The 64416-nt window shown below is 40.3% G+C and overlaps 1 protein-coding gene across 2 annotated transcripts; it reads left to right on the top strand.

Annotated features, from left to right (window-relative positions):
• The first annotated feature begins 16752 nt into the window (after positions 1-16752).
• Positions 16753-45826, top strand: NMS (neuromedin S). Of its 2 annotated transcripts, XM_029936205.1 has the most exons (9): positions 16753-17667; positions 37071-37109; positions 40084-40107; positions 40201-40254; positions 41532-41609; positions 43027-43062; positions 43643-43684; positions 44708-44757; positions 45667-45826. In XM_029936205.1, exons 1-8 carry the CDS (start codon positions 17509-17511, stop codon positions 44744-44746), a joined length of 471 nt encoding a protein of 156 aa, XP_029792065.1. In that variant the 5' UTR covers positions 16753-17508; the 3' UTR covers positions 44747-44757; positions 45667-45826. The 2 variants fall into 2 exon arrangements, with proteins under 2 accessions (XP_029792065.1, XP_029792066.1); XM_029936206.1 differs by lacking the exon at positions 43027-43062.
• Positions 45827-64416: the final 18590 nt, after the last annotated feature.

Here is a 64416-nt window from a genome sequence, read left to right as displayed (position 1 = left end):
CCGGGGCCGCGCGGGGGAGACTCGGGCGGGCAGGGAGGCGCGGCGGAGGCGTCTGCCCCTTCGAGTGTCCGCCGCCCTCTCCTGTGCCCAGCCCTGGCGCCTCCCGTCCTCTCGGAAAGAAATTCCATCCCGGGAAATTACAGAGAAACGTGCGGCCGACATCCAGAAAACAGGTATAGTGAACGGAAAAAAAAATCCCAAACTTGGAAAAACGAAGAAAAGAAGAGGCCAAACTTGGAAAAAGGCAAAACTGTTCGAGTCTGGGATACTTCCCAGCATTTTCTGATCAGCCTCCCTTGTGGAAGCTTGACCTTTTGTTCTTTGCGGACCTCCGTCGCCTGACAGTTTGGGGGATGTAACTTCGTTGTCGAGGTGTACTTGAATACGTAACTGATAAAGGCCACGACAGCGTACAGCCCTGACGCACTGTGTCTTCCTAACCTGCACAAATGGATAGGACTTTAGGCTTTAGAGCCTGGTATAGAAGTGACCCCAAAGCTGTTGGGGGTTTTAGTCAGCCCTGGGAAAGATAAACTAGTGTTGTTTTGTTCTGACTTACATGTTTGTTAACTACCTAGCTATACCTGTTTCTGTTTAGCCAATGGGGTAATATAGATATGTGTGCAGACACATCCAAGTACACAAAACTTGTCAGGCTTTCGAAGAGCCAGCTTCTTATGGTCTACCTTGTTGGTGCCCTTCCTAATAGAAAATAGAAGATGGATGGAGCTCACCATTTCAGGGTAGCAGGATTCTCACACAGAGAGTCAGTCATGATTTATTCCTGCTGGTAACCCAACTCGGTTGGGTTCGCCCCTGAAGAACTGAGCCACCAACGTCCAGTGACAGTTTTTTAATACATTTTCTATTTCTTTGGTAACATACACAAACGTAGTCTGATGAAGTAGTCGGAGTCTACAAGGTCATGAGGGATGTTGCCACAGTTGCATAGCCAGGTTACCTTGATATTTTTTTTCTTCTTGTTGTTGTTTCTTTTCTCTCTCTCTCTCTCTCTCTCTCTCTCTCTCTTTTTTTCTCCTTAGAGTGGGGAACCTACCACATCAGAATTTCATTTTTTACGTGATTACCAACAATTGTGACTTAAAGATGGCAAGGCAGTTTACTGGGTCTTTTGGTCACTCATCCCAATATTTAGTAAGCCCTTTCTTTAGGCACTGTGGTTGACATGAGACATTTGCTTTCTCCTTGAAGATTTAAATGGACACACATACGTGGGAGACGCACAATAAGTAAATTTGGAGTTTAGATGAGACATAGAACATCATCCAGAGTTTAGGGGTCCAACCATGCTCTGGGAATTAGGCCTTCAAATATTTACTGTACCACATACAACTTGTGACCTTGTCAAGTTCTTTTACCTTCTGTGCCCCATTTTCCTCATCTATGAAATGAAGATACAGTCTTGCAGAATATTGGAGATAATGCATTTAAAATACATAGCACAGTTCTCTCCCAGTAGTAAATATTACAATAACATAAACTACTTTCATTGTTATTTATTTATTGTATTCCCAATGTGCTGTTCAAATGTTGAAAGATACAGTTCTTTCTAGGGGCTTACAATTGGTGACTAAAATGACTGAATATTTTTCTTAGGATATTTGCAAGTAATCCTAGTTCTTCTTTTTGTTTCTATAAATGAACTTCGGGAAAGTATTATTTAGTCTTTATAACAGGAGGATAGTTTCTAGTGTAGTGGTTCTCCAAGTGTGATCCTTGGACCCCTGGATTTGTAATGTCAAGACTGTTTTCCCAGTAATGCTAGGACATTAGTTGTCCTCACTATTTCGACAGTTTTTCTAATGGCCCAAAGGTAATTGTGGGTAAAATTGATGACACTTAGCATGAACCTTGGCAGTGGAATAAAATGGGTGATGTAACTTCGTTGTGGAGGTGTAGTTGATACATGTCTGGAGGCGAAGCTCTTCATGATGGTTTGCGATACTTTTTTTTTTTCATGGAACACCATTTTTACTTGAAAGAACTGACAGACAAACTGTGGTTACACAGACGTGGGTATTTGGCAGACATTGTCTCCAAAATGAATGAAATGAGCCTGTCACTTGAGGAAAACAACTGATGGTATCTGTTGCCAGTGATAAAATTCAGGCTTTCAAGTGAAAATTTAAGCTTTTGGAAAACCTGTATCTACCACTAGGAGTTTGACAGCATCCCAATATTTAAAGACTTTTTTTTCTGATGAAATCAGTGGTGATGCTAAAACCTTTTCTTCCTTTCTCTCTCTCTCTCTCTTTCTTTTCTCTCTTTCTTTCTTTCTTGGTATATTATATATTGATAGATGGCTCAATAAGAAGTATCTATATATTATGTATATGGCCTTTTCCCTGATTCTTGACACAAAGCTCCTAAAACTTTGTAATTTCCCAAATGATAGAGGTGATAAGAGTGTCTTTTGTTCTACTATTTAACCTTTGTTCCTGGTTCTTGACACAAAGCTCCTCAATATTTTGGAATTTCCTGGGTGATAGGAGTACTTTTTGTTCTAATGAGGCAACTCTTGCTAGCTTCAGATGGGGACTGGTTACCACAAAGACCAGGGGCTTTCAGCCCCACCTCCCCCAACCTCTGGGGAGAGGTGAGGGGCTGGAGAATGACTTAATAATCCATCCTGCATATGTGATGAAACCTCCATAAAAATACTTAAATCACAGGGTTTGGAGAGCTTCTAAGGGTAAGCTCATCGATGTGCTGGAAGGGTGGACATGTGGAGATGGTGTGGAAGCTCAGCCTTGATCTAGGAATCTCTTCCATTTGGCTGTTCCTGAGTTGTATCTGTTATAATAAATCACTAATAAGTAAACTGTTGCCCTAAGTTTTGTGAGCTGTTACAGTATAATCAAAACTGGTGGGGGGAAGTCATGGCAACTTCCTATTTGTAGTCAAGATGCAGGTAACTTGGAGAACCAATATTTGTGACTGGCGTCCAAAGTGGGAATGCCCTGGGACGCCTGGGTGGCTCAGTCGTTAAGCATCTGACTTCAGCTCAGGTCATGATCTCACAGTTCCTGGGATCCAGCCTTGCATCAGGCTCTGGGCTGACAGCTCAGAGCCTGGAACCTGCTTCACATTCTGTGTCTCCTTCTGTCTGCTCCCGCCCAACTCGCAGGCTCGCGCGCTCTCTTCTCTCTCTCTCTCTCTCAAAAATAAATAAACATTTAAAAACAAACAAATAAATAAAGTGACAATGTTCTTGTGGGACTGAGCCATTAATCCTGTGGAGTTTACCCCTAACTCGAGGTAGTGTTGGAATAAAGTTGAATTGTAGGATATTCAGTTAGTGTCTGAAGAATCAGAGAATTGATTTTTCGTGTTGGAGAACACCCAGGCTGATGAATTTTAATGTCACAGAGTATGAAAAGTTCATTGATAGGGTCTTAGATTCCACATTGTATTAAACTTTAAGAAATTACCACTTGCTGAGTTTGAGTTTAGTGTTAAAAACACACAAAATTATCTGAAAATACTTCTTCCTTTTCTACTTATCTGCATGAGGAAGGATTTTCTCTATATTCTTTGACCAAAATGACATTGCAGCAGATTGAATGTCGATAGGAGGACAGTGTATATGAATCCAGCTACCTTCTCATTGAGACATAAAAGAGATTTGCAAAAAAGAAAAACAATGCTAAGTTTTTGTTTTGGAAAATATAGCTGTTTTTCCTTAAAATGTGTTATTTATGGTACCCTATGATGGGAATGTTATTATTTTCAAATGAATTAATAAATGTTTTAAATTTCTCAGTTTTTATTACTAATACTGTAAGTTTGGATAACTATAATCCAAAAGCTCTTTGGGTTCCTTGATCATTTTTGAGAGTGTAAATGAATCCTCAGATCAAAATGTTTGAGAACTGCTGTTCTAAAAGAACTCAAAGCCTTAATGGTAAAAGAAAAATAAACCAGATTCTTTTACCTTCCACAACTGCCAAGTGTATATCTTTGAAGTCAAGGCTGGAGGTGATACTAGGGAATAACAAAAATTAACCATTGACCCAAAATATTGCCACCCGTTTGAACCAAACTGGTGGAATAAGCGAATAGATGCATCTAGAGAAAGCTAGATGCCTCTGATGGGGTTATGGGTTATGTGAAAAACCTAGGAGTATGAGAATAAGCATTTGCCAGTTCCTCTGAACATTCTGTGGTATTAAGATTTTATAAATTTCTCTCAGTACTTCATTCTGGGGTAAGCACAGAATGGACTTAGGGTCCTTTAGTGTCAGACACTAGAAATTGAAATTGTTTTCCTTCTTCAGACTTCCCCAGCTCCTCACTAAACCACAGAGAGGCTTCTGCTCTTTCCACGTCAGGGCCCTGGCCAGAGACGGTTCCTACAATACTGGCTAGCCCCTTCCTGAGCTCTCATCTCTGTTCACAGTTAACATCAGCCACTCACAGACTTCCTTGGGATTTCTTTAAAAGAATGTGTTTAGAAATTATTTTTCAGCCATCCTGGAATTTAAATGCAATGTAAAATTGCATATAGAGAGCACACCTCCAAGTTCCTTTTCCCGAGCCTACTGAAAAATTACACTTGGCTCCCTTGTTGGGTATATGAGGAGATACTTAGAGTTGAAATGAGATGTTTCCCAGGTGAAGGCTTCAGGAGAGCTGTAGTGTCCAGAACCAGGCATTCTAAGTAGTTCTAGAACTGTGAAATTGTTCAGTTACTAAGAGGGCTCTTCTCAGTAGACGTGTTGTAGAGGTAGGGATTATACAGACCCACCAAGTTGGTTGCCATTTCCAATTTATAGAGGGCCATGTAATTCAAAAGTTTTTTGTTTGTTTACCACCAGATGGTGGAGTGAAAGAAGCTGTCTTCCATGCTGTGGCCCTCAGAAAACCTCTAATGAGTGTATTATGCTTTTAATGGGGGAGGAGAAGTTGTTTGTCTTGTTAATAGCTTCTCCTAAATTAAAAATATGATAGAGCTTCACATTAGGATAAAATCACCAAAGGATATTTTCATATTTTAATTCTTTTTTTAAGTTTACATATTTATTTTGTATGAGAGAGAGAGAGAACAAGCAGAGGGAGAAAATCCCAAGCAGGCTCCACACTGTCAGTGCACAGTCAGGGACTGTTAGATCATGACGTGAGCTGAAATCAAGAGTCAGATACTTGACCAACTGAGCCACCCTCTTATTTTAATTCTGAGACATTTTTAAGATCTACATTTTGAATTGTTGAAAATACATTTTAAATATTGTTAAAGTGAGAAAAGCCAAAGAGGTGCTGAGCTGTTGAAATGGGAAGATATATCCCACTGTCAGGTCTGATGACATTCTCAGTGTAATTGGCTAGGGACAGAAGATTGTACTGGAAGGAAGGTGACCACACAGAGTAAGTTTGGGCCATATGACTAAGCCAATGAGATGTACACAGAAGTGATCTGAGCCACCCATAGGGCTCACCATTAAGAACATGCCATGTGATCCTGAAATTTTCTTCCCCTGAAAGGTAACCTAGAAGACAGCACACAACATAAAAGAAGCTGTGATTTCTTAAGTCCCCACATGGAGGAAAGTTGCAATACCTGCATAGAATAAGATGAACACGAAATCAGTATTCATTGTGGTAAGCCAAGAATAGTTCAGGGTATGTGCCTTATGAAGCACAGCCTATCCTAATATTCTAGTTAGGTGATAAGAACGCTGGACGAAAGTCAGGAGACTTAAGTTCTGTGAGGTTGAACTATAAGAAATTGCTGATAAACATTAGTTTTTGATGTTCAAGAACGGCAGTTTTACATGATTTACCCTAATAGTTATACTTCTGTGACCAGGCAGTATGCAACATTGAGTAATCCACTAATCACATCTGTATCTCATTTTTCTCATCTGTAAACACCAGACCTCATCGACATCTATGGAACATTCCACCCAATAATAGCAGAATACACATTTATCTCAAGGATGTATAGAACATTCTCCAGGATATATATATCCTATGTGCTAAGCTTTAAAACATGCCTCAATATATTTAAAAGGGTCGAAATTATGCAAAAAACATTCTCTAACCACAATGGAATTAAATTAGAAGTCAATAACCTGAGGACATTTGAGAAATACACAAAATTAAATTGAAAAACACAGTAACCAATGGGTCAAAGAAGAAATCACAAGACATTGGAAAATACTTTCAAATGACTGAAAACAAAAGCACAGCATACCAAAATGTATGGACTATACCGAAAACAGAACTCAGAAATGTATAGCTATAAATGGGAATGTTGCAAAAGAAAAACGATCTCAAATTTAATCTATTCTTTCACTTTATGAAACTAGCATAGAGCACAGCAAACTAAACACAATGCAAGAAAAAGGAAGGGAATAATAAATATTAAAGTGGAAATAAAGAGAAAATTGAAAAACAATCGAGAGAATAACCAAAAGTTGACTCTTTGAAAAGATCAACGAAATTGATACACCTTTATTTTCTGACCAAGAAAAAAAAAAGAGGAATAAAATTACTAAAATCAGGAATGAGAGGGGGGACATTACTACCAAACTTGGAGACACTGAAATGGTTGTAAGTGAATAAATGAACATTTGTATGCCAACCAATTAGATAACCTAACATAATGGACACATTCCTAGAGAGACACAAACTACCTAAACTTGACTCAAAAAGAAAATCTGAATGTAGCTAAGAGATTAAATGAGTAGTTTTAAAACTTTCAACAAGGAAAAGTCCAAGCCCATGTGGTCTTACTGTTGAATTCTACATTTAAAGAAGAATCAATACCAGTCCTTCACAACTTCTTCCAAAAAATGGAAGAGGATGGAATTACACCTCAAGTCATTATGTGAGACCACTATTACCCTGAAACCAAAACTAGACATAGGCATCACAAGAAAATTACAGACTAATATTCTTATGACTGTAGACACACAAATCCTTAAAAACACAAACAAATTGAATCCAGCAACATATATAAAGGATTAACCATGCCCAAGTAGGATATATCTCGGGAATACAGGTTGCCTTAATATCTGAAAATCAATTAATATAATATACCATGTTAATAGGATAAAGAGAAATCAAATGACTAAACAGAAGCAGAAAAAGCACTTGACAAAATTCAACTCCCTTTTATGAGAAATGCATGCAATACACTGGAATAGAAGGGAACATCCTTAATCTGATAAGTGGCATCTACAAAACCCCACAGATAACAGCATACTTAAATTGGTGAAAGACTGAAAGGTTTCCCTCAAGATCAGGAACTAGACAAGATGTCTGCTTTTATGATTTCTACTCAACATTTTACTGGAGGTTCCAGGTAGGACAGTTAGGGAAGAAAAAGAAATAGAAGTATCCATAAATGAAAGGGATAAATAAAACTATTTCTATTTTAGATGGTATGATCTTGCATACAGAAAATCCTACACACTCCACTAAACTATTAAAACTAATAAATGAATTGAACAAAGTTATAGTATATAAGACCAACCTATAAAAATCAACTATATTTTTATAGACTTGCAATGAGCAATCCAAAAATGAAATTAAGAAAACAATTCTATTTATAATAGCATCTGAAGGATTACAATTCTTGGGGATAAATTTAACGAAAGAGATAAACTACTTACACTCTGAAAACTACAAACATTTTTGAAAGGAATTAAAGAACACCTAAATAAGTGCAGAGACATCCCATGTTTGTGTATCAGAAGATTTAATATGGTTAAAATGTCAGTATCCTCCAAACTGCCCTCCAGATTCATTGCATTCCTCGTCAAAATTCCAGCTAGCTTCTTTGCAAAAATCAAATTCACATGGATATTCAAGAAACTCAGACGAGATCAGGCGCGTTCAGGGTGGTATGGCCGTAGACGGATATTCAAGAAACTCAGAATGGCCAAAACAATCTTGAAAAATAAGATCAAAGTCGGAGGAATCACACTTCCCAATCTGAAAACTTACTACACAGCTACAGTAATCAAGAGAATGTGGCACAGGCATAAGAGTAGACATACAGATCAATGGAGTAGAATTGAGAGTCCAGAAGTAAAACGTCACATTTATGGTCAGTAGATTTAGGACCAGGCTGCTAAGACATTTGTATTTTCTACAAATGGTGTCAGGATGACTGGATATCTACATGTAAAAAAAAAAAAAATGGATTCAAACACCTCTGTCATTAACATATTCAAAACTTTGCTCAAAATGGACCATAGATACAACTGCAAGAGTTAAAACTTAAAAACAAAAAAAAAAACTAGCAGAAAGACAGGCATAAATCTATGTAACCTTGAGTTAGACAAGGGTTTCTTAGCTATGACACCAAGAGCACAAAGCCCCCCCCCAAAATAGATAAATTGTGTTTCATTAAAAATTAAAAAATGTTGGGGTGCCTGGGTGGCTCAGTCGGTTAAGTGGCGGACTTCAGCTCAGGTCATGATCTCATGGTTCATGGGTTTGAGCCCCGCATCGGGCTCTGTGCTGACAGCTCTGGAACCTGGGGCCTGCTTCAGGTTCTGTGTCTCCTGCTCTCTGCCCCTCCCCCACTCAGGCTCTGTTTCTGTCTCAATAATAAATTAAGAAAAAATTTAAAAATGTTGTGCTTTAAATATTATCAAGAAAATGAAAAGACAATCCATAGAATGGGAGAAAAATTTTGCAAATCATACATACCTGTTAAGGGACTAGTGTCTAGCATATGTACAGAATTCCTACAATTTCATAATAAAAAGACCAAAAAAAAAGACCTCCATAAAAATGGGCAAAGGATCTGAATAGACATTTCTCCAAAGAAGATATGCAAATGGCCAATAAGTGCATGAAAAGACGCTCAACATCATTAGTCAGTAGAGAAATTAAAATCAAAATCACAAGGAGATACTGCTTCACACCAAACTAGAATGGCTAGAATCAGAAAAGACAGTAACAAGTTCTGATGGGTTGTAGAGAAATGCAACACTCCTACACTGCTGGGAAGGATATAAAATGGTGCTGTTGCTTCAGGAACTTCTTGACAGTTCCTCAAATGTTAAACATAGGGTTCCCACATAACCCAGCAACTTTGCTCCTAAGTGTGTACCCAAGAGAAATGAAAACATAAGTCTACACAAAATCTTGTCTATACAAAATCTTGTACATAAATGTTCATATCACTATTTATAATAGCCTAAGAGTGGAAACATCTCTATCAAATGAATGAATAAACAAAATTTGGTATATCCATGCAGTAGAATATGACTTGGGAAAAAAAAGGAATGACATGAATGAACCTTGAAAACGTTATGTCAAATTAAAAGCCGTGAGATATAAAGGACAACATTTTGTATGACTCCATTTAAATGAAATGTCCAAAATGGGCAAATCTGTAGTGACAGAAAGTGGAATAGTGGTTGGCTGGGGCTGAAGTGAGGTCAGGAATTGGGAGTGACTATTAGATACAGGGTTTCTTTTAGGGGCAATGAAAATACTCTGAAATTAGATTGTGATGCTTGCTGCACAATTCTGTGAACATACTAAAAGCCATCAAACTTTAAGTGGATGAGTTTTAGAGTATGTGAATTATATCTCAATAAAAATGTTAATTAAAAATATGAATGTGTAGTGATTTAGAAAAATTCTTTCACTTATATTGCAGTTCACCTCATTGTATGTATCTGTTGAACAGAATAGTAGGTGGGAAAAGCTCATCTAACAGTTAGTAGATGTGATTTCCAAGCTGGCTTTCATGTAGAGTCTGGTAAATCAACCTCTGAGCCTTAGTTTTCTAATATGAAATCAGTATGTTATTTTGAATGACTGCTGTATTCCCTTCGAGCTTTAATAGGCAATTATTCTATGGAAGCTAGATCTGAATCAGTACAGAGTTGTGGGGGATGTACGTTTAGTTCTGGGTTTAAGTCCTGTAACGAAAATAGCAAAGTGTGGAAGGAAAAATGTCAGAAACATTCATCTAAGAAGAAAATTATATGGAGACATAAGGAGGAAAAAAATGCAAGTAAATTGTTTTCTGTATGTGGGATACAGTTAGATAATTAACTACCCATCCAGTTGGTTGAAAATATAATTATTATTTTCTTTCCAATCATGGCAAGATGGGACCTACTTTTACATCTCTTATGATAAGAAAACTGCCAATTAAAATAAAGTTACTGTTATCTTTTTTGATACAGACGATGCTACTCAGAATCCAACATGGTGCTAGAGTAGCACTTTGAAAAATTGACCCACACTTCTGGTATTGAGTTCACAAAGCATGGGAAAAATGTATCCTTCTCAGATACAATGTGTTAATAAAAAGCTTGAATCCACTGTAAGTACCAAGAATTAACAAACTGATGGTGTTTTATTACTAAAGATTGTTTTAGGATTGTTATCAGAAAAACTGTACATCAGGTGGAAAGTTGGAAATTCACCACGGATATGCTCTATTTTCTTTACCATCTGAATCTTCCTCAAGTAACAAGTTAGGGAGGTGCGTTGATTCTTCAAACCACTGGTTCCCATCTGCTGTTGATTCTCAAACCTGATGATCATCAGGGATCAGTGTAAAGATAATGCACATCAGTGGCTCCGTCTCCTAGAGATTTTCATTCACTAGGTCCAGGTAAAGCCTGGACCCTAATTTTTTAAAACCCCTCAGATTATTCCAGTGAGCAGCAAAGTTTGGGTATAGTTGTCTAGTCAAGGCCCTGAATTACTGGAAATCCTTAGTACTCAGGTGCCACGGACTAAAAAATGCTATTGAAAAGGGACTTCAGCCCCCTTCATTTTGACTTCGGTCTGTACCTTCTAATTGATTAAGTTATTTCCAGCTTATCTCTTAACTCAGGCAAAAGACCTTGTGGGTACAGCATCTTGTGATAGGAACTGAAACTGTCCCCTCAAGCAATAGAGACCGCCCTGATACCACAAAGACCCCACGTATTAGGCCTGACCTTTACTGCCCACCTACATGAACCCGCCGACCTTTGTCCCACATTTCTCTTATGTAAACCTAGAAGTCTTATCAGCACTTTGCAGATGGTCTTTGAGATGTTAGCCCGATGCCTTCCCAGTGTTGTTAGTGTCACTGAAATAAATTCCTTTCTTGTTTCACTGCCACTCATGACTCTGCCTTTGGGTTTTGTCAGCAGGGTTGAGCTGGGCAAACCTGGTCTGTTTGGAGCCAGGTCCTGTTGTCCCCCAGTACCTCAGTTACACTGTGTTACTTTATATTTAATTTTGTGGACAGGACAGAGAAGCCCTGTATTAATTGTACTAAAACTCTTCTTTTTAGTAAAAATAGTAATCATGCATGCATATGATTATATAGCCTTTCTTTTTCAGCACTACGTTCAAAGTTTTGGTCTAACCCCCTCTGTTTCCAGAGTCTCAAGAGTCCCCCTGATTCTCCGACAAACAGGCTGCCATCGTTAACCTATGCTCATGATCTTGATTGCCTGAAAACTCCTAGGATCGAGTGATTTGAAACACACTGAAGAATACTAGTGTTTTTATTGTATTTTCCATTTGGTCAAAATCTGTTTTTGTTTCCTCTTGCCTTATGAATCATTCATAACTGGTTGTTCAAAAGCTCTTCAAAGTTGGCTGGAGGTTTTTGACAGAGTAGTTCAATGCATTGGAATAGACTCTTGCAATGTATGCATTGGTTACAATAACCTTACCTAGCTTTGGAAATTGTGTGATTTGAGAGATTTGGTAACCCCCTGGGCCTTGAATTGACTTGCTTCGTATACCCAAAGACCCAGTTTCATTACTGCATCATGGTGGTATGCCTTTTCTCTGTTTCTGAAAGTTAGTAATCCAAATTCAAGTTAAAATTTGGTCACATTTGGGACCACCTAAGTAATTTACTTAACAGAGATGACAGTGAGGCGAAGACGCCTTGCGTGAGTGAGTGAGTTTATACGTGTGCAGCCGATGTCAACTACATGCCAGCCTTCTCTTGGCTGGCAAATTTCTTTTGCTGTCACTTGTAAGAGGCAGACATGGATGTAGGTGACACCCTAGTTCCTAGCAGAAGTTAAAGAAAAGAATGTTTTAAGAGGGGATATTACTCACAACTCTCTCTTGAGACCACCCTCTTAATTAATTAATCTGTAAATTAATTCATTTACAGATATTTATCAAATGGTTACTACATGCCAGGTATTAGGCAAGTGCTAGAGATACATAGATGAATAATAATAGTTATATAGCAGACATTTATATAATGAATACTATATGTAAGCAACGTTCTTCATACTGCACACAGCAACTTATTATTGGGTCACAGAAATCAACTTAGTGCTTCACAACCATCATTTGAAGAACAGAAGAGAAATGAAATAACAGAGTGGTTCCTTCATATTAAGATTGTAGGGCCTGGAGCCAGCTGCCCTAAGGTAGCCCATTTTGGCACTAACCTTATTTTGAGTTAAAATAATCAAAACCCAGCAGATTGAGGAAAAGCTCTTTATCTCTCCATTAACTGCTGCTATACAAGGATGAGAACTATTAATAGAGATTTTTCTTTACCCAAGAAAGTTATCTCATAATAGGGCACCTGTGCTTTCTAAACATCTCCTTATACTTTCCTGCTAATGTTCTTTCTTCCTTTCGTATCCTCTGACCGCTACCCCTCTCTTAGCTCATATAAGGGTCCTGCTACCTCATTGTCTTTAGAATTTCCATGTCTGTGTGGATTCCCATGTATGTGCTATTAAATTTGATTTTTTAATATTAATCTGTGTCAAGTCAACTTGATCCTTAGTCCAGGTAGAAGGGCCTTGAAGGGCATAGGAAATTCTTTCTCCTCAACAACAGTAAGAACTGTTTCACTAAACTTTTATTTCATGCACACATACATATATTCACACAACTATGTCCAGTGGGTTACAATATAAAATGTATTTCCTATTGTTTTGGTCAAAACAGTTAAAAAAATTTTTTTTAATGTTTATTTTATTTTTGAGAGAGAGAGAGAAAGACAGAGTGCAAGCCAGGGAGGGAGGGAGAGAGGGGGATACACAGAATCAGAAGCAGGCTCCAGGCTCTGAGCTGCCAGCACAGAGCCTGATACAGGGTTCACACTCACAAACCAGAGAGCATGACCTAAGCTGAAATTGGATGCTTAAACGACTGAGCCACTCAGGCTCCCCTGGTCAAAATAGTTTTAAAGTCACTGATCTAAAAAAAAAAGGTCACTGATCTGGAGCATCATTAGTAGAAGCATTAAAATGGGTTAATTATGGATTCAATTTTTTAACAAATATAAGGCTATTCAGAATTTTAATTTTCTTTTATATAAGTTGTTTAGTTGTCTTTTAGTTAGCTGTGTTTGGGGGAGAAATTTTCCATTTCATCTGACTTTCAAATTTATTCATTCATAGTATCTCATCTTGTTTTAATATTTGTAGAATCACATTAACATCTCCCTTTTCATTTCATACTGGTTGTTTGTGTTTTCTTTCTTTTTTCCTTGCTCAATATTGCTAATGTTTATACTTTATTATTTTTTTAATTTTTTATTGATTTGTCAATATTATTGATTTCCTCTGTTGCATGTCTGCTTTCTATTTTAGTGATTTCTACTTTTATCTTTTTTTCCTTTTTATTATTTGCTGTTCTTTTTTTATTTATTTTGAGAGAGAGATCGAGAGCAAGTAGGGGAGCAGCAGAGAGAGACAGGGAGAGAGAGAATCCCAAGAAGGATCCATGCTGTCAGCACAGAGCCTGATTCAGGGCTTGAACTCATGAACTGTGAGATCATGACTTGAGCTGAAATCAAGAGTCAGATGCTTAACCAACTGAGCCACCCAGGTGCCCCTATTTGCTGTTCTTTTTACAATAGAAGCTTAAATTATTTATTTGCAAATTTTCTAATATTTACATTTAAATCTATAAATATCCCTTTCAGTACAACTTTGGCTATTTTCTATAAGTTTTGACATGTAAGTATTCCAAGTCATAACGAGACAGGGAGACCGAAGGACTCCACAAAAACCTACATTTTGCTCCTTTTCCTGCTTCTATCCTTGCTGGGACCTGCATCCCTACTTTACACATGCCTTATAATGCAAAGAGCATATGTCCTTCTTGTAAGGGATACAAGTTCATGACTTCTCTAGAATAGATAACATCTAAGGAAAGACCAGGTGAGAATGACCAGAGGAAGCTATCATATACGTATTCCAGACCACAAGTTCTAGACGTCTCAACACCAAGGCCCCTGGGTCCAAGGACTAACACCTGGGCCCTCGACTATCTTCTAACTGGTCTTGGATGCCTGAGAGGACAAGTTCACTGGATCACAATCCTCAATAAAAACCCTCAGACCCTGAACAAAGATCAGATGCATGCTCCTTTCTGTGTCTCCCAGATGCTTCATCTCTATATGCTCTCTCTATATGTTCAATAAACTCCGCTCTCATGTTCTGCTGGTTTGCATTTGATTTCCATCTTTCATGAAGTCAAGGACCCTCTACCTGTAAGACTCCCTCTGGGTCTGGCCTGCTGGTGTCAGTAATTCAATGCTTGTTCTGTTTGATTTGTTCTATTTAATTTCTTTCAGCTTGAGGAGTATGGCAGCATAATTTTGTGACCATCAGGACAATAGTCACACAATTTCCCAAATCATTTCTTATTTAAAATACATCTAAAAAACGTCTTTTGGCATTATCTTCTGAAATGGCCTTTACCAGGAGACTGAGGTAACCCCAGTAGGTGGAGGCCGCCATGCAGGCAATCAAAGAATTTGCCCAAGGCAGAACAAAAGAGACAGAAATTTACTGAATACATTGCAAGGGAGCAGTGGGCAGGATAGCAAAGGAAAGACTGTCTGCCAGGAGGCAGTGTCGGGGCTGTAGTTATGGAAGGGAGTCAGGAGATATGGGAACATATGGAATTTTTCTTTTTTGCTAACTACGCCCAGTTGTAAGTGGCCCATTGGTCAACTAGAGTCTATGGCTATATTGAAATGGCTCATTTAATAAGCCTGTTTGCATTCAGCCTGGTGATCACTGTGGGCCCTTTTATCTTACTCAGATTTCCATCACCTAAAAGCAGTCTCCCCAGAGAGCACATTTTGACTCTTCCCTGCTTCTATAAAATCTTTGAGGAATGGCATTTCAAACTCTTCTTAAAATATAAGCTATTAAGTGTTGCTTATTCATAACCTCTTTGAGCAAGTAAGTACACGACAATCATCCTCTTCTGTCTTAATAAAACTCAATGTATTAAAAGTTTCTAGAAAATGAAAATGCTAACTATTATAATCATGGCAAAACATTATTAAGACAACTAATTGGAATTATATACTTTTTGATATAAAAGTTTACTGGATGGCTCAGTCAGTTAAGCTTCTGACTCTTGGTTTGGCTCAGATCATGATCTCATGGTTCATGGGTTGGAGCCCTGCATAGGGCTCCACAGCTGGCAGTGCAGAGCCTGCTGGGGATTCTCCCGCTCTCTCTCTCTCTCTCTCTCTCTCTCTCTCTCTCTCTGTGCCCCTCCCCTGCTAGCACTATCTCTGTCTCTCTCAAAATTAATAAATAAACTTTAAAAAAAAGTTTACTTTCACGGTAACAATTTCTTTTACTTTAAATTGTTGTTTATATTTGAGACAGAGAGAGACAGAGCATGAGCAGGGGAGGGGCAGAGAGAGAGATAGAACTAGAATCTGAAGCAGGCTCCAGGCTCTGAGCTGTCGGCACCGAACCCAACATGGGGCTCAAACCCCTGAACTGGGAGATCATGACCTGAGCTTAAGTCGGACATCTGTAACACCAACTGACTGAGCCACCCAGGCACCCCTCACAGTAACAATTTCTATGGTCCAGTTACATCTGTATGAATAGTTTTATTATGCCAAATAATCTGTTTACCCAGAGGTGTGGAGAAAACAAAGATGCTTTCTTCTTTTCTTTTCCAGATGGGATGGCTCTCACCCACTGCTAGAAGGGCCTACATTCTCAAGGCTCAGCACTAGAATTGCATTAGCACGAAGAAAAAAGCCAAGCCCTGGAGACTCAAAATTTATAATATGAAAAGAGGGCAGAATAGAATTATTCACAAATGGAATGTGGAGCTGGGTTGTTTTGCCCCTCTAATTCTGAGTCATTTTATCACATATGGAATATCCTATAAAGAATAATTTTACCTCCTGATGTAGACATTACTTGATTCATGGCACACAGTGGGATAAAAACTGGCCTAGTTAATTGCAGTACCAAGTTTTTAGGAAGGAGCAGGACATGGTCTTGGTTGTTGGAAGTCAGACAGGGTGCTTCAGAAGACATTTTGCAGTCCCTTGATTCAGCAATTCCATATCTAGCAATTTGCTCTAAGGAAATAACTATTAACATGTTAAGCTTTAACTATAAGGATGCCTGTCATAATGTTGCTTAGAGTTCTATAAAAATTACAAAATTCTAAGTATTCTCCATTAGGTAATGTAAGTTAATTATGTTGGAATATGATAAAGCCAAAAATGATTGATGCTTCTGATGAATATTTCATTCTATAGAAAACATTCCTACTATATTTTAATTTAATTTTTTATTATTTATTTTTGAGAGAAGGAGAGACAGAGCAGGAGCAGGGCAGGGGCAGAGAGAGAGGAAGACACAGAATCCAAAGCAGGCCCCAGGCTCTGAGATGTCAGCAAGAGTCTGACACAGGGCTGGAACTCACGAACCGTGAAATCATGATGTGAACTGAAGTCGGACCCTTAACCAACTGAGCCACCCAGGCGCTCCTACTATATTTTAAAGATAAAAATATTATACATGATGTAACTCAATTTTTATTTTTAAAGGGCACATGGTATATTATATACTGTAGGCTTTGATAAAATACCAGAAGGGATAAATACCAGATGTTGACGGTTGTTATCTCTTGGAGTGGGGATTGTAGGTGATTATAGTTTTTGGCTTATCTGCTGTTTAAAATAACTTCTAAAAAGAAAGTCCATGTTTTTGTTTGTAATACTGAAAAATAGAAGCTATTGCTTTATAAATTGCTTTAGAGCAATTGAAAGATGAGTGAATATGGACCCTTGCTGTGAGAATTTCCTGAAATCTGACTCAGGTGACATTTAAAAAACTGTTTCCTTTGGAATTACCTCATCTGTAGGCATAGACAGGAGTATATTCAACAGAATATTAACTGTGATTATGTTTATGGAAGATGGAAAAATCTAGACATTTCCATCTGAGTTCAATCAGAGAAGCGTACCAGTAGAAGTGATAGAGAATGGGACGGATCACAGGGATTTGGCCTGACACAGTTGTAGAAGCTACTTAAATAGCATATACACAGAGGTTACCTCTGCATCTGGAGCTGGGCCTGATGTCAGTAGGGAAGACAGTCGGGAAAGAAAGGGCATGAAACGAGAGCGAGCACAGACAAGCCGGAACCTGCAAGGATGAGCTAAAACCTACACCAGTTTCACACCGATTTCACTGCTCTGACTTCACTGATAACTTGAAGAAGATACTTGTGCCTGTTGTCACAAAGCTGATGTGCATCTGTCAGGAGGTAGAAAGCCCAGAAGCCCAAGGAGAAATCCAGCTGGAACTGGAAGAGCTGGGGCTCTGGCTGCTGTCTCACAGCAGGACAGGAAGTGGATCTGCGACGCCAGTCATGGTCTGCAGCCGCACCCAGCTCGCTACAAACCAGGTAGAGATACCTCGTTAGCCCCTGAACAAAGCGTCCACTTATACGTGGATATTTTACAGTAAAGTGCTGTAAATGTATTCTCTCTTCTTACGATTTTCTTAATAACATTTTCTTTTCTTTAGCTTACTTTATTGTAAGAATACAGTATGTATAATACACGTAACACATAAAATACATGTTAATGGATGGTTTATGTTATCATTAATGCTTCCAGTCAACAGTAAGCTATTAGTAGTTAAGTTTTGGGGGACTCAAAAATGATAGGGGTGTCTGGATGGCTCAGTTGGTTAAGTGTCTGGCTCTTGATTTTGGCTCAGGTCATGATCTCATAATTTGTGAGTCCAAGCTCCACATTGGGCCCTGTGCTGACAGTGCAGAGCCTGGTTGGCATTCTCTCTCTCTTCCTCTTTCTCTGCTCCTCCCCCACTCGATTTCTGTCTCTCTAAGTAAACTTAAAAAAATTATATGCAGATTTTGAACTGTGGGGGTGTGAGGGTATTGGTGCCCCTAACCTCTGTGCTTTTCAAGGGTCAACTGGTACAACCAAATAGAATAGAAGTGTATTTCTGAGTATAAATAAACATGGCTTCTGCTTCATTTCAAGCCCCACACAAGACTGTCCCGTGGCCACAGAGGAGAAGGAATTCTAACCACACAGCTTAACTAGGTTATATAGTGCAAGCTACCATGGCCTCTGTTTGCTCCGAACCCACTGGAGGACCATGGACGAGTTGCCTATCCTCTATGGCTCCCCACCTCTCCAAGATAAAAAACAAAAACAAAAACAAAAAAGCAGCCCCTTTTTGCTTTGTATGTATGGGATAAAGATGAGGAAGACTAGATTTGTAAAACTATTGGGTGAATGTTAGGATTGGTTTTGTATCATCATTTTAAGTTGTTTTATGTTTATTTTTCTCTGACATAGACCTTCCTGTGGATATGCTTTCTGTCAAGCTAACTATTAAAATAAATAAAATATGAAGATTTGACAGACACACATGTATATAAGCCAAGAATAGCCCATTTGATACGTCAGTCTTCTTAACAAGCAAATGAATACCTTGAGGTTTTATCCCCAATGGGAAACAAGGATAATTTATCTCTTAATTATCTACTAAAGCAATAACTCACAATTCTTTCCTCCATCAAGCTGCAAATATCTAGCAAACAGACTGTCTTTTGTAATCATGCTGCCCAATGAGCCTAAATACTACCCATTGTCATGTGTCAAGTCACTACTATGTGTGGCCAAATAGCTTTTAATATATAATATCTAATTTTCTCACTACCTGTGCAACATAAGTACTCATTTTTGCCAATCCAAAGTGTTTGAAATAGTGTTTAATTAAACTTAAACTTCCCAAACAGTAGTCTGTTGGTCATTAGGTTTCTTCTTCTCTGAATTACTTATTTATATCCTTTGCTGGGCCCTGGTTCAGGCCATTATCAGCTATATAAAATTGAACACATTATTTAAATCCTTGGCATCTAAGTTTCCATATCTGGTGAAAGAAAAGTGTATAAAGGATTACTTTATAAATGTAGGGTGATTATTAGGATAAAGTGTATTCATGTATATTAACTATTATTAATTCATAGCACGTATATTAATCTGTATATGGATATAATTCCCATTTGTTATTATAAAATATGTTCTCTCTGACAGTGGCTTGTCTTTAAACTTAATTTATAACATATTCTATCATATAGGAACATTTTTATAATAATATATATCAATACTTTCTCTAATGATTTCTCTTTATAAAGAAATCTTTCCCTCAAATAATAAAATATCATGACATACTTTCTTCCATTTGTTTAAAAAAATTTTTTAAGGTTTATTTTTGAAAGAGAGAGAAAGAGAAAGACAGAACATGAGCAGTAGAGGAGCAGAGAGAGAGGGGACACAGAATCCGAAGCAGGCTCCAGGCTCTGAGCTGTCAGCATAGAGCCCAACGCAGGGCTAGAACTCACAGACCATGAGATCATGACCTGAGCCGAAGTCAGACACTTAACTGACTGAGCCACCCAGGTGTCTCTCTTCCAGTTTTAAAATTTTGAAATTCATGGTTAGATATTTAATCTACCTGGAGTTTATTTTTATGTGGTGTGAGGAAGTACACATCTATTTTTTTTTCCATGTGGAAAGCTGGGCTAGACCAGACCACAAGTACTAGTATAGGTAAGAAGTCTGGGGAGAATGGTGACCTCACTGAGCTTGGGGTACTTTTACTTTCTCTGTTGTCCATTAGTGACCCAGTCAACAACCATGGCAAAGGATCATAGGAGGGTAAAAGTGTGCTTTTGAGTTAACAGCTCTCCCAAATTTCCTTGTTAGTGTGGAAACGCTTCTGAATACTTGGGGGTCTCAGCAGCCTGGGAGAGAAAAGTGCTAAAGCTACAGAATCAAGACAGCCTGCCTTTTGTATCACCTTGGAGGTAGAGAGGACTGGTATGGAGTGTCACATCAGCACTTAAGGATGACCCTGTGAGGGGCTTGCCGAGATAGCTCAGTTGGGAGAGCGTTAGACTGAAGGATGACCCTGTGATCTCTTAAAGGTAATGGTACAATGCAGGCCTTCTATTCCACTTCTAACTGGGCCTCTTTGAGATTTTGGTGCCATGAAATGACACAGTTGTCCCAACTCCATTTATTGACCATTCCTCCCCATGATTAGTAACATTTCCCACACCAGAGACCTGTAAAAACCAATGTCTGTCTATGAATACAATAGCTAACATAATCATTTATGTAAAACAGACAACTTCAGGGACACCTGCCTGGCTCAGTCAGTTAAGTGTACAACTTAGGCTCAGGTCATGATCTCAAGGTGTGTGGGCTCAAGTCCTGCATCAGGCTCTGTGCTAACACCTCAGAGTCTGGAGCCTGCTTTAGATTCTGTTCACACACACACACACACACACTCTCTCTCTCTCTCTCTCTCTCTCTCTCTCTCTCTCTCTCTCTCTCTCTCAAAAATAAATGAACATTAAAAGAAAAAAGACAACTTCAAATGTTGGCTATCTTGATTTTGGCTTGTGGATTATAAATGTCCAAAGTTCAAATGCTTCAGAGTTGAAGTGAAAGAAAACTGAATCCTTATTTTCCTTTTGATGACACATTCTGGTTTTTAAAGATTCATAACACAATCCAGAGCCTTTTTGTACAGATGCCTAATTGTATGACATGGGCTCAGTACTTGGATTTGTGCCTTCTGATAAATATGGTGGTGTCAGATATCATAATGAGTGATTATAAGTGCAATAATTCTGTAGCCTTCACACAGAAGGAAATTAAGTCAGTCCGTGAATTGGTCAGCAAACTCTCCAAAAAGAAAATTACTAATATGAAAAGTGAAGGAATAAATGTGTGGTTATAGTCCAGTTTAATTTCCTGTGATGTAGTGATCACTACGTGTGCCTCAATGCCTTTGGGAAAGCATGCTCCTATGGTGTTATGATGGATAATAAAAACACGAATCCTGGGGAAGAACACTGCTACATGGTATTAAAATATGGCTCTGGGATGAAAAAATGAGCTTTTGACATCTGACTAATAGGGAGATGGAGCATAGTGAGAATTATTCATAGTGGGTCATAAAATGAAAAGGCCAGGCTGCCCATCAAGAAGAGCAGAGAGCAATATTTGGGTGTTGTTTGCACACTGCTTCTCTAAATGACAAACTGTAGTCATCAAAGCCTTCTCGAAACTTTCCATTCACCAAGGCTGCTTAGGCTGATACATAAGTGATATTTTTACGTGTACCAATGGCTGTGTACAGATCATATGGACGCCAGCAGCTGTGATGGGTCCCGGCTATGGCACAGATCACCCAAGACATTCCATGTGGCTTCTTGGGAGTCCTCTATTATTTATTTATTTGGGGCATAAACTTTATCTTTGTGAATGCTTTTCCAGAACTAATATACAAATAACCTTTGCACATCAGGAGCATCTCTAAAGTGATGGAGAGAGGAGAGTCCAGGATTATGCTGGCTAGAGACAGAAGGCAGAAGAGCCCCAAATGGGCTGAGAATGAGCTGTTGAGCAGAAGAGAGAAAATGCTTAGTTCTCCTGAACTGAGATTCTCAACCTAGGGTCTGAACCCACAGGCAAGAGTTCTCAAACTTAGATTGCTGCAGAATCCCCCTGGGAAGTTTGTTAACAGTACAGATTCCATGCTTTCCCAAAGGCATTGAGGCACACGTAGTGATCACTACATCACAGGAAATTAAACTGGACTATATTCCCCTCAATTCCAGATTCACAGAGTCTGGAATGGACCCACAAACGTGCACATCCCAGGTGTTTCTGAAGCATGTGGTCTGGGAACTACATTCAGAGGAAATCCTCTACGGCTGGTGAGTGGTTATATGTGGTGGGGGTTCATGGAAAAGGACTATGGAAAGGAACATGCGCCTGAGGCCCCAAAATGGCATGACAAATTGGGTATCCAGATTTGCCCGTGCATTTGAGGAGGAAGCATAAGGCAAGCTGACAGGCCACAAACACCCCCCCCCCCCCCCCCCCCCCCCCCCCCCCCCCCCCCCCCCCCCCCCCCCCCCCCCCCCCCCCCAGGTATCCGTGATACTCCTCAGGCACTCCTGGCTGCCCAAGAACAAAGGAAAGGGGAAAACAAAATGGCTAACTGATAGAGCTCAGAGTCCTGCGGGACCTAAGTCCCCATCACCCTCCACAGTGAGGTGGGAAACAGAGGCAGAAGGAAATGGCAGATCAAATTAAATTTCTTTATAACCAGCAGCCCACTGACAAAGACTTGAAGCTGGCAGAGTGAAACATTTCTCCAGGAGCTCCCTACTGTCCCAATGCTAATGCTTTGCTAGGGGGAAACAACTTTAGCTTGACGATAGCTGGGCCTCCAATATTCTGTGAGTCTTTAGCTTATGAAAATCTTGACAGAAACTTCTCCTGGACTTTACCTCCCCCAACTCCATAGTACAAAACCAGTCTTTCCTCATGGTCCCAGAGCAGCTCTTCTTGCTCGTGGGTCCTGTCCCATGTTCAATAACATCACCAAAGACGTCTTCAAGAATTCCTTCTTGGCTGTCATCTTTGGATCCCATGAACCCCATTATCACCCAGAAAACCTCATCACATTTTTCAGAGATAAAACTCTAAGGTCACCGGGGCAGCTCAGTAAGTTAAGTAGCCAACTCTTGATTTAGGCTCAGGTTATGATTTCAGGGTCATGAGACTGAACCATGTGTCCACGTCTGCACTGATAGCACGGAGCCTGCTTGGGATTCTCGCTCTCCTCCACCTCTGCCCCTCCCCCATCATGTGTGTGTGCAGGCTCTCTCTCTCGCTCTCACTCTCTTGCTCTTGCTCTCAAAATAAATAAATAAACTTTATTTTTTAAAAAAGTCCAGACCTTTCCTCACATGCTTGGAAGGATCCATGTCCCCTCAGAAGTTACAAACCCTGGTAGCATGTAGTCTCCACAAAGCTAATGATCGGATCTCTATTTCCATAGGTGTTTAACTTCTCTTCCAGATTACTCCCCCAAATCCATCCAGCATCTCACACAAGTATGAACATACTTGGCCTTCGAAGGCTCTGGTCAGAGACAATGGCTGGGTCCCTATGACTCTGTTGTCACAATTCAGAAAGTAGCACAAAGGGACATCCTGCTGAGATGGATAGGCAGCTTGTTTCTGCAATCAAAGCTAGCAGTGCTGTTTTGTGCAGGAGAAAGCCTTGCTAATGACTTCCAAAGATAGCCAGAGGGGCATGGAGCTCCTCCACCAGCTGGTTCTCCTCAGTCAGTGCCTGGGAAAAGACCCTCAGAGTCAAAGGTCTGATTAGAAAGAGGTCTTTCTAGTCTTCTGGCTTCAGTTCCAGAGCCCCCACAGCTTCCTGAGATTCCAGAACCTTCCTCTCCTTTCCCTTGGGCTGTGTAAAATTGAGGAAAAGTCCACAGTTACACAGGGCCCTTGGCCATTTTTTTCATTTACCACATGACTTCTTAAGCACTTCTTATTGTTATTTTACACGAATTATTCTTTCAAACTGAACAAGATAAAAGAATCATAATTTGTTGTTTATTATTACTATTACCTTACCTTTGCACAAATGAGATGAAAGAAGTGTCTATAACCATCTTCTGACTTAGAGGACTCATTAATATATATGCCTTTCAGGAAAAAAAAGCATACCTCATAGGGAACGTTATCAGAGTAACACATTTTTAAACAAGAACAATGAGGATTACCACTTCATGGAAGGTACGCTTACATCCACGAGCTGTAGCAACAACCTCTGAAATTCAGATGTTTTATTACTCCTGAGTTAGAAATAACATTGACAGGCATAGTTAAAGATGTAGAAGAATATTTCTTTGTGTTTTCATTTTGTTTTGTTCCAGTTAGAAGATATATTTTCTTCTTAACTAGCTGAGATTTCTCTCACCTACAATTAGAGGGGTCTGTTATTTCAGGACTTTGATTTCCTTGACTTAGAGCTGTGAGAAATAATGCAGACCTGCTCTAGTAATATCCTTAAAATCTTAAAATATAGAACAGAGAAAAAGTAGGAAGAAAATTTAACAAATTGGATATGGAGTGTGTGAGGAGCGGCTTGATTACCCTTTCTAACTCCCTGCTTCTTCCCACAGGCCTTTGTAGAAAGTAGAGGTTCCCCATCATGTGACCTGCTCAGGTTCCTTCCTACCGGCTCCAGATCTGAGCCTATCTACCTCTCTCCCTCCTGTTTCAGGAATAGAGTACTCATCTTTCTTCTTGGCTTATCATTATATCCCTTTTGATCACTGCATGGCTTTGGTCTCTCAGTTTCCATTCATTACCCTGCCTCCCGCATTTCCTCTCTTCTGCCTATCTACATGTTTGCATCTCCCTTACCCTTCATTTATTATAAAGCCCCCCTCATTCCCAGGCCCTTTACCTTCTGGCCTTCCTGAAAGGCTGATCTGTATCTGCCTCTTCTGCACAACCTAACCCTGCCCCTACTGGTACTGCTCACCGGTGACCCCCTAACTGCTAAATCTACTCCTCTCCTGCAGAGCGTTTTCCCTGACTATTGCTTCCTGGCTTCTGTTCCTGGCTGCTGCCCTTGAGCGCTGATCTTCAGCAGGGTCTAGTGCTCCTTCACTCCCTTCATTCTCTGAAAGCTATTCTCACTTTCTCTAGTGACTTCAGCTGCCACACGCGTGCTCCTGATGATTAAGTCTACACACATGACTTCAGTTTCTTTCTTAAGCATGAGGCACTCCTCTCCAGCTACATCCTGGACACCTCCATTTGTGTCCTCCACAGGCACTTATCCCACACATCAACGCACTGTTTTCTCTCCATTCCGAGTCTCTGTGAAGAAGGCCACTCTGTGCTCTGCACCACAGGCCTGACCCCTTAGAGGCCTCTCCAGCTCCTTCCTTTCCTTCAGCATCCAGATAATCCTCCCCAACACCTGCCACTGCTCCAGTTAAAATGTCTGAGCCCACCCCCACTTTCCCTTCCTGCTAACACTACCTTGGGTCTAGCCCTCACTGTTTTTCACTTGCACATGTTTCCTGATAGGTTTCCTTTTTAGGTCTCACTTCTCACATAAGCCTCTCTCTGTAGCCACAGCTGTGGGCATGCTCCAATACCTTTGATGACTTCCTGATACATACACAATACATCCCACTCCTGAAATGGCACATTGGCTCTCCAGGATAGCATTCCATGTCTCTAACCAATGTGATTCTCTCCCTCTCACTCCCCTTCTCCATCAGAAGTGAGGCCAAGTTCTAACATCAGAGCTGGTGGCAAGCACTCTGTCTGCAGTGGGAAGAGTAAGTTTATAAAAATGACACCACTCATTTCCCACTCTCTCTAAAAGTCTGCAACCTGACAACTTGCTTCCAATTTGCCCCTTCATTCTTTCCCTTAATATTTTTGTCATAGTCATAAGAATCTCCTGAAAGATGCCACAACTCCTTTCTCTTCCTACTCCAGGTATCAGCCATGCTCCTCCCCCAGCCTCTGTAAACACCAAACTTCCCTTTTCTCTGACGTTTTCCCACCTATAGACCTTTCATATGGCTACTCCCCATCCCCTGGCTGCTCTGCTGGGCAAACTCAATTGGTCTTCCTTCAAACCCCTTGTTAAGCCACCTCCACTGTAGAGTCTTCTCTGCTTCCCCCACAATGGACGAACTGCTCTCATGCCCTTATAGGGAATTACTGATATGTTTGCTTTTCCCGCTACAACATGACCTCCTTGAGATCAGAGATTATTTTTTACTCATCTTCCTATGCCTGGTGCCTGGCATATAGCTGGTGTTCAATAAATGTATAAAGAAATGAATGAATGAGTGAGTGAAAACTATCATTGTTCCAAGTGCCATGGCAGAGCAATAGGACTGGAACACAGAGTCCCCATCCTTCCGAGGGTTAAAAGTAGTAGATGGTATATAGAAACCAATTTGACAATAAACTATTATTTTAAAAAAAAGTAGTAGGTGATGCAAGGCAAATATACAGGGAGCCCCTAAGGCAGACAGGGCAGTGAAATTAACTAGTAAATGGTGATTGAGAGGAGGAGGCAGTGTTTCAGGTTGCTTCACATTCCAAGCAAGAGTCATACCCATTCCTCTTTTCTGCCCTTCTCCTCCAGCTCCTGAATCATTAGACTAGAAAGACTCCACAGCAAACTGACTTATCCCACCCGCCTGCCCATCACCGGTCTAGAAGACACAGGCTGGGGAGCCACTAGAGCCAGTGCCAGTGTCACCTCAGATCACCGTTCTGATCTCCATCAGGCTGGCCTGGGGCATGTGAGCTGCTGGAAGCCATTTCTGAACTCAAAAAGTTGAGAGAAAATCTCCTTATGAGGTAAGGCAGGTTTGCAAGGCCTCCCCTCATCAGACAGCGATGGATGTCTACCCCAACTCAATCCCCACTCAATTATTTTTTGCTTGAGCACCGACCCCCACAGGCATGTCAAGTGACTTGTCTTCTTATGCTAAAAATATGCAAATGGTACCTTGTGAAAAAACTTATAGGAATTTCTTCTTTTGTGTTTATGGGAGCAAATATTACATTTCCTGAGAAACCTGTTTTTCTTACCCTCAAGAAAACAGGCTATTGTCCCCTGCTCACAAAGAACTAACTCTTACCTTTGCTGTGCTAAAAACATTGCCTTGTATTTGAATGCTAAAGATCCCTTCCTTCCCCATGTGATAAGCATCTAGTCATCTACATCCATCACTAATGATAAAGATTATGCATGAGTCTTTTACCAATCTATATCCTGGGAAACTTTTACATACCAAAGAATTTGTCATCAGAAATCGTTGTCTAAGGCAATTGCTACTTCTGTTTTGTACATTTTTTCAATAAATAAAGCTGACTCTCCAGTCAGTGCAGGGATGCCTGACTGAGAGCAGACATGCCTGCCTGGTGATCAGAAAGAAACTCACAGCTCACTCCCTTTCGCTGACACCGTCCATCCTTCATGGAGCCCTGGACCTGCTGGAGCTGGACTCCAGCAGTGAGCTGCTTGTTTATGTTTTCTTGTTCTCAGTTAAGTTCTTATTCTAATTGGTCTTTATGAAACCCCTCCTTCTTATTCAAATTTGCCCTTATATAGAAATTGACTGGATGCAAACCATTATCTTTTCTATTGATTGCCATTCTATTACTCTTTCTTGCTTGCTAAATTACTGATTCTCATCTATACTCTTTCATTATTTAGTCTCTGTTTCCAAACACTATCAATTTACTGTCTTAAATATTTGCTATCTAATACCTCTGAACTTTCCCCTACGTGTTTCCTAAAGATTCTTTCTTGCTTCTCTCCTGTGCCTACACTTCAAATAGAGCCTTTATATTCTCATTTTATCATAGTCTCTGCCTGCCTAGACAGGATTCTTGATTTTTCATCCTTTCATAGCCCTGAGAGCTTTCCTCTCAAAAAATTATTTATTCACTCACCTAATGTATACTGAGTGTTGAGTCACTTAATTTTTGTGTTGGTTTAGCATACAACTAGAGGAAAAAAAGAAATCACTCTAGCATCTTAAACAGAGGAATTTAATTCAAGGAATTGGTTACAAAGTGTTGGAAGGAGTAGAGGGTAAAGTTAAAAACATTAATCATATCAAGTGTTGACAAGGATGTGGAGCAACTGGAATTCCTATGTACTGCCAGTAGGAATGTAAAATAATACAACTATGGAAAATTATTTGTTATTTTTATTGTGATGATGGTATCACAGTATATACTTATGTTAAAATTTATCAGTTATATGAATTAAATACACGTGGTATATTTCAACAAAACTGTAAATAAGTAATCTCAAAAGGAGACTGGAATGAAAAATGGTAAGTTGTGACATTTCCCAGAGATTAGCAACTGCAAAAAGCTCCCATCCACTCCTAGGGTTGGAGAAACATAAGGAAAAATGATGTTCACAGAGCCCATGTTCCTTGGCCATTAAGACTAATGGGGTCTCTACTAGAGCTGCTATTTCAATTACCACCTCTGCTTCTCTCCAGGAATCCTGGAGCACACACTCTCATTACACAGAAACACCTGGGGAGTATGAAGTCGTGTATAAATGCTGCTGCTTGTGGAGTGAGTGCCCATGGAGTCAAAGAGAGCTGCCTCTACCTGAGGCATCACCTAAAGCAGAAAAAAAAAAAATGGCTCTCCCTTCTGTCTTTCAAACTCCTCCCATCCTCTTCTCCCATTGATAGAAACTAATGAGAAGCCAGCTGGGAAGAAAGTTTATTTTGCCGGGTTCTAGCTCTCCATTATCAGAGGGGAATTAAGGAAAAGCACTTAAGGAGCTGAAGTCCAATGGACAAGTAACTGACCCAACTGTCTGATATATTACTCTTGGCAGAGGAAAGCATAAAATAAGTAGAGCCATGGTTCTTACTTTTGTGGGTCTTGTCTCTTAGTATGTCCTGGTTCTCCTGAGGTTACATGGCTCTCCCATCTAAATAGGCCGCTTTAACAGCAGATGTAAAGGCCAAGAGAAAAGCACAGGGTATAAGCACCAAAGGTGGGACGCAAAGAAAGGGTGTGTTCGGGTGAGTGGGGACAGTGCTAGCATATTTGGAAGGCTGTCTTTTTCTGCCACCGAACAGCTTTTTGAGGATTTAACAGCCAGTCTCTGAAATAAACCTGTCATTACTTTCTGTGAAACCCTGCTAGAGAGATAGAAGTCCTCCAACATTAATTCTCATACCTGCATCTTAATTTGCTTTAGACTCAAAGAGTTCTTGAAGGACAGTAGGTGCCACTGAAGATCTCAGAAAGTTATGCTTTGAACACAGAAACTTACAATCAATTTTGAGATTACATGTTTTATATCCTACAGATTAAAGTTCAGTTCCTTAAAAGCCTGCTGAGTTTTTTCACAAAAACCATTTACAAAGTGGGAGCTAATTTAATACGGAAAGGAGGAGGAATTTTTAGTGTAATTTTTGGCATTCATTTCTGTTTCAAATGGTGTGAGAGCTCCTCATAGTGAGTTCATGTATTTAAAAAAAATGGTATCTCATTAAATTCACTTGACACTGACAAATCCACTGGTCACAGCCTTTTCAGTAATGCCTAATGAAAGAAACACTTTGGAAAAATACATGTAGTAAAATAAAAAAAGAAGCTGATTTTTCATATATGCAAGTTCAGATGTTTAAACCCACATACTCATAATAGTGTTTAAAGTGGAATAAAGTTTTAAAATTCAGTTTTACTTATACAAGTAATTTATAAATAGCCGACATGATCATTCAAAAGTACAGATAATGGAAAACGTTTTTATGACCTCCTCATAATCCCATTGGTCTAGAATCACCACTATTTGTGTGTTTGTGTAGAATCCTACCCTTTCTCTCTGTGTTACCTACATATGCACTCATGACATTGCACGTGCCATTTTGCAAAACTTGTACATAAGTGGAGGCTAGTCAATTACAAATTTGGCTCTATACTTTTCAGCTGCCTTCATCGAGAAATGGAGTTTATTTTCCCACTCCTTGAATCCAGTGATGTTGTGCCAGTTCCAAACTAGAAGACTGTAGCTTCTACTCTCACTGCCTGGGAACTCTGAAACTAGCATGGGAACAAACCTGACTAGCCATCTAGAGATTGAGAGACTACATGGAAAGGGGCCCCAGACACCCAGTCTGCTTACCAAATGATGCAAATGTCTGAGTGAGCCCACCTGAGATTAGCAGACCCAGCCCAAAGCATAAGAATTGCTCAGTTGAGTGCAGCCCAGGTTACTGACCTGTATAATTTCGAGCTAAATAAATTGTTTTAAACAACTAAGTTTGGAGACTGGTTTGTTACTGATAGAAGCAAACTGATGATCCTAGATAGTTCTATAGTAGTTCTGTAACTGTTTTTCTTTGCTCACTATGTTACAAAGAGTTTGACTTGTCAGTACATATAGATCCATCTTATTAAGAGTAGCATACATTTCCATATTATGGATATTCTATAGTTTAAGCATTTTTTTAATGTTTTATTTATTTTTGAGACAGAGAGAGACAGAGCATGAGCGGAGAGGGGAAGAGAGAGAGGGAGACACAGAATCCGAAGCAGGCTTCAGGGTCTGAGCTGTCAGCACAGAGCCCGACACGGGGCTCAAATCCACAGATATGAGATCATGACCTGAGTCGAAATCGGAGGCTTAACCGACTGAGCCACCCAGGTGTCCCTGGATATTCTATAGTTTAATATTTTCTTCATGCTGGACATTTAGGTTGTGCTTGCCTTCCCTGCCTTCTTTCTCTCCCCCCCCTCTTTTTCTATATTACAAGTATATCTGTACAGTCATTGTACAGTTCTCCCACTCTATCTTTTCTCTGATAATATTGGTTATCTTTTTCATACAGATATTTACAAAATATAGTAAAATTTATCAATCTTTTTCTTTATGGCTTCTCTATTCTAAATTTTGCTCAAGAGCAGTGTTCTAACCAAATATATACTCTATTTCTTTCTAGTACAGAATTTTATATAAATGACTATGTGTATTTGTGGGTGTATTAGGTTTAAATCCTCTGAACTTTATTTGAGTTTATAATGTGAAATAGGGAATTATTTTGCCAACTAGATTGCCAATTTTTCTTTTTTTAAAGATTTTATTTTTAAGTAATCTCTGCGTACAATGTAGAGCTCAAACGTACAACCTTGGGATCAAGAATCGCATGCTCCACCAGGTGCCACGTGGATGGCCAGTTGTTCTAAACACCATTTAGAGGAGTTCGTCATTTTGCATGGATTTGAAATAACCACTTTTACTCTGTATTTAAATGATCTGCCTCAAGACTCTATTCCATTCCATTGATCTATTTGTTATTGCCTGTTACCAGATCAATAACAGAATGACTACACAACATAACAATTACTACTGCTTCATAGTACATTTTGACATTGGCAAAGTATCCTTTTTTTATGAATATTTTATCTCTCGAAATGATTTGAGAGTCAGTTTTTAAATTCCATAAAAAAGGAATTTGGGGATTTTAAGGATTACACCAACTTTATAGATTAATTTGACATCAGTTCAACTTTTAACAACATTGACTCTTGTCAGTGATCATGATATGGCTTTTATTTACCCACATATTTCCTTACATCTTTCAGTAAAGTTTTGTAGTTTTCTTTCTTAATATATTGCATACTTATTCTTTGGCTTAGTCCTCAGAATTGCATAGATTTTAAGGCTATTTACATTTTATAATACATTTTAAAATGTATTTTTATTTTATTTTTTTAAGTTTATTTTGAGAGAGAGAGAACGTGTGTGAGTGCAGAGGGAGGGACAGAGAGAGACGGAGAGAGAGTCTCAAGCAGGCTGCACACTATCAGTAAGGAGCCCAGTGCAGAGCTGGAACTCACAATGAGATCATGACCTGAGTGGAGATCATGAGTCAGACATAAACAACTGAGTCACCCTGATGCCCCATCTAATACATCTTAAAATTTATTTTTGCTCATGTTCAAGGAAATTATTCCTGAAAATTATTTTGTTTTGTTTTGTTTTTTAATTAGGTCATATTGGTAAACTCATTCATTCTAATAATTTTCCAGTTGATTCCTTTGGATTTTCTGGGTAGACAATCATATCATTTGAAACTGAGAATTTCTAACTTTTACTGTACTTTTCATCCCATTGTTTTACTTTTGGGGGACTACTGAATTGACTAATCACTCTCGCCCCCCATGTGTTTATATTCATCTGCTCAGGCTGCCATAACTGAACACCAGAAATTTATTTTCTCACAGTTTGGAGTCTGGAAGTCCAGGATGAAGTGCCAGCAATATTGTTTCAGATGAGATCTCACTCCTCAAGTTGCAGACAGTGGCTTCTCACTGTGTCTTCTAGCCCTTTCTTTGTGTGCTCTCAGAGAAAGGACCCTGGTGTCTCTCTTCTTCTTATAAAGACACCAGTCCTATCAGATTAGAGCTCTATCTTTATGCTTCATTTGGCCTTAATTATCCCCTTAAAGACCCTATCTCCAAATACAGCCACACTGGGGATCAGGGCTTCAACATACTCTATTTCTGGGATATCAAATAATCCAATTTCTGAATTAGCATTAAAAATAATATTTTTAAGGGCACCTGGCTGGCTCAGTTGGCAAAGCATGTGACTCTTGATCTCAGGGTTTTGAGTTTGAGCCCCATGTTGGGTGTAGAGATTACTTAGAAATAAAATCTTTTTAAATTTAACGATTTAAAAATATTTTTATTTTTATTCTAAATATCAGAAATAATGTATGAAAATGTACAAAAGAAACAAAATTAATTTGATATAAATCAGAGTTATCACATAAGTTTATTTGAAAAATGTATGTTTGTGCATAGATCACCCAGTTCATGGTAGAGTCAGACCAAATATTTAAACAATACTTATTAGTTGACAGTAGAACTGCCATGAACCTTTGCTATTATGTGTGTTTTGTGTCTGAAATGTCCATAAGTAATTGGGTTTAATATCATATAGATAAGTGGTTTATGTTCAAAAGCAATCATTTGGTTTTTTCCCATTAATTCAGTAAAGACTTGCATTTGGGCAATGGGTGTATTTCAATACAAAGACATCATCTCTTCCTGGTATTTGAAGACCTTGGTTTATTCTTCTTGAACTAAAGTGATAAATATGTAATAAATAGAAATCTTTATTTTCTTGCTGGCTCAAGGAAGTAGGCAAAATATTAATGCTACACAGTAGTTTATAATTCCCACTCTGTTATGAATTAGAATATTTTGGGCAAAACACCACATTTTAAGGCATAATTAAACAGTTTATGTGTTTATTCTGAGTGACTCCCACACAAAATTATTCTTAAAACTTTTATTGTTTGAAAAAAATGATATAAGATGACTTAGGTAAAGTATTAACATGTTTTAAATACATTGTAAACATTCAACAATTGTTAGTTCCCTCCTAATCCTTAAAAGAGCAAAAATTAAAGATATGCATAATGAAAAAAAATATTTGTTTGGTAAATGCCTTATATACGTTACACTTTTTGCAAGACTGCAGATTTCATTTTTTCTCCTTCTTTCTATTCCATATCCAACCTCAAGGAGACTGTTAAAAATTTTTTTTATTATTGAAATATAATTGACACACAATATTATACTAGTTTCAGGTGTACAAAGTAGTGGCTTGACAACTCTACACCTTACATAGTGTTCACCATGGTACCATAAGTCACCAAATAACATTATTATAATATTATTCATTATATTTCCTATGTTATACTTTTCAGCCTATGACTTATTTATACTGTAACTGGAAGATTGTACCTCTTAATTCCCTTCACCTATTTCTCCCACTCCTTCACTGGTCCTTCCTTTCTGGCAACGACCAGTTGTACTGATGAATCTGTCTATTTCTAAGTTTTGTGGTTATTGTTTGTTTGGGTCTTTTTTTAGATTTAACATGTAAGTGAAATCATATGGTATTTGTCTTTTTCTTATATCATTTAGCATAGTACCCTATTGTAAGATGCCCATGTTATGCAAAGCAATCTACAGATTGAATGCATTCCCTATCAAGGGATTTTTTTGAAAAAATGAACACATTTTAGACTTTTTAGAAAAAATAAACACATCGACTAAAATCTCACACTTTTACAGACATGACGGCTCAGATATCCTTGAGTCCAAATCCTTGCTCTGCATCCTTTACGGTTTGGTAACAATGACAAATTTCTTATTCTCTCTCAGTGCCAATTTTCTCATTCATAAAATTAGGATAATCATAGAAGATCCTTAAAGATCTTCTGTGAGAACCACTTAAAATAACCTACATGAAATCTGACATAGGAGCTCAATAGATGACATGTTATCATTGTTGGTGTTATTATTGTAATTAAACACTGTCATATTTTCTTGTATACTGATTTAATTTGAAATATTTAACTTCTTCATAGAAATGAGTCTGGACAAATCTTAAGGAGACTAGTTTATAATTATGATTTTAAAAAATATCTACTTGAACTTTTGAGTTTCTTGTAATATTATATCCATTTCTTGTAATATTATATCCAGGACTCCAAATTTTGTTCTCAGATGCACCAAAGACTATAAAAACATTCTTTGTTAATGGTGAAAAATAAACAGCTTCTTAGGAAATAAGACTTCATCACACAAGAGTATATAGATTTATGTCCAGTTCTTTGATTAAAAAAAGAGAAAAAGCCTTTCTGGAGTCAGAAATGTTTCTCAGACCACTATAGAATAACAATTATGACTCTCCACTTTTTATTTTTATTGCGGGATTGAAAAAGATGACTCTCTACAATGCCTACACTGGGAGGATATTATTCTACAAATAAGGGCCCAGCGTGACATTTATGAGAAAGCCAGGGTCCTCCTGCGCAAAACTGATTGGTTCTCAGCCAATGCGCTCTGGGGCGTTGCAAATAAAGGCACCTTCTCCACTGGGCCTGATCAGATCCCGGGCAGAGTGTTGCCTCTGCCTTTGGAACTTCAGGAAATGCTGAACTCTTATCCAGACAGCACACATCTGTGGCCAACAAAGAAAAATCGGGCTTTGAAAATGAAACACCTTCTTCCGCAATTGCCTTCCATCTTGGCCATTTATTGCTTCTGCATGCTACAGATTCCCACCTCAGGTAAGGAGATCCCTCCATCAGACCCCAGTTGGCCTGAGTTCTAAGGAAGTCTGAGACAGACCTTGATCCTTCAGGGTGGTTCTGGCTTCTGGAAGGAGTCAAACTTAATCCTCTCATCTACCTCCATTTCCACTCTTTTGAAATGACTTCCCATTTGACCCTAACCTTTAAGAGAGGATGGACAGAACTAGATGCTGCGGCCTTTTACCAAAGGATGTGACTTTCCATTGTGGAACTCTTGTTAAACAGCTCCTGACTCAGGGCTGTCCCAAAGATACGGTGCTAAAACTGTAATAGATGCGAGTTGGAGACTCCAGTGTCTTAGCCAACTTGTGTTCTTGGAATTATGAAGAGAGAACAGAGATGGTAAAATTGAATTTACAGACTCTAGGACTGCGGGTTGAGGGACATTTGGAGAAGGGCTGGAAAGGAACACACACAGGAAAAAGGAATATTTCATGGCCTTTCTGTGGGCTCCCTGGAGGCAGGATCCCAGACAGCTGCGGAGGCCCCAAGTGTTTAATGGGCTTGGGCGCTGTCCGAGGTGCTGGCGGGACAAGGCTATCGCTTCACCAACTTCTGAGAACTAGTACGTTTTCAGGGAACCAAGGGTGGGATATGGGATCAGTAGTTCGAATGCGATACCCATTTCAAGGTAATGCCTCCGAATGATGCAAGGAGGCATGTCGTGGCAGCTCCAATTGGAAACACGGACTATTTCAAAATTTCAGATTTTTCATTAGAATTTTGATTTAGGGGTATAGAAAGTTTTTGAAAATATATTCAAACAGAAAATATGTTTCAAACAGTATGTTTTGCTATGTCTTATGGTGTAATCTCAAAACCTAGGTATTGCAAGCAATCTTGGAAGTCATCTAATTTAACCTTTCGTGACAAGCAGGGATCTATGATTTCCCTATTTGATTACTTTCATTGACACCCAACTCACTACCAGCCTAAGAGAGCCAGTAACTGCCTCTTCTGGGGTCCAATAGAACCTTGTTTATATTATATATTTTTTATTACCTTTTATTTATCTGTCTATATATTTATATCCACCTCCCCCTTTGTCCTGTTTAATTCTTTTTTTCTTTTGTTTCCTGATAGTAAGGTCCCTATCATCTTTATCATTTATGCTGTTAACACAGAACCTCTTAATAAATCCTTATGGGATTGATTTAGATTACTTTGCATATTTTAATGGTTCTAATCATCAAATATTTCTTTACACTAAACTGAAATCTGATCACATGTAACTTGCAACCATTAGTCTTATGTGTGTGTGTGTGTGTGTGTGTGTGTGTGTGTATACACTCTTGAGCTAGTCATTCCCTGCCCCACATTTTAAAAATCTAAGTTCAGAGTTATCCCACTTAATTTCATCTGTCCTATTGATTCCTTCAATTGCTCTATTAGCTATTCCCCCCAAGTATTGCATCACGTACAAATGAGATGAAAACTTCATTTAGGCCAAGTAAAGGCTGACTGAAGTAGGGTGCAGCTGTGCTCTGGTAGCAACCTTGCCCAGAAGCTACCCCTGAGAAGTCTGATGAAGCAGAAAGACAAGTATCTGTATTTCTTAAAAATTGCAAGAGTGATTGATGCACACATTTCCTAATATACTATCTTCACAAATTCCATAAAAATACAAATAAAGCTGTTACCTAGGTATCTCTTCCCTCTTGAGTTATTCATATATTGCTAACTCCTGGTTAATAAAAAAATTGTTTTTAATTGATTTTAGTATAAATCTCACATTTACTGTTGGTAGGTAGAAGTGTGTTTTCTTTGTAAGTCCTTATAAAAAATTGATTTCTAGAATCTCTGTATGTTTTTCATGGTAAAGATTTAAAAGTTAATGCTATGAACTTTTTTCTCTAATTAATATTTTTATGATTGCTCATAATAGGATTTCCTCGACCACTAGCTGATCCCCCAGCTGGCTTGGATATCAGGCAGCTTGATGTATGCTGCTGTTCAGTAATGTGAGATTTTTATTTCGTCTTGGCCTTGAAAATATCATGTGGATAATGTTCACTTAAAACTATTTTAAGATCAGATTCTTGGCTGCAGCAGGAAATCATATTACCATTTTCATGGCCTCATTTAAGGCATCCCGAGAGTTGTGTTGAAATTCACCACCACTGTGTGAGAAGATAATGCAAGGTTCATAAATGGGACAATTTTAGAATTTTATATGTGTTTTAATAGATTTCTATTGACTAAGAAATTTAGACCTATCTTTGATTCATTTTTCATATTTTTCTTTAGCGGCTGGCATATTGGGCAACCCTTTCTAGGCAACCTAAGGTAAAAATAATTATATACATATAATTATTCTTTTGTTTTAACAATGCACATGTTTATATCATAATCGGTATCTATAAGAAGCATGCTTTTTGGTACATACAGAAGAAATCTGTGTGTAAGTCTAAACATATGTGTAAGAATGTAGTTTTAGTAAATAACAAGTGAATCTGTCATATATAAAATATTAAAAAATATTGTTAGTTCATGTATATTCATAAAATTACTGTTACATACATATATTATTATATTAATTATATATGCTATGACATATCATGGTATATGTTACAAATTTATATACTTCTAAACAATAGATCTCATGTAAAGGACCTAACAGTGATAGAAATCACACCAGAAATGTTTCAGTGGATACAAAGTAAATAGATCTCATATAAAGAACCTAACAGTGATAGGAACCACAAAAGAACCATTTTTGATTCAATCAGAAGTACAAGAGGGTGGTGTTAGGGCAGAGTCCATGATTCTTAGCATAAACTGAATATTTTCACCTTGAGCCACATCTTTTCTTCCTTGTCTTCCCCAAGCTACAGCATACCGCATCCTGGCCACATTGAACTTCTCACTATTCCCCAAATGCACCAGGCCCTTAATGTTTTCACAGCCTTTTCCTTAGCCAAAATGTCTTTGCAAGCTGTGTCCACAGCTCAGACTCTAAAACCAAAGAACCTGGGTTTAAAACCCAGATCTACTTATCTTTGGCAAGTTTTGTATTCTCTCTGGGTCTCAGTCTCCCCATCTGTAATGTGGGAATAATAGTAGCCTCATGTTATTGTGAAGATTGAATGTTTTAATATTTGTGAAGTGTTTTCAACCGTAACACAGTAAATGACAGCACTTAAGTGCCAGCTGTTACCAATGTCTCTGATGCCACAAATGGCCATTCCTTAAGATTCAAAGATCACTTTCTCTCCTACACTTCATAAATATATCATACCTATTTCTTCTTATTTTCAGTTTATCCTTATGCATATGTTTGAAGACAATTGTCATCTCTTATCTTTAAAACTAATCTTACAGCCTTGATATCTAGAGCAAAAATTTAGGGTGAAAATCAGTTTTCTATCTCCTTGCCACTGCCTGTTCATTTCACACTGATTGGGCTTCCCTACCTCTCAAATGAAGGCTGCGAGGAGGTCCCCTACATAAGCAGAAAAAGTGGAAGTGTGGCTGTCACATGTGCTACTTACAGTATTAAGTTGGGTTATGGGTTTCCCCAAGTGCAAGGGCCCACCTGGAATGAATTTCCTTCCACTTTCTCCATCTTACCAAAGCTGATCCTGTTCATCATCACAAGTTGTAGAAAAGCAAGTAGTTGTTCAGTGAATAAAACTATCAATATTTTAAGTCTTTGGATAGAAAGACCAGGCTCTCCCTGGTCTTGCTGCTGCATTAAAATATGACTTCTGGCATGCCGTGTCCTCTCCTGGGGCACTGGTTCCCTCAACTATCCCATGTCTGGATGAGCTACCTGGGCTCTAAGTCCACTTCCAGTCCTGGCCTCCAGAAAAAGCCAGGTCTGGGTCTCTAGGGGGCTTCTATCTTTAAGCAATTCAGAAAGCACAGTCACATTCTACAAATAATGACCCCTGTGGAAAGTCTCCCTGTTTTGTGTTTCTGGTGGGATCAGAAGTGTAGATGGGAAGGTGGCAATAGCTTCTCGTGAACAGAGCTCTACTGTTCATCTGTTCAAAAATATATATTCATTGAAAGCATGCGATGTGTTAGGTGCTAAAGGCGCATTAATGGCCCAAACAGACAAAACTACCTGCTCTCATGAAACTTAAGTTCTAATTAGAGAAATAAATCATAAATTCAATAAATAAGCACATTTTGAGATATTTTTTTCTGTAAAAAGAAAAAACTTAAAGCAAGGGAGGTGCATATGAAATGTTGAGAATGGTGTTTTAGCACCTGGAAAAGCACCTTCATATTCCTTATTATTTTTGGCCTGAAACATAACAGCATAAAGCTGATGAATACGGTACAAAAAAACAATTATTTACCGAACAAGTGTCCAGAAAACACACATACCCTCATACATACATGGCAGGTGTGTGTGTGTGTGTGTGTGTGTGTGTGTGTGTGTGTGTGTGTGTGTGTGAATGTGTATAGATACATAAGTATCAGCTGCTTCCCTTGCAGAAACTCTCCACAGTTTGTAGAAAGATGTAATCATATCAACAGCAACAAATTAAAAGTCTTATCAACAAGTTCAGTTCTGTCTTGATTGAAGTTTGAGTTGATTTAAGAAGATTTCAGTGTGATTGAGATGTGAATGATCAATATTAGCCAGATCAGCAATATCAATCACAGTAATCCTCTCAATCAGTTTTACAAAATGCGGGCATGGAAATCTGATTTATTGTTTTGTAAGATGTCTTCTTCACAAACGACCCTGGAGTAGCATATGCTGCCTATATAACCACCCCTGTCTGTCATCCATGCGGACAAAAGCAAGGTGGTGCTCTACCAGGGATTTAGAAATGAAGCTCGGCTTTCTGCAAGGAGACTGGAAGTTCATGTAGAAAGCATTGGGAGGTGGGGGTGGGGGAGAGTTTGGTTGATTTGAACTAACCCTGAAAATACTGAATTCTAGGGTACACCTAGCAACAAATTAAAAACTGCAATCATTATTTCAACTCTTAAATGGTTATCTGGGAATTGATTAGGGGATGTCTTCTGTGTACCACAGAGGATGTTTTTCTCCCAAAGATCAGAAGGGTGAAATAAGATTTAGTTTTAAAATAATGATGTATTGCTGGCATGTTGCTTTTTTGTAGGCCCTGCATCAACTATAGTCTTATTGAGTTTGTCTAATTGATTTTAGACTGCCAATTTATTTTATAAAATTCAGACAAATTCAATAAGGTCCATGGTATAACTTATACTGAAAACCTCGTTAATTGCCTGCCCCAGTAAAATTCCATGTAACTTACCCTCACAATTCTCTTTCTAGGATAATCAGGACATGTACAAAAGGGTGAGTACTGCCCAGCCTGACAACGCGGGCATGTAACTTTCACATTTATAGCAAGTGACACTTGTACTAAAATCAACTTTTTGTCTTATTCAGTTTTTATTTCACTACTCCAGAACTCAGGAGCTGACACATCCAGTTAAAAGTGGGGTCAGTATTTTACCATACTCCCTTTTTCTATAAAAGTCACTCTCTTCTGCCTGCCTTTTATCCTTACCTAGTATCTACAGATAAGTAGAAAAGCAGGGGGCTTGCAGACACTGTCTGTGTAATAGCTTTTAAAGAGCTTTTTCCTGGGGCTTCAGGTATATTTTCTCTCCCTGTCTGGGCTGGGGGTGGTGGGAGGCTGACAGATCAGAAAAGTTAGAAAATATATTATAGAAAAGCAAAAATAAGTGGGGAATAACTTTTTATTATGCACTTAGAACAAACGTTTTTAAAAGGCCTGATAAATACTTAGCTCTATTTACATTTATCCTACTACCTTATTTTTTTTAATAAAAAAATGCTTTGTAGTGATCCATGGAGTTGCATTTTCTATAACCATCACCATGTGTATGTGCTATGGGAATAACATGCACCACCTCTAATTTTGTTGTTATAAACGAGTTACCCTGAAAATCAGGCTGTGTAAGTGAATTTCTGCAGGGTGAGATTTGAGGAATATTAGGAAGGTCATAGAATAAAATTCTTAATTCAGGTGCTCTGTCATAGTAACTGAAGTTCTACCATTAGAAAGTCACTTACATAATCAAGGCTTTCCAAGTCTTCAAGAACAACCTTAAAAACAAACAAAAAAATAGCAAAGTGTTATTTCCCAAAGAGGACAAAGACTTATCTGTAGTATAGGTTTAGGAATGAGGATCAGGTGAGGAAGGGCCATGAGCACTGCAAAGGGAGAAAGGAGATGGAAGGAGAAAGATAAATTCTGTGAGATAAATGAACCTTGACTCTGAGCCAAAATACTCAGGAAGGATTCACAACAACTAGATATTAGACATGGGTATGTATGTCGGAGTGTGTGCGGAAAGTCACAGACAAGAAGTGCAGGAAAATCAAATGCATTAGGGAGAGGGTTATGGGTGCTGTCCTTTCACCTCCTTCCGGAGACTAGGAGCGCACACCTGGAGAGAAAAAGGGTCTACACAGGGTTGCTTCTTTGGGACAATGCATTCCACACCAGAAATACAGAACGCTTGGCATTAAGGCAGATAAAAGTCTAATTTGCCCTCAGGGAATATTTGTAAGTGATGTGCTGGAATTGTAGCCTGCTGTAAAGGCAAGCAGTACTTTATTGAAAACATTAAATTGCAACCTTAGGCTCTGACATGGACTTTATTCTGGAAATTAAACATATCTATAAGGCGGGCAGTGGAGGGGGCTGCGTCCCCGCGCGAGTCCCACCCTCCTCGCGCCCTCTGTTGCAGTTCCCCCCGGTGCACCCTTTAACGCGCCTGGCCACGCAGCTCCCTGACGGAAGGATGAAAAAATTTCCGCAGCAGCGCGTAGGTGTTTTTCTCTTTTACACCACCCAAGTTCACTTAACCGTGGTAAATGCATGTGGTCGCCTGGGGAGTGGGGTGGGGAGGCACGCACTTGCATGTTGTCTTTGACTCCAAGCCTCCACCTTGGGGAGACCTGGCCCACTTTGCACCTCAATCCCTTACACTGGCACCTGACTCAGTGGCTGCGGGCAGGGGGTGGGGGGGTACAGACGTTCTCTTCAGCTCCTGCCATCCCTGTTTCCTTTTAGTTTCCTGTTGTTTTTTCCTTTTTCCTGACCTTTCCTCTTCCTCTTGACAGGAACAGTTGCCTTGTTCATCCCCTTGCTTCCCATTTTGGCCCACCTGCCTTTTTGTCCGTATCTCAGAACTTTGTTTCTTTCAACATTTTTTTAAGTTTAGAAATTACTAGTTTCAGTAATAGCTATAATTGTTGAAAATGCCAATCGAGATTTTGTTGCCTGGTAACTCCCCTCCCCCCTCCCCCCCCCACACACACACACAAAAAAGAAAGAAAAGAAAAGAAAGATAAAGAAAAAGAAATTAAATCTCTACACCCAAGGTAGGGCTCAAACTCATACTGGACATCAAGACTCACACACTTGCCAGACTGAGCCAGTCAGATGCCCCAAGAACATTTCTTTCTTTTTTTTAAATTTTTTAAAATATTTTTTATTTATTTTTGAGAGACACAGACAGCACGAGCTGGGGAGGGTCAGAGAGAGAGGGAGATACAGAATCTGAAACAGGTTCCAGGCTCTGAGCTAGCTGTTAGCACAGAGTCCAACGTGGTGCTTGAACTCATGAACTGTGAGACCATGACCTGAGCTGAAGTCAGATGCTTAGCGGATGAGCTACCTAGGTGCCCCAGAAGATTTCTTTTGAATGCTGAAACTCATCCCAGTTTGCACAGGACTTTCCTGGTGTTAGCTTTGAAACTCCTAAGACCGCCAGGAAGCTGCTCAGGTCCTGGAAGATTAGTTGGTCACTTATGCACAGGCAGCAGTTTGTCTTGTCTGATCCACTGCTGACTGCAACCTTCCATACTGAGCCTGATCCTTGTTACGACAGACCCACAAGCAAAGAAAGACAGCTGAAGAAGCTGAGATGGGCTTAACCTTGAAAATTTGCCTAAACCGGGGGTCAGTGTCAAGTTGACCTGGGAAGAGCAAGCCAACTTAACCTTGTGTTCTGGGCACAAACATTAACCTCATTTAAGAAAACGTGCTTGCCTCCCTGAGCAGGAAATTATAATTGGCTACCCACGGTTAGCCCTTCCCTTGCTTTTTTTGCTTCCCCTGATTTCTGGCTACCTAAAAATTAGTGAGGATGGAGCCAGGGAGGCGCAGGGTCCCAGCAACAATGGCAAGCCTGAGAGATGTGGTCCCTGTGAAAGTAACCTGTGTTTCCCCACTCACAGGATTCAGGGACTGATGCAGTAGATTTCTTCAAAAAGGTAGGTAACCCCCCCACGCCACCCCCATGGAGAATGAAACTCCCAAGGACCTACAAGAGAAGGACAGGGAAGTGCTTGGAGCTGGGCAATCTCGTAGCCCCTTCAGATAACTTCTGGAAAAAAACTGGTCTCACAATACGCCCCTGAAAATCATCTCTGCAGCTGAGCATTTAATTTCAGGTTTTCCCGAGCTTGACCTGAGGCAAATAGGAATCAAGGGGCAATGTTCCTGGCTGTTTATATTTCATCTCTGCTCTTGCAGATGAGTCACCTGGAGCCACCTGTTCCTGAGGATTTGCTGTATGTGGCTCAGGGGCTCACACGCCAGTAGTAGAAACTGGGGGAGAGGTATTGCAAGCGGCACAAACCAGTGCTTCTCCAGGTTGACCGTGAATCACAGATACCTCGGGACTTTGTTAAAATTCAGTAGGGACCTGAGAATGTGCATTTCTAACAAATTCTCAGGTGTTGTTGATGCTTTTGGTCTGGGGACCACACTTTGAAAACTGCTGTCATAGACATCTTCACAAGACCTTTGGCACAAAGTGGTTATATAATGGTTTGTGTTTTTATGTTCCAGGATCACACTGCCACCTTGGGACGACCATTTTTCCTTTTCAGGGTATAACACATTTCTTTTTCCCTGTTTTTAACCCCGATTCCCCCCTGCCACCCAATTATAAGTTCCTGCAGAATAAGCACAGCCCAGCACCCCATGGAAAACTGGTGAATAATTATGGGGACTCTCTGACCCTTAGTAGCTCTCCAAGTCTCCTCCTAGATACTTGATGTTTATAAAGGAAAGGGTCAGAAGGACCCAGGCTGAGAACACCAGGGCTCTAGGAGCATGGATGGGAGGTGAGAATGCTACTGATGGACAGACATGGGGACCAATGGAATTAGAATCTGTGATTCTGAGCCCCAAGTTGGGATAATGGGCCCCAAATGCACTGGAGGTAGCATAAGCGCCATCCTCTCCTCCTGCCCTGGGATCTCCAAGCCTCTTGCAAAGGTCAGAGTCAGAAACTGTCTTTGTGATCCGCCACTGGCTAGCTGTGCTGCATCCCCTAGATCCTTAAGTGTTTGCATCAAAGAATTCAGACTACAGATCAGACTAGACCCATGGCCCTCAAACTGCATTCTGTGGTGGTGCAGAGGTTACTCTGCAAAGATCAGACAAGATTGGAAAACACTGCACCTCAAAGGGCATGTCCTGCAGGAAACAACCTGTGGTTCCCAACTTGTTTGATCAAGGAAGTTCTTCCACCTCCATGCTGCCTGCATGACCTATTAGTGGGTATGCTCTAGAAAGTACTGTGGGAAACAGTGGGTCTCCATCATGTCTTTAGGGTGAGAAGTCCTGTGATAAATGGTTTGAAGACCACCTCACCACATAAATAGAAGTTGGGGGGTGGTGGAGTGGTGGGGTGGGGACAGAGTCAGGGCGTAGGATCAGCAAGGGTCCTGGAGCACTGCCACAGGTGACCTACATACCAGCCCTGGGCTAGGGCTTACCAGGGGAACTCCCAAGGGGGCTGCTGACACCCCAGGTAGGGGATGGGATGAGGAAGGATCTGAAGCCCAGACACAGGTTCTAAGCAGTTTTGTCTCAGTATTTGTAAGCTGCTCCATTTTTTTTTTCCAGCCAAGGAATGGAAGAAACACTGAAGCTAACCCCCAGTAGGATAGTCCAAGGTTAGCCCCACTGCAGTCTTCTCCTCCGAGCAAATGTTGTGTCTGACAGAGGGAAGAGTGAAAGGCAGCCAGAGAGGTGGTAGTTCAAAAAGAGGTGGGCCACGTGGAAGCTCTCAGGGCCTCCACACCCCCTCCCTTCCCTGTTCTCCACACTGCAGAGACCCCCACTGCAGCCTGGTAAGAACAGACTGTCCTAAGCACACAATGCAGCCTTTGCTGCCTGCCCGCTCTTTGCAGGTGGATTGGCTCCAGCAGTAGCTGTGAGGGAATGAGAACCCCATGTGGCCCAGCTGATCCCCTGGACTTCTCACCTGGCCCTTTTGATGAGGGAAAAGCCACCCCAGCAGGCTGGGCAGGGGAGGGGGAGTACCTTATAGTGGGAACATCTCTAAGTACAGCCAGGCAAGGCTACTTCGTCCACTCAGCAGTGTTCTGAGACCCAGAGTTTAAATCCAAGGAGATTCCTTGGCCTCCAAACCTGTGGAAGTGAAGTCCATGTACAAGGGCAGCTCTGGGCCTCCCCTGTCTCTCACAATGGTATGGTCCCAGGGACAACAGGTGGCTGTCCTTTGGAGGTGTCACAGCCTCTTTCCTAGAGCCTGACCCTGACTTGCTGGCTGCAGCCAGGGCCTGGACAGGCCTTGATGCCTGAGAAGCTGTCCAGATTCTGGGAAACAGAGCTTCCCAGGGGAAGGCGGGGGAAGATGTTCCTGGAGGCCACAGCACTTACACAGACTGAATGGCCTAATTAGATACAGCAAAGATAAATAAGTACCAATTTGGGCCATTTATGACTTGTCCAATTGAGGCATAATTTTTAAAAATGTTATATAATAACATACCCACAGGTCTCGTCTTGATTCCGATTATGATTTGTTGCAAGTGGCACATTTTTCTCTTCTTTTGCAGAATTCAGTGGCAAAGAGAAACTGGATCAGATAAGGAAATTGAGCAATTATTTTGAACAAATGTCAAATTTCTTTCTGTGAGCAATACTTAAAAAAAATTCTCTTGCTCTACATTCGCCATAATATTCAGTTGTATAAAAAATAAAGTAGCATGGACACAACATTTTCATTTCTTTATTGGGAAGTCTTGGGGGAGGGATAAGATATATTTTTAAAACAACAGGACATATATTTTTCAAATTTGCTGGCTTTGGTATCGTTTTAGCATGCCCCAGATATCTTGTTATTATTGAGGTTTGAGAGCCCGGGCCAGGGGTAGACTGGCTGGCTTCATAATCTGACGCTTCCACCTTTTAGCTGGGGGACTGTGGGCTGGTCACTTCCCTGTGCCTTACTCTCCTCCATGGTAAAGGTAATAGTAGTACCTTCACATAAGTTTTGTGATGACGGAGGGGACCGCCTATTTTGGTAAAGGGCTTAGAATACTGGTACATAGTGCTCAGTAAGCATTGCCTCTAATTACTCTTCAAAGATGATTTTCATGACACAGATAGTACCAGAGCATCTTGCCCTTATGAAAGCTGCTTCTCTGTGGCTGACCAGGGCCTTGAGGTCACAGCACTACGTTAACGTCTAACAATTCAGTTAGGTTTAGGTCCCTTCCCTCCTCAGGCACCTCCTCTGTAAACAGGATTTGACTTCCATGCCTCCCAATATCATTCAAAGGAATAGACGATGCCAAAGATGGGCAGTAACACAAGGAGAGACACTAGTGGCACAGGCCATGAACCTAAGCTATATTGAAACATTTTTCTTTTAAGCTTCTCATCAAATTTAAAAGTCCTTCTTTTAAAATGTAGTATAGATGTCACACTTAAGGATTCATTTTTATTTTTAGCATTTATAAGCTCTTATAGTAAGTCTCAAGCCTATTCTGTCAAATAGGATATTTTAAGTCCCCTCAGTCGATCTTGCCATGCAAAGATAAGATGAGCAAACCTGATTCCATGTGACATTGTGCTGAGCACAGGCTGCAGGCAGAGGGATCGAGGCAGTGACCTGAGACCCTGCGATGTAGGAAACAGGGTGGGTTTGGCCTCCTGCTACCTTGGCCTCACACGTCCTTGGTAAGGTGGGCAGAGGACAGTGTTAGTGTTTAATACTCCAGTACGAGTCTGCAGGAACAATCCCGACCTTTTGAAGTGACCAAGGGTGGCTGTTTTCACCCCAAACCAAGCCCCAGAATCCTCTTTGCTAAACCAGTGATGATAAATTCTGCCCCAGAGGAGGATCATGCACTTGGCCCAGACTTGTCACAGGCTGGCCTGGAGGACGATGGTTACGGGGACGAGGGGTGGGCGAACAGGGCCACTCCTTCCAAGGAGTACTGTTTGAGCTAAACACTCTTTTTTTTAGCCAAGCCGGTCTCTGATGATGGGTAGGTGGAGACAGACTCTGCAATCTCAGACATCACCTCAGTCCTTTCCCCCACAGCAGTGACCAGAAGACACCACTAGTGCCAATAAATCCAGTGAGAAAAGCACATTATGATTTACAGCTTCCACACTGACAACTGGCTCTCCCTCTATCAGTACCGGGCTATTTTTACCCTAATGTCCTATGAAAAGGAGCCTCACGATATCACTCTTCCCATCAAATAAGACTGAGTCCTAGGCCCAACATCAGTCACTAGGGAGGATGCCCACCTTCTTAACACTCGTGGTCACTTTATAGAGAGAGACCATGCCTCTGCACATTGCCCAGGGCCTCAGGGAGATCAGGTATCTGAGTCTAGCCAGAACAGAACAGTGAAAGAAACTCTCAGAACCTTGGAATGGGCAGAGACCTTGCTGATCATTCAGCCCCACCTTCTTGTGGCCTGCTGAAGGAAAAATCCCAGAGAGGCCTAGTGACTTGCTTAAGGCCACACAGCCACAAAAACATATCCAAAACAGAGCTCAAGTCTTTCAATTAAGCCTAATTACTTTCTTCACTCTGATGTTACTATTCTGGATTAGTTTTCTAGAGCTGCCATAACAAATTTTCTCAAGCTTATTGACTTCAAGCAACAGAGATTTATTCTCTCACAGTTCTGGAGGCCAAAAGTCCAAAATAAGTGTATTATTAGGACCATGCTCCCTCTGAAGACATTGGTGGGGAATCCTTCCCTGCCTCTTCTACCCTCTGGTGGTTCCAGGTGTTCCCTCTTGGTTGTGCCCCATCATTCCAATCTCTATCTCCGTCCTCATGTGGGGCCTGTTCTCTTTGTCTTCTCTTTTCCCTTTCTCTTCTTTTACAAAGATACTCTCTAACTATTGATAGTGACACATATTTTCTCACTCTTTATTCTCCAAATTTATATTAATTCTTTTCTCTTTAATGTTTATTTATTGAGAGAGAGAGAGAGAGAGACAGAGAGAGAGAGAGAGAGAGAGAGACAGAGAGAGAGACAGAGAGAGAGAGAGAGAGAGTTCATGTGGAGCCCAATGCAGGGCTCAATTCCACAAACCATGAGATCATGACCTGACCCAAAATCAAGAGTCAGATTCTTAACTGATAGTCACCCAGGCACTCCTATATTAGTTCTTTTCACTGCAATCTATATATTTGCCATACTGTTTTGTCTCTCTGGTATTCATTATGGATATTTTCTTTTGATCTGTCTTCTAGCTCACTAAATCTCTTTTCACCTGTGTCTCTTATGTCATAAAGCCACCCGCTAAGGGGTGCCAGGATGGCTCTGTCAGTTAAGCTTCCAACTCATGATTTCAGCTCAGGTCAAGATCTCACAGTTAGTTTGAGCCCCCCATTGGGCTCTGCACTATGACTGTGTGGAGGCTGCTTGGGGTTCTCTCTCTCTCTCTCTCTCTCTCTCTCTCTCTCTCTCTGACCTTCCCATGCATTCTCCCTCAAAATAAATAAATTAAAAAAAACTTTAAAAAGCCAACTGTTGAGTTCTTAATTTGGGCTATTGTATTTTTTTCAGTGCCAGAATTTCTATTTGCTAATTTCATATTTTCTAGCTTTCTGATGAGATTCTCTATCATCATTTTTCTCCTTTAACATAGTAAGAATAGATACTATTAGAGTCTCTCTGATAAGTAAATAATCTAGCTTCCCTTTATGCATATTTTCTTGTTTGCTATTTCTCTTGGTTTTTTTTTTATTACCCTTACTCTTACAGTATAGTTCTTTGGGGCCCTTAATGAAATAGTTGAGAGTTTTTTGTGAGTTCCTCTATTGGACACCCTTGACTTCAGTTTTTGCCCCCTAGTCCTAGAGGTTGATAAAGATTGGTACCCAGTTTCTCAGTCTCACAGCTGCCTTCCTGCAGCCTTCAGATATTCCTATAAGAAATATACTAACCCCAAAGGTTTATTTTACCTTTCTGTGTTTATGTCTTAATCAGATCATAGCCCTGTAAGTCTTAACTGCCAAGTTATCCTTCTTCATAGCAATTTACCAGAGGAAAGTTTTGCAAAGCCCATGAGAACACAGGTACAGGAGTGTTCACATGGTTTCTTAGAGCAAAAGAGTTGGAAGGAACCAAGATGTCCATTAAGAAGATAAGAAATAAATTAATATTCATATAAATGAATGAACATTTGCATGATGTTGGAAGAGTCTTAAAATCATGATGTTGAGTGAAACAAGCAAGATGCTTTTATGGCAAGATAACATATAAGTTGAATACTATGGTGAGAACAAATACCAAATTTAGGAGAGCACTGGTTTTTGAGGGTAGGAATATTGACACAAACCAGGAGAGCCACAGCAGGGCTTTAACCATATTGCTAATTTTTACAGTGGGTGTTGATTGTGTAAAAAATAATTTACAAATGAAGTTATATGGAAGCACAGAGAAGGAAGAGATTGTGTTCAGGAAAATCAAGGAAAGAGGCTGTTCTTAAATAGATTTTTTTAATGTTTATTTATTTTTGAGAGACAGAGAAACAGAGTGTGAGCAGGGGAGGGGCAGAGAGAGAGGGAGACACAGAATCTGAAGCATACTCCAGGCTCCGAGAGGTCAGCACAGAGCCTGATGTAGGGCTCGAACCCAAGAACCATAAGATCATGACCTGAGCCGAAGTCAGATGCTTAACTGACTGAGCCACCCAGGCTCCCCTTGAATTGATTCTTGAAACATCTGAAGGATTTCTATAGATGGCAGTGAAAAAGAGCATCCCTTACAGAATAACAAAGGTAGGAAAGAGGGAAGATTCAGTGCATGTTCACGGGATTGACTACAAGTAGCCTAGTCTGACCAGAGGGCAAGGTGCATTGCAGGGTACCTTCTTCCTGCTTTCCCACCCCAGCCCCTGCACACATGCACAACCTTCCTGCTAGGCTAGATAACACTTGTTGAAACTGGGGTGAGGCTAGATTCAAGCAACTTGGAGATGAGGCTATGTCCCATGTTGAGGTGCTGTGACAAGCCATAGTTGAGCTCTATGGGCACTGTGCATGGCTTGGTAGCCAGACTGCTGGGGTTTCAAATTCCACCTTTGCCTCTCACTATTTGTGAGAGCCTAGAGGAAGGAAAGGCAGATTTGGTGAACAGCTGGTTAGTTTCTACTGTAGTAAAAGCATTATCTCTAGGGCATGAGAAAACTGACACTCATAGATATTAAATTCTTGCCAAGGTCTTTTAGTAAATGGCAGACTCAGAACTCAAAGCCAGGTGTAACTGGCTCCAATATCTATAGCTCATGACTCACCGTTGCCTGTTGTCTCTCAAGGACACAGAATTAACCCTTGGCAGGGTGCAGGAGTAGGATGGGATGAGGGTGAAGGGTTGAGTTCTACAGGAAGTTACAAAGCTATAATTCCTGTCACCTCAGCCCTGGACTTGCTAGGCAGAGATGATGTACCTAGTGCAACAACAGAGTGAAGCAACAGTCCACTGCAGCCAACTAAGTCCAGGACCATTTCTTATTTAGGGGTCAAGGGAAGGATCTGGGTAAATTGAGGGAAGTTGGGTAGGGACCTCCCCCACCTCTGCTTGGGCTCTCAAATTCTTTTCCAATTCAACATGTTTAGACACTTTGGCTTTCTTAATATTTATAAAGGTATTTTTCTTGTATATTGCAATCTCTGAAAGAAATAGATGTGCCTGGCCCAAACAAACCCTTCAGAGAGTTGGAAAAATTCCACTTCTGGACAATTTTATTTTTTGTTCAATTCTCTGATCTCTTTGCTGACTCTTGGCATTTCAGTTTAATATTAAAACCATCAATTTACCTCAAGAGATTAAGTCACGATCAATAGAAACCCTGAAGGAGAAGATAATAGGACTTATATTATTTATACTCTCAGTCTTTGTCTTCCAGACATTGGTGAAATGGAACTTAGGAAATTGCTGTAATAAAGCAGAGCCCAGGAGAAGAGGCTTTCACTGCATAGCAGCTGTTGGGATGCTGAGCACCAGGCAGTGGGCAGCAGACTATGTAGCTGCATACTCAGAAAGAGAGGTGGCCTTGGGAAGAGTTACCACTTGTCAACATTTCCCAAGGAAATCTCATCATGACCTCAAGCAGTGGAAGAAGGGTGAGGAATATTTGCTGGAGAATAATGTTATGCTTGATTGGCACTTGAGTGATGGACAGCACTGTAAAATGTACCTTTTTATCAGAGGATAGAGTCTACTAAACTAGAAAACAAAGAGACTTATGGGTAATGAGACTTGTTTTATCTAGAGTGAGAGACCCAACAATATTGTGATTTGAAGAACAAGTAAGTTTCTCTCTAGCTTATGGTCCCAATGGGGATGACCCAGGTCAAATGAGGAGCTCAGTTTCTTGAGCCACTCAGATATAGGAAAATTGCTGCCCCACTATACCTTGCATTGTCAATGCTGAGTTTCCACCAGTCTGTGCTCCAGCTTGGTGAGCACAGTGTGTTAAGGCCTGGGCCTGGAAATGGCAAACATTGCCTCCCTTCCTTGGAGAGAAATCAGCAACAAGGCTGCACTCAGGATGTAGCCTATACTTGGGGTGGCCATGTCCCACTAAACCCTGCTGCCTTAGATTCAGAAGAAGAGAAGAAGGGTGTCTAGTGGGCCACATAGGACTCAATGTCAAGGAAGGGAAAGGCTTACATACAACACTCAGTGCTCATCCCTACAAGTGTCTTCCTCAATGCCCATCACCCACTTTCCCCTCTCCCCAACTTTCCTGTCCACCCTCAATTTATTTTTTGTTTTTAAGAGTCTCTTGTGGTTTGCTTCCCTCCCTCTCTGTTTGTAACTATTTTTTCCTCTTCCCTTCTGCCATGGACTTCTGGTAAGTTTTTCAAGATCCACATATGAGTGAAAATATACGATACCTGTCTTTCTCTGACTGGCTTATTTCACTCAGCATAATACCTTCCAGTTCCATCCACGTTGCTGCAAATGGCATGATTTCATTCTTTCTCATTGCCAAGTAGTACTCCATTGTATATGTAAACCACATCTTCTTTATTCATTCATCAGTTTATGGACATTTAGGCTCTTTCTACAATTTGACTATTTGAAAGCACTGCTATAAACATTGGAGTACATGTGCCCCTATGTATAACACTCCTGTATCCCTTGGGTAAATTCCTAGCAGTGCTATTGCTAGGTCATAGGGGAGTTCTATTGTTAATTTTTTGAGGAACCTCTGCACTGATTTCCAGAGCAGCTGCACCAGTTTGCATTCCCACCAGCAGTGCAAAAGGATTCCCATTTCTCCACATCTTTGCCAGCATCTATAGTTTCCTGAGTTATTCATTTTAGCCACTCTGATCATTGTGAGGTGGTATCTCAGGATTTGTATTTCCCTTATGATGAGTGATGTTGAGTATCTTTTCATGTGTCTGTTTGTCATCTGAATGTCTTCTTCAGAAAAATATCTATTCATATCTTCTGCCATTTCTTCACTGGATTATTTGTTTTTCAGGTGTGGAGTTTGTTAAGTTCTTTATAGATTTTGGATACTAGTCCTTTATCTGATATGTGATTTGCAATATCTTTTTCCATTCCACTGGTTGCCTTTTGATTTTGTTGATTGTTTTCTTTGCAGTGCAGAAGCTTTTTATCTTGATGAGGTCCCAATAGTTCATTTTTGCTTTTAATTCCTTTGCCTTTGGAGATGTGTCGAGTAAGAAATTGTTGCTGAGGTCAAAGAGGTCAAAGAGGTTGTTGCCTGCTTTCTCCTCTAGTGTTTTGATGGTTCCTGTCTCATATTTAGGTATTTCATCCATTTTGAGTTTATTTCTGTGTATGGTGTAAGAAAGTGGTTTAGTTCCAGTCTTCTGTATTTGCTCATCAGTTCTCCCAGCACCATTTGCTAAAGAGACTATCTTTTTTCCATAGGATACTCTTTCCTGCTTTATCAAAGATTAGTTGGCCATCCATTGTGGGTCCAATTCTGGGTTCTCTATTCTATTCCATCGGTCTTTGTGTCTGTTTTTGTGCCAATACCATACTGTCTTGATGATGACAGCTTTGTGGTAGTAGCTAAAGTCTGGGATTGTGATGCCTCCCACTTTGGTTTACTTCTTCAATATTACTTTGGCTATTCAGGGACTTTTGTAGTTTCATACAGTTTTTAGGATTGTTTGTTCTAGCTTTGAGAAGAATGCTGGTGCAATTTTGATTGGGATTGCTTTGAATGTGTAAATTGCTTTGGGTTGTATTGACATTTTAACAGTATTTATTCTTCTAATCCATGAGAATGGAATGTTTTTCCATCTCTTTGTGTCTTCTCCAATTTCCTTCATAACCTTTCTATAGTTTTCAGCGTACAGATCTTTTACATCTTTGGTTAGGTTTATTCCTAGGTATTTTAGGGTTCTTGATGCAAATGTAAATGGGATCAGTCCCTTTATTTCTTTTTGTTGCTTCATTATTAGAATATAAAATTGCAACTGATTTCTGTACATTGATTTTGTACCCTGTGACTTTGCTGAATTCATGTATCAATTGTAAGAGTCTTTTGGTGGAGTCTTTCAGGTTTTCCATGTAAAGTATCATGTAGTCTGCAAAAAGTGAAAGTTTGACTTCTTCTTTGCCAATTTTGATGCCTTTTATTTCCTTTTTTTTTTGTCTGATTGCTGATGCTAGGACTTCCAACATTATATTAAACAACAGTGGTGAGAGTGGACATCCCTGTTGTGTCTCTGATCTCAGGGAGAAAACTCTCAGTTTTTCCCCATTGAGTATGATATTAGCTGTGGGCTTTTCACATATGGCTTTTGTGATGTTTAAGTATGTTCCTTCTATCCTGACTTTCTTGAGAGTTTTTATCAAGAAAGGATATTGTATTTTGTCAAATGTTTTTTCTGCATCTATTGACAGGATCATATGGTTCTTATCTTTCCTTTTATTAATGTGATGCATCACACTGATTGATTTGCAAATATTGAACAAACCCTGCAGCCCAGGAATGAATCCCACTTGATCATAATGGATAATTCTTTTTATATGCTGTTGAATTCAATTTGCTAGTATCTTGAGAATTTTTGCATCCATGTTCATCAGGAATATTGGCCTATATCTGGTCTGGTTTCTGTGGGATCTCTGTCTGGTTTGGGAGTCAAGGCAATGCTGTCTTCATAGAATGAATCTGGAAGTTTTTGGGGAAAGGATTCTTTTAGCAAAGTACTAATGCTATGGTATGTAAAGGGGAGGAGGATGTCAACAGTGCAAGAGCCTGTCAGGGGCTATTAGATGCTCTACTAGGAGAATACAATGTGCCCTCTTGTCCATCTCATCTGAGTGGACTTTGATAAACTTAATAGCTGTCTACTGAAATTGGAGGCTAAGGAGAAGAGGAAAGATTCTGTGGACCAGACCACCCAAAAGAGGAAAGAGAGGGAGAGGTTGGTGACTCAGTGGCTACAAGAAGGACTGGCTATGAGAAGCTGCCCCAGATATGAAGTGAAGGCTGTGTCTGGTGAAGAGTTATTGGGTGAGAGAAAGTAAGTTGAATAGTAAGGAGACTCTATTTCTGAACATTCCTGTGAATATTCTCTGAAAGGATGAGAAGGCATGACTGGAACCTGAAGTAAAAAAACTGTTTGAAATCCTTTTCAATCATGAGTGACCTGTTTAGGAATGGACTGTTCCACTGTCTTCTACTGTGGCAGGGGTGTGAGGAACATAGTTCTTCTCCAGTCTAACTTAGTGAGAAGGTTCTGCACAAGGACTCTGGTGGCCCACACATGTCAGATTTTCCTTGACATTCTCCTTAAGAAAGCTGTGCTTCACCCTTGAACCACTCATTACTCATAATTCCTGATTTAATGTGTCTTCCTGACCAGATATTAAAATACCAAAAGGGAATGAGGGCCTGAGGGCATAGGTGTATGTGTGTGTGTGTGTGTGTGTGTGTGTGTGTAGCTTCTAACACATGCTCAGCACATAGCAGATGCTCACTTAATAACTAAATTGAATTTCTTCCAGGCTCTATGGCTTGCTACCAAACAGGGGAAAGACTTGTGACAATGCAAATGGAGGGACTACAATCTAATGTAGCTGGTATCCCTCCCAGGGATTCAGAGCCATCTCTGGCATCCGCTTGCATCAACCTCAAGACCTTAGGGTGCTTGAGCACCTGTTCATGCCATCTTGCTAGCTGCTCATGACTACACAGCCCAGTGCCTCAGCCATTAGGATTCCTCAAAGCAGCCCAACCCAATGGACACATTCACTCCCCACATCCATGGTCACAGCACATGCTGCCAGCTGCTACAGCCCCGACAGAAGAGGAGATAACCAACACTCTGCCATGGAATTGTCTCCCAGCCATCCTCCCATTGCCTCCTTTTCCTCCAGGGCCACTCCTCAGTCTGGGCTCCCTGGACCTTTGCACCAGGATAAAAAGCCTTCTTTATACACAATCTTTTTCTGAAATCTGTACCTCCATTTCCTTTCTCATCCCAGGCAGGGAGTGGGTGGGAGATGCTCAGTGTCCAGTACCAGGTATTCTGGGATGCCTTCAGGGGAGGGGTCCTCCTTACCACCTTAAGAATTCCAGGCCACTTGTACTCTATCCTCTTCTAAAACTCTGCACTTCTGGGCAGCTCATTTCTCCCAGCTAAGCCATCTTACCCTGCCTCAGTTCTGTCACCTACAGAAATCCTGGCTGTACTTTTCTTTTCCATTGAGGGATATAGTAATTTGTTCATGATCTCCATCCATATCTTATGTTCTGTGTCATCTGGATTGGCCTCACAGCCCCTGTGGACATCTGCCTGACACTCAGGACTTGGGTTTCTTGACCTCCTCATCCACAGAGTTTTTCATTTTTTCACTTCAGCTGCCATCTGGTTCTCTCCCCAACCTCAGCAAGCTTCTTAAGGGCACAGGCTGTATTTAATTCCTTTTGAAATCTGAGACCTAGGACAGTATTCAGCTTACAGAAGGCTCTCAAAAAATGTTTGAGTTAATGGATGAATGAACATGTTAAAGGTAAGTACCTAGTCGATATTTGAGATACAGAAGTAATCTATTAGATTCATAATTCAGAGACACTGCATCAATCAAGTCACAAAGCTCTTAGCTTTGGTTTGCTGTAATTATCAGTCCAAGTTCCTTAGGTGGAGAATGCTGGTATTATTAATAACATTAGTGATTTGGTTAAATGAAAGATTGATTCATGAGTGATATTGTTAGATCTTTGTGTGGGGCTATTACAAGAAAATACCTAATGATATTAGGAGGCAGAAGCAGGGTCTGATCTGAAATATGATGAGAAGTCAACACTGAAAATTTCAGTCCTCTGGTTTCCTTTCTGCGACCTGAAATCTAAAACTAGTAATGAAGCCAAATAAAAACAAACAAACAAACATCACTACTACCCATTCCCCCAAATACAGGGCCAAGGGATCATTTTCTTCCTATTATAGCTTCATCAGACAAAGACCTCCAGGGACAAGCCTATAGTCCAACAAAATCTGATTTATTGAAGGAGGCACTTCATAGCAGCTGTGAAGTGCTGCTCAATAGGAGGGAGGAAGTTTGTAAGGTCAAGGTTCCAGTGGAAGGATCAGAGGAGAGTCTAAAAGAAGTGGGGATCAGAGCACCTGGGTGGCTCAGTTGGTTAAGCGTCTGACTTTGGCTCAGGTCATGATCTGGTGGTTTGTGGGTTCTAGCCCCCATCAGGCTCTGGGCTGACAGCTCAGATCCTGAAGCCTGCTTTGGATTTTGTGCCTCCCTCTCTCTGCCGCTCCCTAATTCCCTCTCTCTCTCAAAACTGAATTAACTTCAAAGAAAATAAATAAGGGCGCCTGGGTGGCTCAGTAGGTTAAGCATTTGACTTTGGCTCAGGGCATGATCTCATGGTTTGTGAGTTCGAGCCTCCATCAGGCTCTGTGTTGACAGCTTGGAGCCTGCAGCCTGCTTCAGATTCTGTGTTTGTCTATCTACTTGCCCTCTGCTCATGTTCTGTCTCTCTCTCTCTATCTGTATCTATCTCAAAAATAAACATTAAAAATTTTTTAAATAAATAAGAAAAAATAAATAAAGAAAGTGGGCATCATCTCTGGGCTGGTTGCAGTTTCTGAGGCAGAATGAGAAGAAACTACAATCAATCAGGGCTTGGGTACCATTGGGAGTTTGGATGGTTCCTCCTGTGGATATCCCTAGTGAAAGATGCGTGTTATAAAGCAGATCTGGGAGCATCACTGGTAAGAAAGCAGTGGCCATTCAAAGCAGGGGTTGTTGTAGCCATTTAATAACCACAAGCCAGACTTTGGAAGAAATGTGGTTTTCTGTGAACTTTGCACTTGGCTTTCCTGGGTCTGTTCTGCCAGCCCAGTGAACAGCAAGGCTGCCTTTACTCTTTTTCACCCTGAGCTTATTTTCATTCTTTAAGGCCTGGATAAATTTTAACTCTTTTGGTTAACTGGATTTTGCCCATTTAAATATTTTCTTTTAAATCATGCTAATGTCGTATGTCTACATTTCCCCCTGCCAGAGTATCCAGCCACCACACACGGAATCAAAGGCCCCGCAAAGCCCAATGTGGTCATGTACAAGGCAACTGCAAGGTGCTTCATTAAAGCAATTGGAATCAAATCAAATTCAGAAGTGACTTCTTCCTGGCAAATGTGGATCCAGCCTCTGCTTGCTGTAGCATGACCAACTTCTGTGACTGGTGGCAGAAAACTGTTCTCTCTAATGAGGCCCTAGAGCATTTGCTAAGAGAAAGTGCTATTAGTCTCTTATTTCTCACTTCTTAAAAAAAGAAGAAAGAAAAGGAAAACCACTTAGAGTTTGGACACATTAGGAGCCCAGCTATCGTGGCTGATGAAAAACAACTTCTAAAATGGTCCTCAGATTTTAATGTGCTTCAGAAACATCTGTAAGTCTTGCTGAATCCCAGACTGTGGAGATTCTGGTTCAGTAGGTACCATGAATTCACATTGTTAACAATTTCCCAGGAGATGATGATGGTGCTGGTGCAGGGACCATATTTGAGAACCACTTCTGTAACTCTTAGTACTTCTACCTTCCACACATTTGCACTTTCTGTTCTGCCTGCTTGACATGCCTTCCCTGCTCTTCATCCAACTGATTGCTTGTCCTAATTTGGTACACCTCCTTCTTGGCCATTGTGTTAGTTAGTTATTGCTGCATGACAAATGACCCCAGGCAGGACCCGCAGAACAGAGGTTTGAGGTATTCAGGGCAACCATTCCCCAACAAAGACCCTTATTAAACTGGTCAGAATTAATAAAAGCAATTGTTCAAAATCTCTGGAGATTGACTGAAGGGTTTACAACAAATTGGGAAACATTAATCTAACAAAATCTGTGGACATTAGCAGGAAGAGTAAGAATTCCATGGTATTCGGGCCAGGGATTGGAGCCATCTTTCCATAGCTCTGCCTTATGGAAGAACTGTTCCAGTGAACTTGGCAACCAAGTGGCAGTTCACATCTCTCCCAGCTCTTTGGGGTAGAATAGTTATTCCCAGTGGTTTTGTAGGATAGTGAACATGAGCAGATTCCATTTTCCATATCTCTCTGCTGTAGAAGGTCTATATTAAGTAAGTGGGAACAGTTAGGTGACATTTGTTTCCTTACTCACAACTCCTACTATGTGAAGAAGATCTGTCAGTGGGAAGCCATTGAAGACTAAAACTCACCTCTCTGCTACAGCTCTATGTTGCAGAAGAGATACTGTGGTGGGCTCAGCAGATGAGTGGCAGTTCCCATCTTCTCCAAATTCCCAGGGATGAAGACCTACTCTGGGTAGATTTGGCAACCAGGAAATTTCAGATCTTATCCTCTTTGGATCTGTTTGCAGAAGATCCATACTGGGGACAAACTTGGGAGTGGCAGCAGCCCTGGCATGGGACCACTTTCCAGCACCCACTCCCTGCTGTCAGTACACACAGCTCCTGCTCCATAAGGAGGATCCAGGTGAAGCAATCAGTCAAGGGTGAGCTCCCCAGTAGCAGAACCTGAAACACCTTTTTAAAGTACCCATAGAACATTCACCAATATTGGCCATATCCTGAATCATAAAACAAATCTTAACAAATTTTAAAATGTGAAGTCATATAGAGTTTATTCTGCCCATAATGGAATCAAACTAAAAATAAATAATAAAAAGTCAGTTAAAAATCTTCAAACACTTGAAAAATTAACAGCACGTAGTTACCAAATTCAAACTTGTCTGAGCACCTGATGCACAGTAAGCCAATGTCTGTCTGAGACATCGGTTTTGAAGCAAAGAAAGCTTTACCACCAGAAGAGCAATCCAATGAGAAGGCAGAAAATCATTCCCAAAGCTGCTTTCCCATTTGAGCCTATGGACAGTTTATCCACATAAGAGGAAGGTAAGGGGTTTCTTGAAACCGTGGGTGGGGAGACTTGAAACAGTCTGGAGGTAAACATTCTTTTGGACAATGAGGCACTATTTAGGACCTGGTACAATCATATATGTCAAGACAAATGTTACCATCCTGTCCTCATTAGGTTTCTACAATCGCTGGGTAAATAAGGAATAGGGGTAATAATTGGTCAAGCATGATGTTAAGAGGTGCACAGAGCATAATTAAGTAGGGAGCTAAACAGAACATGGAGCTAACTTAGTGAAGCAACTAATACAACCATAGTTCTGCTAATGCTTTCAAAACAGGTCCAGGAATCAAGTGTCCAGCCTCAACACTTCTTAATCATCAGTGTGTGGGGCTTGGTTGGTGGAGCATGGAACTCTCAGCCTTAGGGTTGTAAGTTCAGGCCCCATGTTGGGCATGGAGTCTACTTAAAAAAAATCATCATGGGTCAAAGAGAAAGTCTCAAAGAAAATAATAAAAAAATAAGTAGAACTGAATGACAATGAAAACAACATATCAAAATTTCTGAGATGCATTTAAACAAAGCTAAAAGAAAAATTTATAGCATGAAATATTTAGGTTAGAAAAGAGAAAAGGGCTCAAATCAATAATTTAAGTTTCTACTTCAAGAAACCAGGAAAATAGTGAAAGAAGAGAAAAATAAGCCCAAAACAAACAGAAAGAAGAAAACAATACAGGTAAGGATAGCTATTGTGGAACTGAAAACAGAAAAATAGGGAAAATTAATGAGACAAAAAGCTGGCTCTTTAAAACAAATAATTGCCATTGATGTACTTTTAGAATTATTGAAAAAGATGCTAGCCTAGCAACTTGGATTTTTAAAAACCTTCCCAGAGGAGTCAATGTGCACCCAGGTTGAAACCCACAGGTAAAGGATTTAGGTCAGCTTGTGCTGGCTCCTCAGGCTGATGAGAGAGAGAGGCGATCAGGGTGCAGAGAGGACACTCCGCATATCCAACAGGTCCTCTACATATCCAACACTCACCCTTGCTAAAATACCAGGCCTTCTCCATGACCATGATACCAGTTAAATTCTGAGATATGTTTACAGTTCAGTCCTCTCTGGGTCTCCATTTCCTTGCTGTGAAATAGAGATAATAGTACTTATCTTGAAGGACTCATGTGAAGATTAAATTCTTTGATGTGTACAAAGCGTCCAGTTCAGTGCTTGACAGATAACCATTTTTGGCTATCAAGTAACAGAAAACCCAACACAAGGATATTTTTTTGTTTCACAGAAGAGGGGTCCTAAAAGTTAATCTCAAGGACACAGGATCTTTGGGCTCTTGCATCCAGTGTGTTGAGACTTAACTTTTGGGTTTACAAGATGGCCTCAAAAGCAGATCGGATAATGTTGAGTTGAAGAAGTCTTTCTTTCCCTGTGTTGTCAACACCAAAATACTACCCCAAACCACCCAGCTCTTTGTGTCTCATGGGCCAAAATGGAATTATACCTTATGCCAAATTAATGCCATAAGTAGCTTAGAAGAGGAAGAGATTTAAAAATAAAAACAAGTACAAAAAGAAAACAGAAGAAGAAGGATGCCTGGATCCCACTCCCAGACACTGAGTAAACTGATCAGGGATGAACCTGACACAGCTGGGTAGTCAAAGCTGCAAGGTGACTTCAATGTGCAGTCACTCCTGAGAACCACTGCCTTGGACTATCTTGTGAATAATGTTATCATTCATTTAATGAGAGAAACTGCCGTGAGTAGTCCACACTGGTTGTCACTGGCACTCTGTATATCCTCCATTCCCGAAGGAGTGGTGATTGGCTTTGCCACGAGAGTCTGCATTTTAACACGATGCCCAAGGGAGTCTCATGACTGTGTAAGTGTGAGAAGTGCCAGTGTAAAAGACACTTCTGCATGATCTCCTGGTCTGAAACCTGTAGCTCCATCTCCAACTCTCAACAGTCATACCTTTTGCTCCTCGCCGGGGTGACGTATTCATGACTTCTAATGTCTTGCTCCCTGGTGCATCTTCATCTCCCTTTGCCAGATAGACTGACCGAGTCTTCAGAGCATCTAGGATGAGACTCCACCAGGGGATAGACTTCAGTTGAGGATAATTTGGTATTGTCTTGATAAATATGTGACACTTCCTTCCACAGGTCAAGGCCTTTCTGGGGTGCTTTGAAGAGTCAAAACTGAATAATGCATGGCCTTTATTGCCAAGCTTGCAAAGTAGAAGAACCAAATAATGAAAGCATAACCACAACAAGTATATTTACAGAACTTTAAACCTACAAGATGCCTTTATTTCTACATGGCCCTTGCAAAAAATAGGCTTAAAGAAGTTATCTGGTTGTTCAAGTCCATACATCTAGGGGTGTGGTACGTTTGGCTCTGAAAACCAGGACTTTTGACTGTAAACCAAGATTGCCAGATAAAATACAAGGCACCCAGTTAAATTTTAATTTCAATGAATAAATTTTAGTATAAGTATGTCACATGCAGTATTTGAGACATAATTATTCAAAAAATATATATTATTTATCTGAAATTTAAGTGAGCATCCTATATTTTTATCTGGAAACCCTATTTCATAACACACTTACCTATAGCAGAATGTGATGGGTGCCAATTATTTTCATTTAACCAAATTCCTTTCCTTCTTTCACAATCCTAGTACCCAGCAAAGCCATTATAGCACATTATAATAGTGGCTGAGGCAGTGAGGTAGCTGCCACTACCAGCTTGGAGCTAGAAGATGGAAGGTCTGCAGAGCCTCTCAATGTGACACCCCGTCCCCTCTGCCCTTGAGGCATCCTTATGACGAAGGCCCCAAGATTGAGGATCACATTGGGCTTTCGATGATGCTTCAGACCCAGGTCCTCAAAATGGTCAAGGGCATAATGCTTCCTGATGAGGTCTGGGGAGAACTGGGTTGACATATACATCCCACTATTTCCCTTACACATTCTGAACCAGTCGAGAGAGAGCCACAGAACTTAGGAAGATGGAGGTCAAAATAATCATCTTGAACACGGCTTAACATTTACAGTTCTGTGTGCAGATGAGGGATGCTGAAGGTATGAATCCAAGGGACTGATTTCTGAAACAACCCACTATGGATCTGACATTTTAACATTAAAACCAAATCCTTCAGAAGTTATTTTGTGCTCTGGCCATGTCTTAGGATTATCATCCTCATTAGTTCATTAATAATGGTTTTGCTCTATTTTAGCCTGTGTTCTAAACCCCCTGATCTCTCTTCTCCCTACCCACTCTGCACACTGTTGTCAGCCTCATCTGCCCTAAACCTTGTTTCAGTAACACCACTTCCCTCCTCAAAAACTTTCAATGGCCCTCTGGTTTCAGTTCTTCATGTCTCAATTCTTCCTGCCCCTTCAAAGCCCTTCACCATTTGTGTGTCCTAACCCACACCTGACTCCTGCATCCCTGCCCTCTGCTCTGCATTCTCACTCAGTGAGCTGATCCCCACTTTAAGCCTGTTCCACTCACACTTCTCCCTTGGACAGCTGCTTCTCTCGAACTTCCACACCTTCCCTCTCTCTGACAATTCAGCTCCAGTCCATTGATTTTCTTCTGCTTTTAAACCCAAATGGCAAGTTTTCACTCTGAGAAACATATTAGCCCCTTTGTGCCATCATTTATCACTCACTGTTTCTTTTCTCCCCCTGTAAACCTACAAGAATAGAAACCACATTTTGTGAAACTTGTGTATCCCCCATTGTACCAGCCTTTTGTAGAGAATGACCGAGAGATCCCTAACTTGCTTGTTAATTACCCAAAAACGAGTCTCTCCAAACTCAGAATGAGGATTTGATGTGGATTTGATGATCACACCAATATTCTCCCTATTCCTTTGCTTCCTGATGTGTAAACATTTGTCTTAACATCATATGGGGGTTTTTTTTTGGTGTTTTATTTATTTTTGAGAATGAGAGAGTGGGGTGGGGGGAGAAATAGAGAATGTGAGCAGGAGAGGGGCAGAGAGAAAGGTAGACAGAGAATCTCAAGCAGGCTCCACACTGTCAGTGCAGAGCCCAACATGGGGCTTGAACTCATGAACTGTGAGATGATGGCCTGAGCTGAAATCACAAGTCAGCTGCTTGACCAACTGAGCTAGCCAGGTGCTCCTTAACATCATACAGTTTTAATGAAAGCTGCTATCATTTATTTGTTTGCTTATTGACTCCGAGGACACACTGCTATTAAGCAGCAGAATCTGACCTGAACCCAGATACACCTGTCCACGATTTTAACCATGAGGTGTACTTGCTGTCATTATTACAGTGTGAAGAGACTAGTCTCCGTGATGTGTCATTTCTCAAAGTGTAATTTTTGAGTCCTAATAGATTTATTATGTGAAATCAAGATTCCATGGCTAAATCAGTTTAGCAAACACTGCGTAGAACAAAGAGATTTTTTTTAGTTAAAGAAGAGCTTGGCACCTTTAATGAACTGAGATACATTATAAATAAGAAAGGAACATGATCCACAGGGTTCCAAATGTATTTGATTTGGGATTCTTTTTCACACAGCATCTCAAAGGACCAGTACATTCTGGAATATGCTTTGGAAATGTGGCTTGAAAGCATACTTATATCATCAGTTTTTTCCCTGCTGTTCTGGATTCACTTCATTTCCATGCTGTTTCTCTGAAGGGGAGTGCCCGGAACCCCATCGGGCATTTCAGTTACTAAGGTTTATGACAAAGCTAGGACGATGGTTATCTCTGATTTTTAATATCTTCCTGGGTGATGGACATGGTGTCAATTATTGACATTTTTGGGTAAGTTGCACACTTGGGATCAAGGTCATTGGGCAACATGAATCTCCCCTGGTGCCCTATACTCATTTGTCCCCTGAGTACAATGCACATAGATGCGCTGGGGTCCAGAACGTGCAAAGGGGCACAGTGCGTGTTGTGGAGCAGCAGAAGGCAGAC

This window comes from Suricata suricatta, chromosome 4 (genome assembly GCF_006229205.1).
Source record: "Suricata suricatta isolate VVHF042 chromosome 4, meerkat_22Aug2017_6uvM2_HiC, whole genome shotgun sequence".
In the NCBI taxonomy this organism is placed as follows: domain Eukaryota; kingdom Metazoa; phylum Chordata; class Mammalia; order Carnivora; family Herpestidae; genus Suricata; species Suricata suricatta.
The sequence above is the reverse complement of the archived record's forward strand: the minus strand, read 5'-3'. Positions and strand labels throughout refer to the sequence as shown.

Bases quoted from the DNA above. Each gene is read 5' to 3' on its own strand.
- NMS (XM_029936205.1), top strand. From the start codon at position 17,509: ATGTGCATCTGTCAGGAGGTAGAAAGCCCAGAAGCCCAAGGAGAAATC. The intron at 17,668-37,070 runs GTAGAGATACCT...ATTTTTCTTTAG, and splicing joins CCCAGCTCGCTACAAACCAG to CGGCTGGCATATTGGGCAAC. The intron at 43,063-43,642 runs GTAGGTAACCCC...TTTATGTTCCAG, and splicing joins CAGTAGATTTCTTCAAAAAG to GATCACACTGCCACCTTGGG.